The 70,984-nt window shown below is 49.5% G+C and overlaps 2 protein-coding genes and 1 long non-coding RNA gene across 4 annotated transcripts; 1 reads left to right on the top strand and 2 right to left on the bottom strand.

The window, feature by feature from the left end:
* Positions 1-13,476: 13,476 nt before the first annotated feature.
* Positions 13,477-16,058, bottom strand: LOC100284919 (uncharacterized). Its single transcript, NM_001157814.2, has 2 exons — positions 15,659-16,058; positions 13,477-14,188 (listed from the first exon to the last, which is right to left on the bottom strand). Exons 1-2 carry the CDS (start codon positions 15,856-15,858, stop codon positions 13,789-13,791), a joined length of 600 nt encoding a protein of 199 aa, NP_001151286.2. The 5' UTR covers positions 15,859-16,058; the 3' UTR covers positions 13,477-13,788.
* Positions 16,059-37,784: 21,726 nt separating this feature from the next.
* LOC103654528 (protein ROOT HAIR DEFECTIVE 3 homolog 2) lies at positions 37,785-48,669 on the top strand. Of its 2 annotated transcripts, none has more exons than XM_008681363.4 (22): positions 37,785-38,134; positions 38,595-38,661; positions 38,746-38,848; positions 39,537-39,607; positions 39,704-39,767; positions 39,867-39,932; positions 40,040-40,087; positions 40,172-40,234; positions 40,305-40,361; positions 40,553-40,711; positions 40,824-40,892; positions 41,113-41,204; positions 41,704-41,782; positions 42,175-42,340; positions 45,326-45,450; positions 45,546-45,808; positions 45,936-46,032; positions 46,149-46,310; positions 46,398-46,502; positions 46,813-46,907; positions 47,043-47,139; positions 48,243-48,669. In XM_008681363.4, the coding sequence occupies exons 1-22, from the start codon at positions 37,954-37,956 to the stop codon at positions 48,477-48,479; spliced, it is 2,466 nt and encodes an 821-aa protein (XP_008679585.1). In that variant the 5' UTR covers positions 37,785-37,953; the 3' UTR covers positions 48,480-48,669. The 2 variants fall into 2 exon arrangements, with proteins under 2 accessions (XP_008679585.1, XP_008679584.1); XM_008681362.4 differs by having other exon boundaries at positions 45,305-45,450.
* Positions 48,010-49,275, bottom strand: LOC103654529 (uncharacterized). The gene is made up of 2 exons (XR_566158.4): positions 48,649-49,275; positions 48,010-48,562 (listed from the first exon to the last, which is right to left on the bottom strand). It is a non-coding gene; the product is annotated as an uncharacterized lncRNA (long non-coding RNA).
* Positions 49,276-70,984: the final 21,709 nt, after the last annotated feature.

Raw genomic sequence — 70,984 nt, 5'->3', positions numbered from 1 at the left:
ATTTTGGTGAGGCAATGGGGTTAAGGGGCCAAGATTGATCCCGTTTTGGTGCTTGATGCCAAAGGGGGAGAAAATAAAGGCCAAAGTGATAAATGGATCAGCTACCACTTGAGAAATTTTGAAAAAGTAGATTAGAGCTTTTGTGTTGTCAAAACTTGCATTGTCTCTTTTGTCAAAAGTTGGCTTCTTATGTGGAGAAGTGTAGATTATGGGAAAAAGGGGGAGTTTTTGAATCATGAATCAATTTTCCTTGGAAAACCTCCTTTTATGTCTCTACAAGTGGATTTGACTTAGAGATAGGACTCTATGGTTGATTTGCAAAAACAAACCAAGTGGTGGCAAAGGATGATCCATATATGCCAAAATTGAATCAAAATCAATTTGAGTTTTATTTGAAGTGATTTTTCACTTGTTCTAGTTGCTTTATGTTGTGTTGGCATAAATCACCAAAAAGGGGGAGATTGAAAGGGAAATGTGCCCTTGGGCCATTTCTAAGTATTTTGGTGATTGAGTGTCAACACAAGTGCTTAAATGTGAATCAATGCCCATGGATGAACAAAGTGAAAATCTAGAGCAAAGGTATGTTTCTAAGTCTTAGTACATTGGTTTTGTGTACTAATATACTTGTCTTAGTATTAGAAACAGGAAGAAGAAGAAAAGAAGAGAGTTGGCTGTGTACAGCCAAGAGGCTGTTTCGGTCTGGGGCACCGGACTGTCCGGTGGTGCACCGGACAGTGTCCGGTGCGCCAGGCTGCCTTGGCCGAAGAGGCCGCTCTCGGGAATTTGCTGACGGCGTACGGCTAAAATTCACCGGACTGTCCGGTGTGCACCGGACTGTCCGGTGAGCCAACGGTCAGCCGGGCCAACGGTCGGCCGCGGATTCTGCGCGCGACACGTGGCCAAGCCAACGGTCGGAAGGGGGCACCGGACTGTCCGGTGTGCACCGGACATGTCCGGTGCGCCAACGGCTCCCAGATCTGCAACGGTCGGCTTCGCCATTTAAGGAAAGGAATCGGGCACCGGACACTGTCCGGTGTGCACCGGACTGTTCGGTGCGCCCGACGACAGAAGGCAAGGATGGCCTTCCAGATTTGTTCTCAACGGCTCCTAGCTGCCTTGGGGCTATAAAAGGGACCCCTTGGCGCATGGAGGAGATACCCCAAGCATTCCTTGAGCACTCTTGATCACTCACACATCAATCTTGCGCACTTGTTCGACATTCTAGTGATTTGAGCTCCGTTCTAGTGTGCTAGTCTCTTGAGCTCAAGTCTGGGTCTTGTGTGTGCGTATTCGCTGTGATCTTTGTGTCGTGTGTGAGTTGCAAATCCCTCCCTTGTTCCGTGATTCTCTGTGAACATCTTTTGTAAGGGCGAGAGGCTCCAAGTTGTGGAGATTCCTCGCAAACGGGGTTGAGAAAAGAAAAGCAAGAACACCGTGGTATTCAAGTTGATCATTGGATCACTTGAGAGGAGTTGAGTGCAACTCTCGTCCGTTGGGACGCCACAACGTGGAGTAGGCAAGTTTTGTACTTGGCCGAACCACGGGATAACCACCGTGTCATCTCTGTGATTGATTTCTTGTGGTTATTGTGTTTTGACTCCTCTCTAGCCACTTGGCCATAATTGTGCTAACACTAAATAAGTTTTTGTGGCTTAAGTTTTGAAGTTTTACAGGATCACCTATTCACCCCCCCTCTAGGTGCTCTCAAAAAGGCCAGGTGATGGGTATCGTCTGCAGAGCCTGAGCGGGCAGGTGGGTCTGCCTTGCGTAGAATTGACACCCTTCGCAGGTGTGGACAATTCTGGTAGCGTCGGCCACCGCCGTGGGCCAGTAGAAGCCTTGTCGGAAAGCATTCCCGACAAGGGCTCGAGGCGCTGCGTGATGGCCGCAAGCCCCCGAGTGTATCTCTCGCAGGAGTTCCTGACCTTCGGTGATGGAGATGCATCGCTGGAGGATGCCAGAGGGGCTGCGGTGGTAGAGCTCCTTCTCATCACCCAACAAGACGAACGACTTGGCGCGCCGCGCCACCCGTCGAGCCTCGGCTCGGTCGAGGGGTAGCTCTCCTCGGTGGAGATATTGCAGGTACGGGGTCTGCCAGTTTTGATCAGGCGTGACCCCACTTTGCTCCCCCTCGACGTGCAGCGTCTCGCCCTCGGGGGCCGAGGGTACCTCGGGCTGAACCGAGGGCGCCTCGGGCTGTGCCGAGGGTACCTCGGGCTGGGCCGAGGGTACCTCGGACTGGGCCGAGGGTGTCTCAGGCTCGGCCGTGTCGTCGATCTTGACGGAGGGTTGATGCAGATCCCGGGAGAAGACGTCCGGGGGAACCGTTGTTCGCCCCGAGGCTATTTTAGCTAGCTCGTCCGCAGTCTCGTTGTAGCGCCGAGCGATGTGGTTGAGCTCGAGCCCGTAGAACTTGTCTTCCAGGCGCCGAACCTCATCGCAGTAGGCCTCCATCTTCGGGTCGCGGCAGTGGGAGTTCTTCATGACTTGGTCGATGACGAGCTGCGAGTCACCGCGAGCGTCGAGGCGTCGGACCCCTAGCTCGATGGCGATCCGCAATCCGTTGACCAGAGCTTCGTACTTAGCCACATTGTTGGACGCCGGGAAGTGGAGGCGTAGCACATAGCGTATGTGCTTCCCGAGGGGCGAGATGAAGAGTAGGCCTGCGCTGGCTCCTGTCTTCATCAACGACCCGTCGAAAAACATGGTCCAGAGCTCCGGTTGGATCAGAGCCGTCGGTAGCTGGGTGTCGACCCATTCGGCCACGAAGTCCGCCAAGACCTGGGACTTGATGGCCTTCCGAGGGGCGAACGAGATTGTCTCGCCCATGATTTCCACCGCCCACTTTGCAATCCTACCCGAGGCCTCTCGGCACTGGATGATCTCCCCCAGGGGGAAGGATGACACCACAGTTACCGGATGAGACTCGAAGTAGTGTCGCAACTTCCGTCGTGTCAGGATCACCGCATACAGCAACTTCTGAACTTGTGGGTAGCGGATCTTGGTTTCGGACAGTACCTCGCTGACGAAGTAAACTGGCCTCTGAACGGGCAATGCATGCCCCTCTTCTTGCCTCTCGACCACAACCGCGGCGCTAACCACCTGAGTGGTCGCGGCGACGTAGACCAAGAGGGCTTCTCCGGCAGCTGGAGGCACCAAGATAGGCACCTTTGTGAGGAGCGCCTTCAGGTTCCCGAGGGCTTCCTCGGCCTCAGGGGTCCAAGTGAAGCACTCGGCCTTCCTCAAGAGGCGGTACAGAGGTAGACCTCTTTCGCCGAGGCGTGAGATGAAGCGGCTCAGAGCCGCAAGACATCCCATGACCCTCTGTACGCCTTTCAAGTCCTTGATGGGCCCCATGCTGGTTATGGCTGCGATCTTCTCCGGGTTGGCTTCGATGCCCCGCTCGGAGACGATGAACCCCAAGAGCATGCCTCGGGGCACCCCGAAGACACACTTCTCGGGATTGAGCTTGACGCCTTTCGCCTTGAGACATCGGAATGTCACTTCAAGGTCGGAAAGGAGGTCGGAAGCTTTCCTCGTCTTGACTACGATGTCATCGACGTAGGCCTCGACCGTGCGGCCAATGTGTTCGCCGAACACATGGTTCATGCACCGCTGGTACGTCGCGCCCGCATTCCTCAAGCCAAACGGCATGGTGACATAGCAGTACATGCCGAAGGGTGTGATGAAAGAAGTCGCGAGCTGGTCGGACTCTTTCATCCTGATTTGATGATACCCTGAGTAGGCATCGAGGAAAGACAGGGTTTCGCACCCAGCAGTGGAATCCACGATTTGATCGATGCGAGGCAGAGGGTAGGGAACCTTCGGACATGCTTTGTTGAGACCAGTGTAGTCTACACACATCCGCCATTTCCCCCCTTTCTTTCTCTCAAGCACAGGGTTGGCAAGCCATTCGGGATGGAATACCTCTTTGATGAACCCTACCGCCATTAGCTGTGGATCTCCTCGCCTATGGCTCTGCGCTTCTCCTTGTCGAATCGGCGCAGAGGCTGCTTGACGGGTCGGGCTCCGGCTCGGATGTCCAACGAGTGCTCGGCGACATCCCTCGGTATGCCGGGCATGTCCGAGGGACTCCACGCAAAGACGTCGGTGTTCGCACGGAGAAAGTCGATGAGCACTGCTTCCTATTTGGGATCGAGCCCGGAGCCGATCCGGATCTGTTTGGAGGTGTCGCCGCTGGGGTCGAGGGGGACGGACTTAACCGTCTCCGCTGGCTCAAAGTTGCCGGCATGACGCTTCACGTCTGGCACCTCCTTCGAGAGGCTCTCCAGGTCGGCGATGAGGGCCTCGGACTCGGCGAGGGCCTCAGCATATTCCACGCACTCCACGTCGCATTCGAACGCGTGTTTGTACGTGGGGCCGACGGTGATGACCCCGTTGGGGCCCGACATCTTGAGCTTCAGGTAGGTGTAGTTGGGGACGGCCATGAACTTCGCGTAGCATGGTCTTCCCAGTACCGCGTGGTAGGTTCCTCGGAACCCGACCACCTCGAACGTCAGGGTCTCCCTTCAGAAGTTGGAGGGTGTTCCAAAGCAGACGGGAAGGTCGAGTTGTCTGAGGGGCTGGACGCGCTTCCCGGGAATGATCCCATGGAAGGGCGCAGCGCCTGCTCGGACGGAAGACAGATCGACACGCAGGAGCCCGAGGGTCTCGGCGTAGATGATGTTGAGGTTGCTGCCTCCGTCCATGAGGGCCTTGGTGAGCCTGACGTCGCCGATGACGGGGTCGACGACGAGCGGGTATTTCCCCGGGCTCGGCACATGGTCAGGGTGATCGGCTCGGTCGAAGGTGATGGGCTTGTCGGACCAGTCTAGATAAACTGGCGCCGCCACCCCCACCGAGCAGACCTCCCGGCGCTCTTGCTTGCAGTGCCGAGCCGAGGCATTCACCGCTTGCCCAACGTAGATCATGAAGCAGTCGCGGACCTCGGGGAACTCTCCTGCTTGGTGATCTTCCTTCTTATCATCGTCGCGGGCCCTACCACCCTCCGCGGGTGGCCCGGCCCTGTGGAAGTGGCGCCGAAGCATGACACACTCCTCAAGGGTGTGCTTGATGGGCCCCTGGTGATAGGGGCACTGCTCCTTGAGCATCTTGTCGTAGAGGTTGGCACCTCCGGGGGGTTTCCGAGGGTTCTTGTACTCGGCGGCGGCGACAAGGTCCGCGTCGGCGGCGTCGCGTTTCGCTTGCGACTTCTTCTTGCCCTTCTTCTTGGCGCCGCGCTGAGTTGACGCCTCGGGAGCATCTTCCGATGGGCGGCCCTGGGGCTGCTTGTCCTTTCGGAAGATAGCCTCGACCGCCTCCTGGCCGGAGGCAAACTTGGTGGCGATGTCCATCAGCTCGCTCGCCCTGGTGGGGGTCTTGCGACCCAGCTTGCTCACCAGGTCGCGGCAGGTGGTGCCGGCGAGGAACGCGCCGATGACATCCGAGTCGATGATGTTGGGCAGCTCGGTGCGCTGCTTCGAGAATCGCCGGATGTAGTCCCGGAGAGACTCTCCCGGCTGCTGCCGGCAGCTTCGGAGGTCCCAGGAATTCCCGGGGCGCACGTACGTGCCCTGGAAATTGCCGGCAAAAGCTTGGACTAGGTCGTCCTAGTGGGAGATCTGCCCCGGAGGCAGGTGCTCCAACCAGGCGCGAGCGGTGTCGGAGAGGAACAGGGGGAGGTTGCGGATGACGAGGTTGTCATCGTCCGTTCCACAGTTCCGGTCTCGTTTCCCCCGAGTACTTTGTGATAGTAGTCGGGGGTCGGAACCGGGTCGGGAACGGCGCCCGTCGGATGGCTCGGCTGAAGGCCTGCGGACCGGGAGGTTCGGGCGAGGGACTCCGATCCTCCCCGTTGTCATAGCGTCCCCCACGCCTGGGGTGGTAGCCTCGGCGCACCCTCTCGTCGAGGTGGGCCCGACAGTCGCGGTGATGGTGCTCGTTGACGAGGCGACCCGGGGCCGCAAGCGCGGTGTTGCGCGTGCGCCCGGTGTAGACCGAGGCTTCCCGCATGAATCGGGAAGTCGCGGCATGAGGTTCCGAGGGGTACCCCTGCCTTCGGGAGGCAGAGCTCTCGGCCCGTCGGACCGCGGCGCCTTCCAGGAGATTCTTGAGCTCCCCCTGGATCCGCCGCCCCTCGGTGGTTGATGGCTCCGGCATCGCGCGGAGAAGCATCGCTACTGCAGCCAGGTTCTGGCCGACCCCACTAGATGCGGGTGGTGGCCTGACCCTGACGTCGTCGGCGACGCGGTGCTGGAAGCCCTGGGGTAGATGACGTATTTCTCCGGCCGGGGGTTGGCCCGCCCATGCCTGCCCGACATCCCGGCGGATCGGCTCAAGCGCTCATGCTCCCTCGTCGAGCCTGGCCTGCACCCCGCGGATTTGCTCGAGCTGTGGGTCATGGCCCCCCGCCTGAACGGGGACCACAGCTAGCTCCCGTGGGATGTCAACGCGAGGCACCGGCCTAGGGAGATCACCGTCCTCCGGCATGCCGAGATGGTTGCCTTCGGAGGGACCCCCTAGATCGACGTGGAAGCATTCGCGACTTGGGCCGCAGTCCTCATCGCCGAGGCTACGGCTACCGTCGGAACAGTCGGAGAGGCAGTAGTCACATGCGGTCATGAAGTCCCGCATGGCACTGGGGTTGCCAAGTCCAGAGAAATCCCAACAGAAGCTGGGCTCGTCGTCTTCCTCGGACCCGGAGGGCCCGTAGGTCGAGACGTCCGTTAGCCGGTCCCAAAGTGACCGCATACGAAACCCCAGTGGGTTTGGACTCGCCTCTACGAGAGCGCCCGCCAAAGCGGGGTCGCTAGGCGGGTTGAGGCTGAATCCAAATGTCGTGGGATGGGAATCGGTTGGTACCTCTTGGTCGACGAGCGGCGATAAAGTCACGTCGGGGACTGACTGCACCGTCGTCTCAGGTACGAGGGTGACGTCCAGCAAGCTTTTCGCGAGCGTGCTGGCGTCGTCCGCTTGCTCGGGATTGGCGTGTCGCGGGGAGACGGTGCTCGTCTTCGTCTCAAGCGCGAAGTCGATACCCGGTGCGCCCCCTGTTGGGGTGCCGGTGCTGTCGACTCGCTCGACAGCCGACGAGGCGCTGCCTCCTGCTTGGCCTTGGTTGCCCCGCCTTCCCCTCCGTCGGCGGGGAAGAGGGCGGGACGAGCTCGAAAGTTGTTCTTCCACCACGCGGGGAAGACGTCGTCGATTCCGCCGCCGGCGGGCGGGCTGTCGGCCGCCATTGTCGTTGTCGCGCGGCGGTGGAAGGAGTACCATGTCGTAGCTGCCGTCGAGGGACATGAACTCAAGACTCCCGAAACGGAGCACTGTCCGGGGTTGGAGAGGTTGCTGGAGACTGCCCATCTGGAGCTTGACGGGAAGCTGTTCGTCAACACGCAGCAGGCCCCTACCTGGCGCGCCAACTGTTGGCGTTCCGAGACCGGGGGGTCCCTGAGCCGACGAGTGAATGTCGCCGCGTGCCCCAGCCCAGATGGGTCGAGCGCGAGGGCGAGCGCGAAGGGGGGAGAGTGAGGCGGCCGGAGACCGGCGTGAGAGAGGTGGGAATCCCGCGGCCTTCATGTTCGTCCCGCGCCCAGGTCGGGTGCGCTTGCAGTAGGGGGGTTACAAGCGTCCACGCGGGAGAGGGAGCGAGTGGCTTCAAGCGAGCGCCTGTCTCGTCCTCGTCCCCGCGTGGCCAACCCTCTCTAAGAGGGCCCTGGTCCTTCCTTTTATAGGCGTAAGGAGAGGATCCAGGTGTACAATGGGGGGTGTAGCAGAGTGCTACATGTCTAGCGGAGGAGTGCTAGCGCCCTAAGTACATGCCGTTGTGGCAGCCGAAGAGATTTTGGCGCCCAGCTGGTGTGATGTCGTGGCCGTCGGAGGAGCGATGGAGCCTGGCGGAGGGACAGCTGTCGGAGCGGTTGAGTCCTTGCTGACGTCCTCTTGCTTCCGTAAGGAGGCTGAGAGTCGCCGTTGTCACAGAGTATGCGGGGCGCCATCATTGCCTATCTGGCGGAGCGAGCCAGATGGGATGCCGGTCTTGTTCCCTGCGGCCCGAGTTAGCTCGGGGTAGGGTGATGATGGCGCCTCCTGTTGACGTGGCTGGTCTGCGCCCTAGGTTGGGCGATGTGGAAGCTCCTCCGAAGCCGAGGTCGAGTCTGTCTTCCGTGGCCGAGGTCGAGTCCGAGCCCCTGGGTCGGGCGAGGCGGAGGCCGCCGGCTGAGGCCAGGGCGGAGTCCGAGCCCTGGGGTCGGGCGGAGCGGAGTTCGCCGTCTTCTGGGGCTGAGCCCAAGTCCGAGCCCTGGGTCGGGCGGAGCGGAGTTCGCCGTCTTCCGGGACTTAGCCCGAGTCCGAGCCCTGGATCGGGCGGAGCGGAGTTCGCCGTCTTCCGGGACTTAGCCCGAGTCCGAGCCCTGGATCGGGCGGAGCGGAGTTCGCCGTCTTCCGGGACTTAGCCCGAGTCCGAGCCCTGGGTCGGGCGGAGCGGAGTTCGCCGTCTTCCGGGACTTAGTCCGAGTCCGAGCCCTGGGTCGGGCGAAGCGGAGCTTCCTATGGTGCCTTCGGCAGGGCCTGACTGCCTGTCAGTCTCACTCTGTCAAGTGGCACCGCAGTCGGAGTGGCGCAGGCGGCGCTGTCCTTCTGTCAGGCCGGTCAGTGGAGCGGCGAAGTGACGGCGGTCACTTCGGCTCTGCCGGCTGGGGGGCGCGCGTCAGGATAAAGGTGTCAGGTCACCTTTGCATTAAATGCTCCTGCGATTTGGTTGGTCGGTGCGGCGATGGCGAAGGCAGGGCCTCGGGTGAGCCGGAAATATGTTCGCCGCTAGAGGGGGGCCTCGGGCGAGACGGAAATCCTCCAGGGTCGGCTGCCCTTGTCCGAGGCTAGGCTCGGGCGAGGCGTGATCGAGTCCCTCGAATGGACTGATCCCTGACTTAATCGCACCCATCAGGCCTTTGCAGCTTTATGCTGATGGGGTTACCAGCTGAGAATTAGGAGCCTTGAGGGTACCCCTAATTATGGTCCCCGACACTTTCATAATAACGAGAAGAATAACAAGTAATGTAACAGTTCAAAGAATAAGCATTTACAATAAATTCACCGTGATAATTATACCGGTTACGATCGGAATCTAAAATACGATCGGTAAAAAATGTAACATGTACCCTCAATTGACTTCAAAAATTCACGCAAGTCATACATTTATATAAAATTAATAATAATATATAAGGTACAAGGTCACAATAAATATATAAGGTAAGAAGTCATATAATAATAAAATAATTATTATGTATTTAAATAAAGTAGAATCAAGATGTGTATAAATTTATAATGATATGACACTTGTATTCTAATTGTACTCCTACTACTTGGCATAGTCAATATAATTAGTGTCCTCTAGGTCCTTCTTAAGTTCTCGCACAAATTATGAATATATATGTATCAAGAGTAATAATAGGTAAGAAAACATAAATAAGATTTATAAAACTTTCAAACACTTCTAAAATATATACCATTGGATAGATATTGATTGTAGGAAAATAATAAAATTAGTTTCATATTTTTCTAAGATAACATAAATTTATTATGAATTTATAAAGATCAGTTCAGATTTAATATTTTTCTAAAAAATACTGAATTTATTACCGACAGTAAAATACCGAATAAAAACGGTAATTTCCGGAAACGGTCGGAAGAGACCCAAACTGTTTCCAATTCCAAATTTTTCTACCAATTCCATTTCCGTATTTTGGGTAACCGTTTCCGTTTAGACCTAAATTTCGGTAAAACTTCGAAGACGATTCCTGGTATCAGAAAAGTATTGTTTCTATTTTCACCCCTATATATGTGGTTATAAAATAGTCTTTGAATCAAATAAATAAGTATATCAAAGTATGGGACATTTTTTAAATGTTATGATTCTGCATGCTTGTTCTTCTTATCTTTGCATGATGATGTTTGTAACTAGGTTATCAACAATGTTATTATTAGTTGTTTATTATGACTAGTAAGTCTAAATTTATTCTTAAAAATTAATTTATTGAAAGGTTCTTAGTTCCATCTATGTGTGCAATTTCAGTAATCTCATAAGCTTCACAAGGTTGTGGAGGCGAGGAAATTGGCGCCATTAGAACTAGTTCATTCTAATGCTGATAAAAGATATTTTATGATATTTATAAATGATTGTACTATATTTTTCTATTTGTTACTTCTTAAAATCAAAAGATGAAGTATTGCATTAAACTTGAAGTAGAAAATCAACTTGATAGAAAAATTAAAAGGTTAAGGTCTAATCATTGTGAAGAATGGTTTTCAAGTATTTTTCTTAAGTCCTACAAGAAATATGAAAATATTGATGAGAGGACACTGCCACATTCAACATAATCATATGGGGTTATTAAAAGAAAGAACCGTGCTCTAACTCAGTTTGTTAACACCATATTAAATATAGTAGGTCTATCTAAGAAATGGTGGGATAAGTCTATTTTGACTGCTTGTCATATCCTATATAGAGTTTACATAGAGAATAAAAAATTATACCATTCAAGGAATAGAAAAAATATTAAATATCTCTTATTTGCACACTTGAGTTCCTTGGCCAAGATGAATGTGCTAATTAACAAGGACACAAACTTGTACCTAAAATAATTGATTGTGTTTTCATTGGTTGTGATATTAACAATGCCTCCTCCTCCCTCTCGGTCTCGGTACACCACACGGTAACGCTGGATCACGGTGCTCGTGCTCCGGCTCCTCCTGTCCTCCACTCCCCCCTATCTACCCTGACCTCAAAGGCGTCGACGACTGAACCGGTGCTCCGGATCTGTTGCTCATCGGTGAAGGTAAGGTAACCATGAAAAACTAGTGGGCGTCGTCTCAATCTCCACGACGAGTCGGTGACGGAACCGGGGCTCCGGATCTACTGCTAACGTTGGCCTCATCTCTGCGTCCGGCACAGATGTAAGTGACCTGATCTGCTCGGTAGAGTGATGAACTGGTGTTCAATGGAAACCCTAACTTATTCTGGATGTCTTCCCCGTGACCTGATCTGCTTATTCCCTTCATCCTTTTCCTTTGCAAGTCTTTTGGAACCGGTGCTCCGGATCTACTGCTAACGGTGCGAGTTCTTCGTGTGCGGCGCAGAGGTAATCTAATCTGCTTGGTGTGTGATCTGTGCAGTAGTGGTGCTTGAGTGCTTGACTGATTTGTAACATGTCTGTAATTTTGGTAACCGATGCTTAATAGAATAGAGTGTTACCTTGCTTGCTTGGTGTGTGTTGTCACTTCTTAGTTCACTTGACACAACACACTTGTGTCACTGTCCAAGTAACAGAATAGAGTGTTACCTTGCTTTACTGATGCTTGTGTAACTTGTGTTAACTGATACCCGTGTGTTAACTAAACTAACTTGTGTAACTTGTGTTAACTGATACCCATGTGTTAACTAAACTAACTTGTGTAACTTGTGTTGACTGATACCCCTGTGTAACTGATACCCCTGTGTTAACTGATACCCTTGTGTAACTGAACTAATACCCCTGTGTTAACTGATACCCTTGTGTAACTGAACTAATACCCCTGTGTAACCGATACCCCTGGTGCATTCATGGACACTAACTATCCTAGAAAACCAGGTGAGCCTAAGCTGCTAATAAATTCACATTGGTATGTGGCTTAAAAGTTGCTTGAGTTTCTTGAATTGTTTTATGATGCTACTGTGACCCTTTCTAGGGTTTACTATCCTACATCTCCACTTATAATGCATAACATTCTTGATATTATCCAGCATTTAAATCAGTATGAGAATGATGCGTTGCTTAGACATGCTATTACTCCTATGAAGTCTAAGTTTCTTAAGTACTGGAGGGATATTCCTATGCTCTATGCATTTCCTTTTATATTAGATCCTAGAGCCAAACTAAGGGGTTTCAGCAATATCTTGATATTATTATCTGGGCTATCTGGTACTGACTACTCACTTTACTATACTTGTGCGAAAAGTGAATTGTCTACAATGTTTAACAAATATGATCTGGAGTTTGGTGCAGTTAGGCAACAAGTGCCTCCTCCTCCATCTGTCACATGTAAAAGAAAACAAAACTGGGGATTGATTTATGGATCTGATTGTACCTCCGAGTTCTCATATCCTGGTTCGAGCACACCTAACCTTGGTAGTGGAACATCAGCATCTGCTTTGCTTCAACAAGCACACGCTAGCGCCGGCCTTAGTTCACTTGACACAGAGCTGACCTCCTACCTAGAGTGACACTTTGCAGAAGTTTGATGATGACATCAATATCCTAAACTGGTGGCATGAACATAAGTTGTCCTATCCTGTTCTCTCCATCTTAGCTAGGGATGTTATTTCTGTTCCTGTTTCAACTATCTCCTCAGAATCTGCATTTGGTCTCTGTGGCAGGATAATCGAGGAACGACGAAGGTGCCTAGCACCAAAAATGGTAGAGATGCTTCTTTGCATGAAAGACTGGGAACTTGGTGAAGCTAGAGGGCAGCACTGTACACAGGACCAAGAACTTGAAGATGCATTTGAAGGACTTTATCTTGATGACCCTTAGAACTTTTATCTTCCTAGTTCATACTCCATTATGTTGATTTAGAAATCTGGTGATGTAAGTTACAAGTTGTAACTGAACAACCTTGACATGAACTATTAAATTAGAGTTGGGTTGTACTTTTTTTCCTTTCTAGGATTTTCTCACGAGGAGTGAGTTTTTACCTAGAAAGGTTTTTAATGAGGCAGCTATTGTACGAACAGCTCTAATCCTTTCTGGGTTGTACTATTTATCTCAACTGTGTGAATGTGCAAGTGTGAATTTGTGTATACTTCTGATATGTATATTTCTGTGTATATTTCTGATTTGTATATATATGTGTAAACTGTGTGAATGTGCATGTGTGAATGGATAATGGGTTTAGGGTTCTGGTTGCTGTGCTTGGACTGGCACGAGCTCCTTCATGGGCCGTACTTTCCAGGCCAGCCCGGCACGGTTGGGCCGGAATAGTGCCGTGGTCGGCTGATTATATCATCCCGTCGAGCGGCCCGACCCAGCACGGTTAAGGACTCGGGCTTATCCATGCCGGGCTTAAACGGGTCGGGCTAGGCCATACCGTCCGTTTGGACATCTATAACTTGACGTGTATTTTTTGTATCATTATAGAATCCAATGATGCTATATTTTTTACTGGGGATTTTTTTATGAAAAATACAACGAGCACATCTAGTTATGAACCTATAATACTCCATAAGCAATAAGCAATTTATTCTGATAAAACAAATTGAAAAATCCTATATGTGAACCTATCAAAAGTACCCTTTCACGCTATTTATTTTAATTTTAGCTAATCGGGGAACAAAGATTGAAAAGAAACACAGATACAGTAGTCCTGGAGTACCACATTTGCTCGTAGTTCACAAGTACTAACAAATGATGGAAGAGCAGGAGAGCAGGAATGGCATGTGAACCCCCAAAAAACTGTGAAAGCTTTTTCCGCGTAGGCAAATGCAAATATCGCTTGCCAAAACTCGTGCAATTCACATGGTTTTGAATACAAACACAGCACCAGAGTTCCAGAGCTCGTCTCCTAGTCCAGTAGTCTACTGGCTACCAAGCCATCTATACAAGTCCTCCTCTATGCTAGTACTACGTCCTAAACATGCATTCCAGTTCCAGCTGCGGCCTAACAAACATCCAAACATTTTCCGTCACCCGCCGCGAGCAGAGCAAGAGACGAGACCAACGGCAGGCGCCACGCCATCGCCAACCACCACGAGCACCGCTAGACTTGGACGAGCGTGTCGAGGGACGGCACGAGCGCGCGGCAGCAGGGGCAGTCCGGGTGGATGGCGAGCCACGGCAGGACGCACTCGGAGTGGTACTTGTGGGAGCACGGCAGCCGGGTCACCCGCTGGCACCGCTCCCGGACCTCGTCCAGGCACACCGCGCACACGTCCACCTTGGACAGTGTCCGCGTCAGCTCCGCGCGCCGGCGCCGCGTCGACGCCGACGCCGGCACAGTCGCCGACGCCACCTGCAGCAGGGCCGCCGTCGGGTCGGCGGGGGCCGGCGGCCGCCAGGGCTCGGTGCCGCTCGCGACGGCGTCCTGCTCGTATCGCCTGCTGCTTCGAGGGCTGTTGTTGCCTCGGGCCGATCTCCCGTCGCGCATCAGCCTGCTCCACCTGTGTTTTGGTTCAGACGCCGATTGCTCGTTAGAAGCAAAAGAGAGACGTCACATCAAAAAAAAGCAAAAGAGAGACAACCAGCAAGCGTGAAGTTTTGGTCGATCTGGCGTTTGCTACGTGTTCAAGATCACGCCTCATGCCAAACCCGTTTTGAAGAGAACAGAAAAGGAATGCGAATGGAAGGATGTCTGAGGCTCTGAGCTGACTGAGCTAGTCAGTTTTCTAGTCAGCGGTTGGTTCTTGCTGACGATTCGTGCTCTGTTGAGTGGAGTGGGTGTTGCGGTTCTAACTTACTAAAATTTTAAATTGTATCGTATCGGATATTAGATTCGGATATTAGAATGTCAGTTATAAATAATAAATATATTCTAATTATTAAACTAGTTATATAGATAAAGACTAACTAAATTTATTAAACCTAATTAATCTAGCTAAATGTTCGCTCCAGCGTCATATGAATCATAAATTTATTGGGCTTAATAAGATCGGCTTACCATTTAATTTTTATCTATGTAATTAGTTTTATAGTTAAAATATATTTAATATTTCTAACTGGTGAACAATTATTCGATATGATGGAACTAAAATTTAGTCTTGATGTCCAAATGGCCTTTGAACCATGTAACCAAGGTGTCTTTGTGTTATCTCTACTAAGAGGTGGTTATTGATTACGATCTAAATGTTTTTTACGATTCGTTTAAGTCTTTTATTAATTTTAGTTTGAAAATAAGTAGATATAAATTTTTAAGTCCTTTATTAATTTTAGTTTAAAAATAAGTAGATATAAATTTGATCTAAATATGATCTGATACTTTATTTTTTATAAATTTTATAATATAAAATTTAGAACCTATTACCGCTCCTCCATATGCTTAACCGGTCTACTCGATTGAAAGTCGGAACAGATCGAAAGTTGTTTTCTCATCACATGGCAAGATACCCTCTGCGTTTTTTTTTACTCGGCTTCCCTTTTCTTTTGAGCGAAAAAAAGCCAGACCACACGACACATGCAAGATTCCATCCGCGGATCCACCACTTTGGCAGTTGCGATTAGTGACTCTAGGCAAACGCATCACGGGAAATGGGGATGGATCGACGAAAGAGAGAAAACAGGGTCAGGGTATAGAGACGATGGAGGTCTACAGGAACCCTGTAAAAAACGAGAAAAATATCGAATTCTCTATCTGGAGAAACAGGGGCATCTCTCTCGGATGCGGGTGTTGGAGCCTCATCTAAACAGACGTTTGAACTAAAACTATCCATTCATTGCATTATGAACTGTATGACACACGATCTGGTCTAGCTGATTTTTAAACAGGGAATTGACAGGCGATCCCGATCCCGTATCTTCTGCTGCTCTTGCCTAACCGCTTGATCTCTGGGTAATCGCTCATGTTCCCGTCATCTTCTTAACGGAACCATGCATCGGAAAAACAGGGAAGGAAGAGGAAGCGAGAGGCAACCGACCTGGACGGCGCCGTCGACGGCAGCGCGGCGCCGCGCAGCTTCTCCTCGAGCCGGATGCGCGCCGCGAGCGCGGGCCCCGCCGCGGGCGCGGGCGCGTGCGCGTAGTGGTGGTGGACGTGCTCCCCCGTGCCCGCCGCCGACGCCACGTCGCCGTGGTAGTGCACGCGCCGCCGCCGCGCGAGCTCCACGCCCGGAAGCATCGTTCGTCCTCTGCTGCTGCTCGCCGCGACGGTGGAGGTCCTTGGTCGCCTCGGCCCTCGACCGGGCCCTGCTGCTCTCTCTTCTGTCTCGGCGGTGTGTGTTATACTGTTATTACTACGGCGAAATTTCTGATATCCGGATGAACTGGGTGAACTTGGTTTGGTTATTATATATATTGACGGGGAAAGACGCCCGCGTGCTGGACTGGACGTCTGGACCGCGGCCGCCGGAGGAAGGTACGAGGAAACCGCGAGCCCATTTCCAAAGCCCGGGAGGGGGATATGCTTGCGCCACGAAATTACCGGAGCACCCTCTGATGCCGAGGCGGCAAATGGACCTGGCCCGCCTGACGGCGACCAGGGAGATTTGGCATTCGGCACGCGCCGGCCTAGGCTGTTCCCGGCAGCGCACCTGCCACGGGTGCAGAAAACACCACGGATACGGGATCGGGCCCACCACTCGTGTAGCGGAACTCCATACTCATTAAATACGATTGATGGCATGACAGTGTAGTTAAGAGAAAAGATATGAAGAGAGTTTCACGTAAGATGATAGATAAAACTATATATACACACACATTCACTTAGTTTAATTTGATGTGATAGCATTGGAAACCATGTATTGAAACACATCAATAGAGATGTATTTGATTTGAGGTCAAAGTGAGTGAGACGGGGCGACATAGTCCTCTCGATTTTTTGGGAATCATGCCACCACTAAAAAATTACTTCAGTATTCAACTCGTCCGTTTTTTTTTGCATTTGAGCTCCTTTACGAAAAAATCATATTTAGACCTCAGAAGAAAGTATTCCCTTTTCATAACCTTTGTTTAGCGTCATAGCTTGTAGCGTCGAGTTAACACTGCTCGACGTCATAACTCATGGCGCCAAGGTACGCTTTTTTAAACTCTGCTGTAATGATATAGTACTCAACTTCGCGGCTGACCGTCTGACTGATCGATTGACGAGGACTACTCACCTTTTGCAGCAACCAGCAAGAGATAGCCAAAGTATACTGTGGTTTTCTTGAACTATTGCTTCGTGTAATAATTTATATTTTGTCATGGTTATCTGATACTTTATATTTGGACTGTCACATGTAAATTAAGTCCTTCAAACTTTTCGAGAACGGTTATGCATGCATGGAAAAAACGTATCATGTGATGTGAAACATACTGCTACAAATCACATAGTAAGATTAATTAGCAGTGTTATAATGAAGGCCGTGTAATAATAAAGGTCACGTACGTCCTCTGTTGATTCAGTCACATCAAGAAGATGGGCGAGTCGTACTATACATAAATAATCTATTCAACTAACTAGTGATAATAGACATGCTATATATATTGAGTGAGTGATTAATTAAGCTAGCTACCATCACATACTCACGTTTTTTTTGTGCTGCTAACAAATTCATGTATGAATTAAACGAGAGAGCTCGGCGCCATGACCCATGACGTCGAGGTATTGGCCACACTTGCTCGGCCTATGCACGCCAGCGAGGCTAGCACCTTGGCATCATGGGTTGTGGTACCGAGCAGTGTTACCTCGACGCCCTGATCTATGGCATCGAGCAATGAGAGCACCTAGGGGGTGAATAGGTTAGGTGATCCTGCGAAAATCAACTCTAAACGAGACAAAACTTGATTTATAATCTGAAATCAAAATCAAGTTGATATGAATAGAGGTAGAGAGAAGAAGAGAACTCTTCACTTGATTGTTCCTTTAAGATATGTATTAAACTTAGTAACAATAACGTAAGTAAATATGTGACAACTCTTTGGAAGAAAACAATCACAGTAAAGAGATGCATAAGTGGCACATTGATTTTATCCCGTGGTTTGGCTAATGCCTACTCCACGTTGTGGTGACCTCATTCGGTCAAGTGTTGCACTCAACCCATCTCAAGTGATCCAAAGATCAAACTTGAGTGTCACGATTTTCTTCCTTATCTCAAGTTTTCCCTTTGTGAGGAATCTTCACAAGTTGAAGTCTCTCACCCTTACACAATTGATTTCAAATAAATCACAAGAGTTAAGGAGGAAGTAGAATAAAACACACGAGACAAATTTGCAGCAACTCACGCACACAAGTCAAGAGAGAAGAGCACAAAGACAACACAGCGTAATTGCAGCTCAACACAAGTGCCCAAATCTCTATCTATTAAAGCAAAGGCTTGAATGCGATGTCTCGGTGTTGTAGGATGTTCAATGGATGCTTGGTGTTGTGCTCCATGCGCATAGGGGTACCTTTTATAGCCCCAAGGTACTTAGGAGCCGTTGGAGCCCCATTTGGTACGCTTTGGTTGCCTTCTGTCCGCGGGTGCACCGGAATGTCTGGTGCACACCGGACATTGAACAGTGCACAAGTAGAGAATCATGTGATTGGCTAGTTTCCTATTCTAGGGGCACCGGACTGACCGATGGGTGGCACCGAACCGTCCAGTGCACCACTTGACTGTTGGCCCTTAGTCGACATGGTAGCTAGCCGTTGGCTGCTGGCACACCGGACTGTCCGGCGCTCCACGCGGACGGTCTGGTGAATTATAGCCGATGTAGGCTTGAATTCCTGGGAGCAGGCAATTGTCAAGACCGTGCACCAGACTGTCCGATGCTTCGCAGTCCAGCACATTTTTTTCCTTTTTCTTTCTTGTCCTCTTTTGCTCCTTTTGTCTTGACTTTATAAAGTCCCTGGCGCTTAGACAAATATGATTAGCACACAAAACAATTGACTAATTGACTAATGTACATAGCTGTTGTTGAGGACCAAAACAGACGGGCGGATGGTCCGGCCCTGAAGCTGGACAGTCCGCGGTCCGAACTGGTGGCATGGACGGTCTGCGCGCTTGTAGAATCAGTTAGGATTCCGAGTTTCTTGCGGGATTTGTGGGCATCTGGCGGAAACATAGGTAGTATACCGCTAGATACATATAGGGAGAGAGCATGCAAGCGGAGAAAGAAGCCTAGGCGTCGGTCCGAGAAGGGCGAGAGAATGCGAGTGCCTTCCCAGCCCTGCACCCTCCGAGGTGACACAACACCACCACCAACTCCGTAGCATATTCCGACTACTGCGTGCCACGGGTCCAATATCTCAGACCTAGACTCCTCATCGCCAAAATAACATAAGCGTGGTAGGTGCCACCGTGTCCTCCTCGACGGCACGCACGGAGAAAGGCCAGGATCAAGACTGACTTGCCCTGTACCCGCGTCGAAGAGCATCGGTCGGCTCGCGGTTGCGACCGTGGGCGGGGCAGTAGGTTGGGGATGAAGAACAGGGCAAAGGCTGGGAAGACGAATGGGACGTCCGACGATGGTGAAAACGATGGTGCCCGCATACTTTGAAATGTCCTCGTGGACGTGCAATAGCCACTGCGCGGGTCGGTGTCAGGGCTGGTGTTGGACGAATACGGGGAGGAGGCGCCACTGCGTGGGTCGGTGTCGGGGCTATCGAGAATGGCGTGGCGTGGAGGCGGAGTCATGAGGGGAGAGAGAAAAGAAGTAGGATGGCGAACGAGGTGGCGACAACTGAGGTGAGGACTATCATTATCGTGTGGAGATATAGATGGCTAAATGAGCCGTGTCTGACGGGTCAGCCCGATGCACGACCCATTTAATAGTGTCTGGGCCAGCCCGGTACGAGCGTCGTGTCGTGCTTGGACTGTAGCCTCGACCCGTAGTGCTGGCTCGGCCCGACACAATTATATATTTTTTTATTAAAAAAACGTATATATATATAATTTATATTCAATATTAAAAATATCTGTGCATGATGTTCTACTTGTTGCGCGGAGCGGACGGACGTACAACGAGTTAATTTAAAATAGATGTGAGTGTTTATTTGTAAAAAGAGACCCGGGACGACCGTTGAAAACATGTCGTTGAAACGGGTGTTTTAATAGTATAAAAAATGATTAGGCCCCGTTGGATATATTGAATTGGTGGCCAGGATTGTTTATACGCATGGGAGCACGAGGCAGCCTTGCAGCACTGGATATGCTCTGCCACTCGCAATAGCAACCTCCGTAGCCAAGGGCCAAACCGTCCAAGCGCCAGCGAAGTTTCCGGAGCAGCTCCCGCGGGCCCCGCCGACTCGACGAGTCCCCCCGCCATTCCAAACGTCCAAAGCTCCAAACGCAAGGTAATTCGAAACGCCGCAACAAAACAAAACCACTGCGCCCCTCAGTCGCCGGCATATCGCTTAGTCCGTACGTAGTATGTCCTTGTTGAGCTCTCGTATTCATGCTGAGTGTTCGAACCCAAAATGACCGTGCGGACGGTCCGGCCCGGAGGCCGGACGGTCCATGGTCCGGACCGTCCGCGGTGGTGGCGCGGACGGTCCGCGCGTGCGCAGAGTCAGTTAGGGTTCCTAGTTTCTCGCGGGATTTGTTACCTAAAACCGCGGGATTAACTCAGAAATCAGTTGGAAGCGGATCCAGACCTCCCCCTTTATATAGATGAAGGGCTACGGCCGATTGAACCCCCAACAATCGAACAAATCAAGTCTATTACTCGTTTTTACCTTATGCATTAGGAGTAGTTCTAGTCTAGTTCTAGTTTAGCCCTAGTTTAGTATTCCAATCCCCAAATTCTCCGCCTCTCCTCGACTCTACGTCGATTAGAGGAGTCTAGGTCGGCCTGCCCGAGCCTAGACAACTCCTAGGATCTCTCCTCCCCGACGGGGTCCCTCCCGGGAGCGAGATCCAGGCGCCGTCGGCGATCTACCGCCGCCCCTGCGCACGCGCGGACCGTCCGGCCCTAGGACGCGGACCGTCCGGCCGTCAGGCAGGGAATTCTAGCTCCTGCACCAGGTCGCGGACCGTCCGGCCCTGTGTCGCGGACCGTCCGCGTCTGACCAGAGAGCACCGCCGCCTCGCACCAGGCCGCGGACCGTCCGGCCCCTGCGCGCGGACCGTCCGCCCCTGTGCAGAGGGCACCGCCGCCGGTTCTTCTTGAGTGATTGGCGCTCCGAAAAAGCGTCAACATACTTTTGGCGACTCCGCTGGGGAATAGGTGTCTAAGATCTGCTAAAAATCGGCCCATAAATGGCCGGTTCTAAGGATCACACCAAGATCTCCACTACCAACATCATCAAGCCGGCCATGGAGGCGCTCCCGGCTGATGACCAAAGGCCCTTTGAAGACCTCGTAATGCGCGATGAGAAGGAGGTGATGCGGCAATGGAACGAACAACGCGACAAGGAAGAGGCGGAACTGCTGCATAAACTCTCCGAACGGCGCAAGGAGGCGGCGGACAAGTACTTGTCACACTTCGCGGTGGATCGCCACCAGAAGATCGTCCGTCAAGGGGAGATCGATATGGAATCTCTCCTACCTCCACTGCAGGGTCCCGCTGTAAGTACTCCAGATCTATCTCTTACGACTTTCATGGATCAACGAGGAGATCAGTTAAAGCAATATGTAGATGAATCTATTAAAATGCATTTACGTGCATACGAGAAATCAGCTGCTCCTAATTTTCCATCGCGAGAGTCTAATACAGTGCCACCCACGTCAAACACATCGGCTATAAACGGGTCACCTTTGACCCAGCCATCATATGGTATGCCGATGCACGCTTTCGTGTCACCATCACAGCCGCAACCACTAGGCACGCGGCAGGTACTGGACGCGACCGGACCGTCCGAGCATCATCTCAGACAGTCCGGTTATACCGCGGACCGTCCGGCGTATTTCGCCGGACCGTCCGACCAGATGCAGGCCCGCACACAAAACACTCAGGTCGCACCGTACATGGCCGGACCATCAGGGTACAACCCTGAACACTTCGGCCCCATCACGGACCGACCGGTGCATCACGCCAGACCGTCCGGATATGTTGCGGACCGTCCGCCATCTTACGTCGGACCGTCCGGATATGGCATGAACCGGCCGACGTATTACGCTGGACCATCCGACTCTACACGAGTCCATGCGCAGACTGCCCAAGTCACGCCATATATGGCCGATCCATCCGGGCACAGCCCTGGACCATTCGGCCCGATCGCAGACCGTCCAGTTCTTTACGACAGACGGTCTGAGACTACCCACGTAGCACCATATACGGCTGGACAATCCGGATATACCTTCAGACCATTTGGCCAGGTCGCGGACCATTCGGCCTCTTACGCCGGACCGTCCGGATATGCATACGCAGAGCCGAGAGCTGCGCAATACGCACAGTTCCCACATTCATCGCAGCAACATTATGGTGCCCCACCAGCAACACATTATAATCATGCCATACCACCTCATGGACATAGGGCTGAATACTATTCGGCCACAAGAGAGCCTGAGGGGTATAGGGCAGGAGCTGGTGACATTAATAGGACACCTAACACACACCTCAAACATACCTGGGAGGAAAGCCGACAGAGTAATGTCAGGCAACCTGAAGTCTCCACCCACAAACTCAATGGATGGTCGCCAGACATGGCAGAGAGGGTCAGAGACGAGGTAGCCGTGATGTTCAGGGACAAACTCGGTGTTAGTGTGTCAGGTACAGGGCAATCGTATCGGAAGCCTTATAGCCACCGATTCGACACCGTGCCATACCCACAGGGAACTAGAATACCAGACTTCTCTAAGTTTTCTGGTGAAAGTGGGAAAAGCACACACGAACATATAAGCCAATTCATAGCACACTTGGGAGAATTGGCTGATGGGGAAGCCTACCGCGTTCGTTTATTCTCGTTGTCCCTTACTGATACTGCATTTGCATGGTACGCTGCTTTGCCACCAAATTCTATTAACTCTTGGGAAGAATTAGAGCAGAAATTTCATGAGCACTTCTTCTCAGGAGAACATGAGTTAGAATTGGCTGACTTAGCTTCAGTCCGACAGGGGCCTGAAGAATCGGTTAATGACTATATCCGGAGATTCCGGGACACTAGAAACCGATGCTTTCAGATTCATGTCGCGGAAAAACAACTAACAGGGCTAGCTTTCAATGGGTTGCGACCCTACTTAAAAGAAAAATTAGATGGCACTCAATTCTTTTCGCTAGTGCACTTGCACCAGCGGGCTATGACATGTGAAAGCCGAAGTAAGGAAACATCAAAATCGGCTAGCCATAAGATGCATCTAGTGGGATACGATAACTCGGACGATGAATCCACGGATGTATACACCGCCGAACTGGTTTGGCCAGGGCAGGCTAAACCTTCACCATGTTCTGCTTTACAGTCGATTCGAAAGAATCGACAAGAAGAAGTTAAGTTTACGTTTAATGTTGCCAAATGCGATAAAATATTTGACGAGTTACTGAAAAACGACAACATTAAATTAACTCATACTATTCCTCCTCCTGATGAATTAAAGAGGCGTGCTTATTGTAAGTGGCATAATTCCTTTTCTCATGCCACCAATGATTGTAATGTTTTTCGTCGACAGATACAATCTGTCGGCGTTTCGAGACAGGGGGGTCCCTAAGCCGACGAGTGAGTGTGCTGCGTGCCCCAGCCCAGATGGGTCGAGCGTGTGGGCGAGCGCGAAGGGGGGAGAGGCGAGGTGGCCGGAGTCGAGTGTGAGAGAGGTGGAAGTCCCGCGGCCTTCGTGTTTGTCCCGCGCCCAGGTCAGGTGCGCTTGCAGTAGGGGGGTTACAAGCGTCCACGCGGGTGAGGGAAGCGAGCGGCCCCAAGAGAGCGCCTGTCCCGTCCTCGGTCCCGCGCGGCCAACCTCCTCTAAGAAGGCCCTGGTCCTCCCTTTTATAGTCGTAAGGAGAGGATCCGGGTGTACAATGGGGGGTGTAGCAGGGTGCTACGTGTCTAGCGGAGGGAGAGCTAGCGCCCTAGGTACATGCCAATGTGGCAGCCGGAGAGATCTGGGCACCCTGCTGGCGTGATGTCGTGGCTGTCGGAGGTGCGGCGGAGCCTGGCGGAGGGACAGCTGTTGGAGCGGTCGAGTCCCTGCTGACGTCGTCCTGCTTTCGTAAGAGAGCTGGGGGCCGCCGTCGTCATAGAGCTTGTGGAGCGCCATCATTGCCCCTCCGGCGGAGCTGGCCGGATGGGACGCCGGTCTTGTTCTCCGTGACCCGAGTCGATTCGGGGTAGGATGATGATGGCGCTTCCTGTTGACGTGGCGGTCTGTGCCCTAGGCAGGGCGACGTGGGGGTTCCTCCGAAGCCGAGGTTGAGTCTGTCTTCCGTTGCCGTGGCCGAGCCCGAGCCAAGGGGTCGGGCGAGGCGGAAGTCGTTCGGCCGAGGCCAGGGCGGAGTCCGAGCCCTGGGGTCGGGCGAAGCGGAGTTTCGTCGTCTTCCGGGTGTTAGCCCGAGTCCGAGCCCTGGGGTCGGGCGGAGCGGAGTTCGCCGTCTTCCGGGTCTTAGCCCGAGTCCGAGCCCTGGGGTCGGGCGGAGCGGAGTTCGCCGTCTTCCGGGTCTTAGCCCGAGTCCGAGCCCTGGAGTCGGGCGGAGCGGAGTTCGCCGTCTTCCGGGTCTTAGCCCGAGTCCGAGCCCTGGGGTCGGGCGGAGCGGAGTTCGCCGTCTTCCGGGTCTTAGCCCGAGTCCGAGCCCTGGGGTCGGGCGGAGCGGAGTTCGCCGTGGCGCCTTTGGCAAGGCCTGACTGCCTGTCAGACTCACTCTGTCGAGTGGCACTGCAGTCGGAGTGGCGCAGGCGGCGCTGTCCTTCTGTCAGACTGGCCAGTGGAGCGGTGGAGTGACGGCGGTCACTTCGGCTCTGCCGGGGGCGCGTGTCAGGATAAAGGTGTCAGGCCACCTTTGCGTTAAATGCCCCTGCAATTTGGTCAGTCGGTGTGGCGATTTAGTCAAGGTTGCTTCTGAGCGAAGCCAAGGCCTCGGGCGAGCCGGTGATGTGTCCGCCATAAAAAGGGGGCCTCGGGCGAGACGGAAGTCTCTCGATGTCGGCTGCCCTTGGCCGAGGCTAGGCTCGGGTGAAGCGTGATCGAGTCACTCGTGTGGACTGATCCCTGACTTAATCGTACCCATCAGGCCTTTGCAGCTTTATGCTGATGGGGGTTACCAGCTGAGAATTAGGCGTCTTGAGGGTACCCCTAATTATGGTCCCCGACAGTAGCCCCCGAGCCTCGAAGGGAGTGTTAGCACTCGCTTGGAGGCTTTTGTCGCACTTTTTTGCAAGGGGACCAGCCTTTCTCGGTTGCATTTCGTTCCGGTGGGTGCGCGCGAGCGCACCCGCCGGGTGTAGCCCCCGAGGCCTCGAAGGAGTGGTTACACTCCTTCGAGGTCTTAATACCTCGCGTAACGCTTCGGCTGGTCTGGTCGTTCCCTCATGCGAACTGGCCGTAGCCCGGGTGCACGGTCGGGGCCCAAGCTCTCGGGCTGGTATGTTGACGCTGTCAACGATTTGGCCGGAGCCGGTTTTTGCGAGAGCAGCCCCCGAGCCTCTGCACAGGGCGAGAGGACGATCAGGGACAGACTCGACTTTTTACATACGCCCCTACATCGCCTTTCCGCAAGGAGGAGGGGGGGAGTGCGCCATGTTACCCTCGATGGGCACCGAACATGGTGTCTCCGGTGAGCTGCAAGCGGGTAATCCGAGTGGACGTCCGTGCCCCGTTCGTTGGGGGTCGGCTAGGGGCCCAGAGGCACGCCCAAAAGTACCTGCGGGTGATTTGCCGGACCCGGTCCCCTGGCGACGGGGTCCGAGGGCTCGATGCCTCCCTCCGATGGGATTCCGTTGCAAGATCGTTCCCGCTGGTCTCGGAAATGTCCTAGGGTACCTCGGGAGCGCAGCCCGAGCCTCGGTTATGTATCGAACGTACCCCTGGTCATCCCTCGCTCGGTGTCTGGGGCGGCTGTGAACCCTTCGGGGGCCAGCCTTCGAACCCCTGATCAGTAATGGGCGTGGAGCCCGAGTAGCCTGAGGCGGCCATGGAACCCTTCGGGGGGCTGGCCTTCGAACCCCTGACCAGTAGTGGGTGTCGGGCCCACGCGATCTGAGGCGACTGTTGAACCCTTCGGAGGGCCAGCCTTCGAACCCCTGATCAGTAGTGGGGGGCTCGGAGCCCGGTTCCTTCGCGGAGAAGGATCCCTTTCGGGGTATCCCCCTTTCCCGGTCCCTGTTGCAAGAGATAGAGAAAGAGGAAAACGGAAAAGGATACGAAATCGGACGACGTGGCGTACCTTTTCTGACGCGGTTATTACGGCGAAGGTGAAGCGTCGCGCGCTCCTCCTGCCAGAGGCGCCGCGTGTCCCGCCGCGGAGTTAATGCGACGGGGCGAGTGGTTGGCGGGGCGGCCGTTGCGCGCGTGCGATCCGTTCGAGGAACGGGTCACGGGTGCACCATCTCCACGCCGTGAGAGGAGGCTCTCTTGCTGTCCTAGGATGGGACGTGAGCCTGGCTGACGACGTGACCGCTGCGCCCGCCCGCCTGCCACCGCTATTACTGCCGGCCCACTTTCGGTCGCTTTGACCGACGCGCCAAGCTGGCGCTGTTGGGTCGCCTCGAGTCGCGGCATAGGCTCCGCAACCGAAGAGGCGCGATGGTGGCACAAGTGGCGGTGCGGTTGCTTGCATGCAGCAACTGGCGCGCCGGTTGCTCGACGCGTGGGCCTGGGTTCCCAAGCTGGCGTGTCAGAAGTCGGAGAAGCGCGTCCATCTGGCGCGGTTGCATGCCGCCTGCATGGCTGCCCGCCCCTTCTGCCCGTTGGTCTGGGCGAAAATGGGGGGTCGCTTGTAACCGCTGGACGGTCGTGCGCACCACGCGCGGCGGTTTGGCTTCTTCTGCCTTGAGCTGGCTTGCATGACATGCGGGACCCAGCCCCCGAGTCGCAGGGGAGGGCCTTGGAGCGTGTTGGAGAAGACTCAGCCCGCGGCGCCTGGGGGCGCACGTAGGGAGCGTTGCCTTTAAAAGGAGGGAGACTCCTTTCGGAAGGCAACCATGTCTTCTTCCTCCCTTAAGCGTCGTGTCTTTCCATCTTCCAAGCCCCCGGATGGGGGGTATCCGCCGCCTTTCCGCCTCCTCGTTGGAGGAACGCAACTCCATGGGAGTTGGTACCTCTCAGCCATCGTTCGGCTGGTGGCCGCAAGCCCCCGAGTGTATTTCTTGCAGCAGTTCCCGACCTTCGGCGATGGAGATGCATCGCTGGAGGATGCCCGAGGGGCTGCGATGGTAGAGCTCCTCTTCGTCGCCCAGCAAGACGAATGACTTGGCGCGTCGCGCTACCCGCCGAGCCTCAACTTGGTCGAGGGGTAGCTCTCCTCGACGGAGATATTGCAGGTACGGGGCCTGCCAATCTTGATCTGGCGTGGCCCCGCTCTGCCCTTCCTCGACGTTCAGTGCCTCGCCCTCGGGAGCCGAGGGTACCTCGGGCTGTGCCGAGGATACCTCGGCCTGAGCCGAGGGTACCTCGAGCTCGGGCGCGTCGTCGAGCTTGACGGAGGGTTGATGCAGATCCCGGGAGAAGACGTCCGGGGGGACTGTCGTTCGCCCCGAGGCTATCTTAGCCAGCTCGTCTGCGGTTTCGTTGTAGCGCCGAGCGATGTGGTTGAGCTCGAGCCCGAAGAACTTGTCTTCCAGGCGCCGAACCTCGTCGCAGTAGGCCTCCATCTTCGGGTCGCGGCAGTGGGAGTTCTTCATGACCTGGTCGATGACGAGCTGCGAATCACCGCGGGCGTCGAGGCGTCTGACCCCTAGCTCGATGGCGATCCGCAATCCGTTGACCAGAGCTTCGTACTCGGCCACATTGTTGGACGCTGGGAAATGGAGGCGCAGCACGTAGCGCAAGTGCTTTCCGAGGGGTGAGACGAAGAGAAGGCCCGCGCTGGCCCCCGTCTTCATCAGCGACCCGTCGAAAAACATGGTCCAGAGCTCCGGTTGGATCGGAGTCGTTGGCAGCTGGGTGTCGACCCATTCGGCCACGAAATCCGCCAACACCTGGGACTTGATGGCCTTCCGAGAGGCGAACGAGATCGTTTCGCCCATGATTTCCACCGCCCACTTTGCGATCCTGCCCGAGGCCTCTCGGCACTGGATGATCTCCCCCAGGGGGAAGGATGACACCACAGTTACCGGATGAGACTCGAAGTAGTGTCGCAGCTTCCGCCTTGTCAGGATCACAGCATACAGCAGCTTTTGAACTTGTGGGTAGCGGATCTTAGTCTCGGACAGCACTTCGCTGATGAAGTAGACCGGCCTCTGAACGGGCAATGCATGCCCTTCCTCTTGCCTTTCGACCACAATCGCGGCGCTAACCACCTGAGTGGTCGCGGCGACGTAGACCAATAGGGCTTCTCCGTCCGCCGGGGGCACCAAGACAGGCGCCTTTGTAAGGAGCGCCTTCAGGTTGCCGAGGGCTTCCTCGGCCTCAGGGGTCCAAGCGAAACACTCGGCCTTCCTTAAGAGGCGGTACAGAGGCAGACCTCTTTCGCCGAGGCGTGAGATGAAGCGGCTCAGGGCCGCGAGGCATCCCATGACCCTCTGTACCCCTTTTAAGTCCTTGATGGGTCCCATGCTGGTGATGGTCGCAATCTTCTCCGGGTTGGCTTCGATGCCTCGCTCGGAGACGATGAACCCTAGGAGCATGCCTCGGGGCACCCCGAAGACACACTTCTCAGGATTAAGCTTGACTCCTTTCGCCTTGAGACACCGGAATGTCACTTCAAGGTCGGAGAGGAGGTCGGAAGCCTTCCTTGTCTTGACTACGATGTCATCGACGTAGGCCTCGACTGTGCGACCGATGTGTTCGCCGAACACATGGTTCATGCATCGCTGGTACGTCGCGCCCGCATTCCTCAAACCGAACGGCATGGTGACATAGCAGTACATGCCGAACGGCGTGATGAAAGAAGTCGCGAGCTGGTCGGACTCTTTCATCCGGATCTGGTGATACCCTGAGTAGGCATCGAGGAAGGACAGGGTTTCGCACCCAGCGGTGGAATCCACGATTTGGTCGATGCGAGGCAGAGGGTAGGGAACCTTCGGACATGCTTTGTTGAGACCAGTGTAGTCTACACACATCCGCCATTTCCCCCCTTTCTTCCTCACAAGCACAGGGTTGGCAAGCCATTCGGGATGGAATACCTCTTTGATGAACCCTGCTGCCATTAGCTTGTGGATCTCTTCGCCAATCACTCTGCGCTTCTCCTCGTCGAATCGGCGCAGAGGCTGCCTGACGGGTCGGGCTCCGGCCCGAATATCCAGCGAGTGCTCGGCGACATCCCTCGGTATGCCGGGCATGTCCGAGGGACTCCACGCAAAGACGTCGGCGTTTGCGCGGAGAAAGTCGACGAGCACTGCTTCCTATTTGGGGTCGAGCCCGGAACCGATCCGGACCTGCTTGGTGGTGTCGCCACTGGGGTCGAGGGGGACGGCCTTGACCGTCTCCGCTGGCTCGAAGTTGCCGGCATGGCGCTTCACGTCTGGCACCTCCTTGGAGAGGTTCTCCAGGTCGGCGATGAGGGCCTCGGACTCGGCGAGGGCCTCGGCGTACTCCACGCACTCCACGTCGCATTCGAACGCGTGTTTGTACGTGGGGCCGACGGTGATGACCCCGTTGGGGCCCGGCATCTTGAGCTTCAGGTAGGTGTAGTTGGGGACGGCCATGAACTTCGCGTAGCATGGCCTCCCTAGCACGGCGTGGTAGGTTCCTCGGAACCCGACCACTTCGAACGTCAGGGTCTCCCTTCGGAAGTTGGAGGGTGTCCCGAAGCAGACGGGGAGGTCGAGTCGCCCGAGGGGCTGGACGCGCTTCCCAGGGATGATCCCGTGGAAGGGCGCAGCGCCTGCTCGGATGGAGGACAGATCGACGCGCAGGAGCTTGAGGGTCGCGGCGTAGATGATGTTGAGGCAGCTGCCCCCATCCATCAGGACCTTGGTGAGCCTGACATCGCCGACAACGGGGTCGACGACGAGCGGGTATTTCCCCGGGCTCGGCACATGGTCGGGGTGGTCGGCCTGGTCGAAAGTGATGGGCTTGTCGGACCAGTCTAGGTAGGCTGGCGCCGCCACCTTCACCGAGCAGACCTCCCGGCGCTCTTGCTTGCGGTGCCGAGCCGAGGTATTCGCCGCATGCCCTCCATAGATCATGAAGCAGTCGCGGACCTCAGGGAACTCTCCTGCTGGGTGATCTTCGTTCTTGTCGTCGTCGCGGGCCCTGCCACCCTCGGCGGGTGGCCCGGCCCTGTGGAAGTGACGCCGAAGCATAACGCACTCCTCGAGGGTGTGCTTGACGGGCCCCTGATGGTAGGGGCACGGCTCCTTGAGCATCTTGTCGAAGAGGTTTGCACCTCTGGGGGGCTTCCGAGGGTTCTTATACTCGGCGGCGGCGACAAGGTCCGCGTCAGCGGCATCGCGTTTCGATTGCGACTTCTTCTTGCCCTTCTTCTTGGCGCCGCGCGGAGCAGACGCCTCGAGAGCTTCTTCCGATGGGCGGCCCTGGGGCTGCTTGTCCTTTCGGAAGATAGCCTCGACCGCCTCCTGGCCAGAGGCGAACTTGGTGGCGATGTCCATCAGCTCGCTCGCCCTGGTGGGGGTTTTGCGACCCAGCTTGCTCACCAGGTCGCGGCAAGTGGTGCCGGCGAGGAACGCGCCGATGACATCCGAGTCGGTGATGTTGGGCAGCTCGGTGCGCTGCTTCGAGAATCGCCGGATGTAGTCCCGGAGCGTCTCCCCCGGCTGTTGCCGGCAGCTTCGAAGGTCCCAGGAATTCCCGGGGCGCACGTATGTGCCCTGGAAATTGCCAGCGAAGGCTTGGACCAAGTCGTCCCAGTTGGAGATCTGCCCCGGAGGCAGGTGCTCCAACCAGGCGCGAGCAGTGTCGGAGAGGAACAGGGGGAGGTTACGGATGATGAGGTTGTCGTCGTCCGTTCCACCCAGTTGGCAGGCAAGGCGGTAGTCCGCGAGCCACAGTTCCGGTCTCGTTTCCCCCGAGTACTTCGTGATAGTAGTCGGGGGTCGGAACCGGGCCGGGAATGGCGCCCGTCGGATGGCCCGACTGAAGGCCTGTGGACCGGGTGGTTCAGGCGAGGGACTCCGATCCTCCCCGCTGTCGTAGCGCCCCCCACGCCTGGGGTGGTAGCCTCGGCGCACCCTTTCGTCGAGGTGGGCCCGACGGTCGCGTCGATGGTGCTCGTTGCCGAGGTGGCCCGGGGCCGCAGGCGCGGTGTTGCGCGTGCGCCCGGTGTAGACCGAGGCTTCCCGCATGAATCGGGAAGTCGCGGCATGAGGTTCCGAGGGATATCCTTGCCTTCGGGAGGCAGTGCTCTCGGCCCGCCGGGCCGCAGCGCCTTCCAGGAGGTTCTTGAGTTCTCCCTGGATTCGCCGACCCTCGGTGGTTGACGGCTCCGGCATCGCGCGGATGAGCATTGCTGCGGTTGCCAGGTTCTGACCAACCCCGCTGGATGCGGGCGGCGGCCTGATCCTGACATCGTTGGCGACGCGGTGCTGGAGACCTTGGGGCATATGACGTATTTCTCCGGCTAGGGGTTGGCCCACCCATGTCTGTCCGACGTCCCGACGGATCGGCTCAAGCGCTCCTGTTCCCTCGTTGAGCCTGGCCTGCGCCTCGCGGACTTGCTCGAGTTGTGGGTCGTAACCCCCCGCCGGAGCGGGGACCACAGCTAGCTCCCGTGGGATGTCGGCGCGAGGCACCGGCCTAGGGAGATCACCGTCCTTCGGCATGCCAAGATGGTTGCCTTCGGAGGGATCCCCTAGCTCGATGTGGAAACATTCGCGGCTTGGGCCGCAGCTCTCGTCGCCAAGGCTGCGGCTTCCATCGAAACAGTCGGATAGGCAGTAGTCACATGCGGTCATGAAGTCCCGCATGGCACTGGGGTTGCCAAGTCCGGAGAAATCCCAACCGATGCTGGGATCGTCATCTTCCTCGGACCCAGAGGGCCCGTAGGTCGAGACGTCCGTCAGTCGGTCCCAAGGCGACCGCATACGGAACCTCAGTGGGGTTGCACTCGCCTCAATGAGAGCGCCCGCCAAAACGAGGTCGTTTGGCGGGTTGAGGCCGAGTCGAAATGACGCAAGATGGGAGTTAGTCGGTACCTTTTGGTCGACGAGGAGCGACATAGTCACATCGGGGACTGGTTGCACCGTCATCTCTGGCTCGAGGGCGACGTCCTGCAGGCTTTCCGCGAGCGCGCCGGCGTCGTCTTCTTGCTCGGGGTCAGCGTGCCGCGGGGGGACGGCGCTTGCCTCCATCTTGAACGCGAGGTCGACGTCCGGCGTGCCTTCCGTCGGGGCGTCGGGGGCGTCGATTCGCTCGACGGCCGACGAAGCGCGGCCTCCCACCTGGCCTTGACGGCCCCGCCTCCTCCTCCGTTGGCGGGGAGAGAACGGAGCGAGCCCGAATGTTGCCCTTCCACCACGCGGGGAAGACGTCGTCGATTCCGCCGCCGGCGGGCGGGTTGTTGGCCGCCATCATCGTAGTCGCGCGGCGGTGGAAGAAGTATCATGTCGTAGCTGCCGTCGGAGGACATGAACTCAAGAGTCCCGAAACGAAGCACCGTCCCGGGCCGGAGAGGTTGCTGGAGACTGCCCATCTGGAGCTTGACGGGGAGCTGTTCGTCAGCACGCAGCAGGCCCCTACCTGGCGCGCCAACTGTCGGCGTTTCGAGACAGGGGGGTCCCTAAGCCGACGAGTGAGTGTGCTGCGTGCCCCAGCCCAGATGGGTCGAGCGCGTGGGCGAGCGCGAAGGGGGGAGAGGCGAGGTGGCCGGAGTCGAGTGTGAGAGAGGTGGAAGTCCCGCGGCCTTCGTGTTCGTCCCGTGCCCAGGTCAGGTGCGCTTGCAGTAGGGGGGTTACAAGCGTCCACGCGGGTGAGGGAAGCGAGCGACCCCAAGAGAGCGTCTGTCCCGTCCTCGGTCCCGCGCGGCCAACCTCCTCTAAGAAGGCCCTGGTCCTCCCTTTTATAGTCGTAAGGAGAGGATCCAGGTGTACAATGGGGGGTGTAGCAGGGTGCTACGTGTCTAGCGGAGGGAGAGCTAGCGCCCTAGGTACATGCCAATGTGGCAGCCGGAGAGATCTGGGCACCCTGCTGGCGTGATGTCGTGGCTGTCGGAGGTGCGGCGGAGCCTGGCGGAGGGACAGCTGTTGGAGCGGTCGAGTCCCTGCTGACGTCGTCCTGCTTTCGTAAGAGAGCTGGGGGCCGCCGTCGTCATAGAGCTTGTGGAGCGCCATCATTGCCCCTCCAGCGGAGCTGGCCGGATGGGACGCCGGTCTTGTTCTCCGTGACCCGAGTCGATTCGGGGTAGGATGATGATGGCGCTTCCTGTTGACGTGGCGGTCTGTGCCCTAGGCAGGGCGATGTGGGGGTTCCTCCGAAGCCGAGGTTGAGTCTGTCTTCCGTTGCCGTGGCCGAGCCCGAGCCAAGGGGTCGGGCGAGGCGGAAGTCGTTCGGCCGAGGCCAGGGCGGAGTCCGAGCCCTGGGGTCGGGCGAAGCGGAGTTTCGTCGTCTTCCGGGTGTTAGCCCGAGTCCGAGCCCTGGGGTCGGGCGGAGCGGAGTTCGCCGTCTTCCGGGTCTTAGCCCGAGTCCGAGCCCTGGGTCGGGCGGAGCGGAGTTCGCCGTCTTCCGGGTCTTAGCCCGAGTCCGAGCCCTGGGGTCGGGCGGAGCGGAGTTCGCCGTCTTCCGGGTCTTAGCCCGAGTCCGAGCCCTGGGGTCGGGCGGAGCGGAGTTCGCCGTCTTCCGGGTCTTAGCCCGAGTCCGAGCCCTGGGGTCGGGCGGAGCGGAGTTCGCCGTGGCGCCTTTGGCAAGGCCTGACTGCCTGTCAGACTCACTCTGTCGAGTGGCACTGCAGTCGGAGTGGCGCAGGCGGCGCTGTCCTTCTGTCAGACTGGCCAGTGGAGCGGTGGAGTGACGGCGGTCACTTCGGCTCTGCCGGGGGCGCGTGTCAGGATAAAGGTGTCAGGCCACCTTTGCGTTAAATGCCCCTACAATTTGGTCAGTCGGTGTGGCGATTTAGTCAAGGTTGCTTCTGAGCGAAGCCAAGGCCTCGGGCGAGCCGGTGATGTGTCCGCCATAAAAAGGGGGTCTCGGGCGAGACGGAAGTCTCTCGAGGTCGGCTGCCCTTGGCCGAGGCTAGGCTCGGGTGAAGCGTGATCGAGTCACTCGTGTGGACTGATCCCTGACTTAATCGTACCCATCAGGCCTTTGCAGCTTTATGCTGATGGGGGTTACCAGCTGAGAATTAGGCGTCTTGAGGGTACCCCTAATTATGGTCCCCGACACAATCGGCCATAAATGAGGGTCGATTGGCTTTTCAGGAGATGCAAGTAGACACACAACCCTTTCCTGTTAATACAATAGAACTCACATGCAAAAAGGTCTTGGTTCGGCCCGAAATGGCCGATAAAGGCAAAGGCAAGGGTATCGTCATTGGCGATCCCCGCATGTCAGATATATCACAAAAGGAGATTGCTCGAAAGGCTTCGGACGAGAAGGCTAAAAAGTCCAAAGACACTGGGGGGCAGGCACAGTTAATGAACCAAACACATCAGCCTAGCCCGAACATCGTAGATGGTCCGGCACCTACGTGCGGACGATCCGGTGCTCAGACAAACGGTCCGGCTAACTCAGCCGGACAGTCCCCCTATGACCAAAGGCGTCAACCTCTACATAAAGCAAGAAAAAAGACGCAAGGTCAAAGCACATATAATCGGCTGATCAAAGCCGATCCTACTTTTGATCAGTTGCTCTCCAAAAATGCTAGCAAAAAGACTGTTCCACGTGATCGGTCAACAAAGAAACCCTGGCCACCTGCTAAAACAAAACGGCCCAAAAGGCGACACAACAAGCATCGCCTATTCATTCTATGAGACCAGGGTACTTTCCACCTATTTACTCATCGTCGGTATATTATCCTGTTCAAACATGGAATGGCACGATGATGAATCCATGGTACATGTATAATCCCTTCGTCTATCCAGACTGGGGGCACCTCCATTCTATTCCTTTTGATCCATTGATCAAATGGTCATGGCCGAGAAAGATACAATCCGAAACGGCCTTTATATTGGTGCTTTTTTAAATAATCTCCATATCGAAAAGCCGGTGACTTACATCAGGTTTAGTTCATATGCTTTTGGTTCGTCAACCTTCATCAAAAGGCAGGGGGCATATGTTCGAACCCAAAATGACCGTGCGGACGGTCCGGCCCGGAGGCCGGACGGTCCGTGGTCCGGACCGTCCGCGGTGGTGGCGCGGACGGTCCGCGCGTGCGCAGAGTCAGTTAGGGTTCCTAGTTTCTCGCGGGATTTGTTACCTAAAACCGCGGGATTAACTCGGAAATCAGTTGGAAGCGGATCCAGACCTCCCCTTTATATAGATGAAGGGCTACGGCCGATTGAACCCCCCAACAATCGAACAAATCAAGTCTATTACTCGTTTTTACCTTATGCATTAGGAGTAGTTCTAGTCTAGTTCTAGTTTAGCCCTAGTTTAGTATTCCAATCCCCAAATTCTCCGCCTCTCCTCGACTCTACGTCGATTAGAGGAGTCTAGGTCGGCCTGCCCGAGCCTAGACAACTCCTAGGATCTCTCCTCCCCGACGGGGTCCCTCCCGGGAGCGAGATCCAGGCGCCGTCGGCGATCTACCGCCGCCCCTGCGCACGCGCGGACCGTCCGGCCCTAGGGCGCGGACCGTCCGGCCGTCAGGCAGGGAATTCTAGCTCCTGCACCAGGTTGCGGACCGTCCAGCCCTGTGTCGCGGACCGTCCGCGTCTGACCAGAGAGCACCGCCGCCTCGCACCAGGCCGCGGACCGTCCGGCCCCTGCGCGCGGACCGTCCGCCCCTGTGCAGAGGGCACCGCCGCCGGTTCTTCTTGAGTGATTGGCGCTCCGAAAAAGCGTCAACACTGAGCCACTTGAGAGCTTATTCGGTTTCGCTCTCAATATATAAATAAGATTGAGCCGATTTAAATCGTAAGAAAGTCAAATTTTTTTTTCAATTTTATCAAATCCATGTGTAAAACAAGGTCTGATTTGGTGACGGCCTCATCTCGTCCTGTGTGTTTAATAATGTCCCTCTCAAGTTGTCACTCTCTTAAATCTTTGATCGTTCTTTTCCTCTCGGAGCCTTCTCGGATATCTAAGGTAGTGTTTGGTTGAGAAGCCAAGTAGAACGGAGCAGTTCCATCCCTGATTCTAGGAACGGAGCCGCTCTGTTCTGTGTTTGGTAATATGGAACAGAGCGGCTCTGTTTTTTGTTTGGTTGCAGAGTGAACGGAACGGAGCATGACTGTGAGAGCGGGATGGGAACGGAGCGGCTCCGTCCGGTTGATTTTTTGGAACGGAATGGTTCTGGATCTGAGGAGAATATTCCCTAATTGGAGCCATTCCGTTCTAGTTACTTTGTAACCAAACAGCAATAAAATTGGAACAGAACGACTCCATTCTACTTGGCTCTTCAACCAAACACTACCTATTTCTATTCTCTTTCACATCGCCACTTCATTGTTTATTGGGTAAGAGTCTTTACATCACGCACGTATTATCATAAAAGTAGTCTGTAATTATTTCTAAGCTATTGAAAAAAAAGCTAAGTAGACACAAGTGTCACTGACCACAACCCTTTTTTGGTCCTCCACGCTATTCATTTCGACAAAGAGGAGCTGCACGGTGGAATTGTTGGTCGGACGTCGTATGTGAAATCCATTTCAATACACTATACATTTTGGCGACAAATGCTGGTTGGTGCAAGTAGTACGCCCCAATATAAACTGAATTAATTCTATGCATGTCATAGGCCAAAATAAACTATCTAAATATATGTTACGTTATAGATAGCAGTGTGAACCTATATCATATCAAAGAGGCAGACTATCATAGTTTATAATGGCAAATACTCTATTTCACTTCTTTATAAAGTTAGTTAAATTTTAGATATTTTAAAAACTTTAAGACAAACCCAGGATATACACCTTGTATCTCAGAAGAATAGTGGCACTGTGATTGTAGACAAGCTAGATACGGTTCTTGCAATAGGCTGCCTACCTACGGCTATGACCCTTCCTTGGCAAGGTCTTCAAGTTGCCTCTTCCGATATATCTTGGTCACTTGGGGAATGTATAAAACATATACATACAGCACACTAATGTACTTTGATAAAAGATATACATACAGCACACTGATGTACTTTGAAAAGTCATTAAAAATCGAGTTAAACTAAGATAAATAATAATAATAAGCCGGGAGATATTTGGAAATTTGGACTAATGAAGCAGCGCTCCATTCTTCTTGAACCATGGAACAGCCCATCATTAACATGATAACATCGGATAAGGCCTCCTGCGTCGGGCCTACAGCGACAAAAAAAAAAGAAGCAGCCCAGCATTCAGATGGCCCGAAATGGTCTGAAGGCAATACCATAATCAACGGAAGTTTGCTAGAATTCGATAAGGATGTTCAGATGGCCCGAAATGGTCTGAAGGCAATACCATAACCAACGGGGTAAACTATACACGTACACAAAATTAGTTTGCTAGAATTCGATAAGGATGTCATATGTGCTGTGCTGTACGACGCTGCAAGCACGTAGAGGAGCGCGTGGTGTGAGGTGGCAAGAGAACTCAAGAAGGGTTAGATGGCACAAACATGACCTAGAGCTGTCACATTATAAAATCCATCCTCAGGAGTGGTGTACTAAATTTGCATGCAACTAAAAACATAAAAAATTACATGCGACTGAAAACATAAAATTTACATGGTTGTGTTTTTCTGAATGTATTTGTCTTATGTTTCAGTAATTTAGGTCTTGTTAGATAGAGGTCTGATCGGCTTTGATTTTAACTTGTTTTTATACATTAGAGCAGTGAGTCAAAATTTATTTGAATTTGAATCGCTCTAAAGAAGGGAAGAAGAATCGGCTGCGGACCATGAGTGACGTGGCCAAACTATTTGGACGCAATCGTTTTGTTGTAGCCACGTATGTCTTGGAAGCCCCTGGATAGCTCCCTTTCCTGGCTCGCTCTCAATTCCATCGGCCGTTTCTATTCCTTCCGTAAACCAACGTATAAACCCCTCTCTCTCCACAGCGGCGCGCAACGCGACACCTGTCTGCCTTCGCGGCGCCTCCCATTCTCTCTCTGACTCTCTCACTCGCCGTCGCGTCGCTTCCGGGTTCCGGTTCCGGCCCTGCTCGTGGGTTGCTTTGCTTCGGTTCTCCGGCGAGCGAGAGGGGATCGATGGACGCCACGGGGGCCGTCGGAGTCGGCGGCCGGGACGGCGAGTGCCACGCGGCGCAGGTGGTGGGCGCGGACGGAGAGATGGACGCGGCCGCGATCGAGCGGTTCGCCGCCGCCGCGGGGCTCCAGGGGCGGGGCCTCTCCTACGCCGTCGTCTCAATCCTCGGACCCCAGGGCAGCGGTACGTACTTACTTCAGCCGCGTCACCCTCCCCTGCTGCTCCTCCCCCCGGTCTCTCCCTTCCACTCTGCTTCTGGTACAAGGTGCTGCGGCCTGCGGCGTCCACGCTGGGTTTCGCGCAGACGGCGTAGTGAACGGATTCAGAGTTTCAGACATTCAGTTATGTCCCGGATGAAATTTTCGCGTCTTTGCTTACCTTCGTGTCAGTTGTTCGTGGGGATTGATCGGTGAAGGACCGACAATCACCCACGTACAATTACAAGTTGACAACCGTTGCCAATCTACGTCTAAATAAATATATTACATTATTACTACTGCACAGTTGATTCGTTCTCCGTCCATGTAGCGTGTAATGATCGCCGAGCTCTGCTAGGCTCCAGTTTCAATTCCGTCATTTAGCGATTTTGTCGGATTAGATTCAGGGCCCGTCTCTAATGGGTGCTGCTTTGTACGCCGGCCAGGGAAAAGTACCTTGCTCAACCATCTCTTCGGGACAAGCTTCAGGGAAATGGATGCCTTGAAAGGAAGGTAAACACTGTGCACAAAAGCATTTCTTGTTACATCATCCGCATCTGTGGTGTGATATGTGCTGCTCCTTCTGTTCCACGCCAGGCACCAGACCACCAAGGGCATTTGGATCGCCAAGGCTGCTGGGATCGAGCCGTTCACTGTTGTGCTGGACCTGGAGGGGACGGACGGGAGGGAGCGAGGGCAGGTGAAAGTTATTCTACTTGCAGCTATTTCTCCACTTAAATGTTCCCGGACAGTGTTCTTCTTTCTCATCAAATTGTGTTGTCCATGTTCGACATTGCTGTTTGACTGATGGGTGATGGTCCTCCGTGTATAGCATGTTCGCTGTGTTGTGCCTTGCGCATTACCATTACTCATTATGTGCTGACGGCTTGCCAAATCACAATTTCAAGTACCTGATTTGCTATGTACTATGGCATTTAACCTGTCAAGAAGAAATTGGTTGTGTTTATTAGTTAGTAGTACTTGGATTGATTCACATGCAACATTGATTCTCCTGTATGGATCTTAAAGATTCAGGGGCACTATATTGTGAGTAATGTTGCCAATAATATACCATATTGGTGATTAATGCATTTGGTTGCTTGGAGCTCTACACGTCCCTTCGCCACGTTAGTCACTACTTTACCACTCTGCTGCCTGAATACAAGCAGCTCATTTTTAGTGTAATGAAATTGATTTCAATTAATCATACCCGTTCTCTTTGTTGAACAAAGATCTCCTTGAATCAGCTTAAACTATACATAGCCAGTCATTTATAGTCTTCACAAATTTGGAATTTCTTGTGTTTCTGGTTTACCACTGATGGTCAACTGAATACTAGTGTATTGCTAATGTTATATATCCCTTATATACTAGAGTTTTATTTGCAGGATGATACAGCTTTCGAGAAGCAGAGTGCTCTGTTTGCTCTTGCAGTTTCAGACATTGTTATGATAAATTTGTGAGTTTCTATTTCACATATTACTGCTTTATTTAAAATTAAAATTTTGGTGAGCAAGGAGATATTTAATTCCTTTAATTATTGTACGATCTGCAGGTGGTGCCATGACATTGGGCGAGAACATGCTGCTAACAGGCCTCTTTTGAGAACAGTATTCCAGGTCCAGTATTATCATTTCTGCTAACAGGCCTCTTACAACGAGACATTATTCATTTTCTCCCATGTCCAGTCACTCATTATCATTTCTCCTTTTATTAAGGTCTTGATGCGTTTATTTAGCCCTCGCAAGACGACACTACTACTTGTTATCCGTGATAAAACAAAGGTTTGTACAGTTCCAGAGACAGTCCAGTTTCTTTCTCTATTTCTGCAGTTTGATATTTTCAGTTTGTTTGACTTCTCTTGTGCTCTGATTCCCCCCTGTATTTGCAGACTCCACTAGAGTACCTAACACAAGCTCTCAAGGAGGATATTCAGAAGGTGCCAATGCTTTATTATCAGCTTACCTACTGTCCTTCTTGTCATGTCGAAATTCTCATCAATCATTGTTTTTTTTTCTATTAGATATGGGACTCTGTTCAGAAACCAGAAGCTTACAAGGAAGCAGCGCTCAGTGATTTCTTCGATGTCGGTGCATCAGTTTTTTGAAATTAAGGTTTTCATGCATCGACTAACTCATATTTTCCGCAACATAAAGGTGGAGGCCACTGCTCTATCGAGTTATGAAGAGAAAGAAGAACTATTTAAGGAGCAGGTAGATTAGACGTACAAGTACTAAATTTTTATCTCTCCAGTGCACCCCATCCTTTTTTCTCTATTGTATCCAATTGCATTTGTTATGAAATTTCCATCTTCAGTGGAACTTATGAGTTCATATTTATGCATGCCATATTTCACTTTAATGATACAAAAGACCTTTTATTGTACTATGTCATTTTTATGCAGGTTGGACAACTGAGGCAGAGGTTTTATCATTCAATTGCACCAGGTGGTCTTGCAGCCGATAGAAGAGGTGTGATACCTGCTTCAGGCTTTTCTCTCAGTGCACTGCAGATTTGGGAAGTAATACGTGAAAATAAGGACCTCAACCTTCCTGCTCACGAGGTTATTCTGCCATTATTTGCCATCAATGCTAAAAAACTAAATAGTAATAATTTGTGTACGTGGACATGTTGACACTATATTTGAAGTGTAACTTTTCTTGTATGTTGTGTAGGTCATGGTTGCTACTGTTCGATGTGAAGAGATTGCAAATGAAAACCTCAAACAGTTTTTGTCTGATAAGGTGGAAATGTTCTTATGTCATTCTATATTACTCCATCCATCCCAAATTATAATACATTATGACTTCTCTAGATACATTGCTTTTAGTATGTTTATAGACATAATATACATCCATGTACATAGAGAAAAACTGTGTATATAGAAAAGACAAAATGTCTTATAATGTGGAATGGAGGGAGTATTTGTTTGACTGGCTGAATGGGAATTATTCTGCTCTGCAGGGTTGGTTGGATCTAAATGCAGCTGTAGAATCTGGTCTGCCACCAAGCTTCGGAATGAGGCTCAGTGCTATTCTCGACTCTTATCTATCCGAGTGGGTGATCTAGCTAATTACCATCGTAGATTTTCTCTTAGAAAATTAAGATAAACATAGTGGCTGCCATGAATCTGTTTATTCAAAACCTGAGTTTGCTAGATTTAATTTAACTACTTGCTTCAGTTCATTCTGTTTACCCTTGAGACAAAATGTTGATGCATTTTCATGCTGTCTGACAATTAATCGTGGGGTGTCTATATGGAAACTAAGTTTCCTTATAATGTCCCTCTTTTTTCTCCTTTTGTTACTCTTATGACTGTCAGTGCGTTAATACTGGTACTGGATTAAGTGCTCTACCCTCTTCGTCTTGAAACAATTTCAACTATACTTGAGTCATGCAAATTCTCAATCACTGGGAATAGAGTGTTTGATATCTGAGATGACTGGTAATATTTTTAGTCGTGGATAAACTAAGCAAAATGCAGAGGTCTTGTGAATTAATCTGATCGTTGCTTGTAAGCCGATGTGACAAGCTATTGTACTGATTTTGTTGCAGGTATGACATGGAAACCATGTATTTTGATGAAGGTGTACGAGCTGCTAAGCGGCAACAATTGGAATCTTCAATGCTAGATGTGAGTAACTCATTTCCAAATTACCAAAGTCACTAAGTAATTACAAATCCAAAAGGTATGCCTACTAGATACAGCCTTATACAATATCTAACACTAAGTTTGCTTAAGAATCAGTGGTTCATGATATTTTATCTCGCCAGTTATTATTTAAAATGTCTTCCAACCACTGCCGTCTTAGTGCAAACTGGAAACATCTCGGTTCTTTTAATAACTAAATCTTTATCATGTGCTTCTAAGTTCCTATGTGCTGATGCATACATAGTTCTGGCTGATATAATATTATAAATCGGAGGTTTGTTGTTATAACTTCTTTGATAGTTAGAAGACTGTTTCATCGTCTTTGTAGCTGGCCTTTTTATCTCAGTGTGTCATGGGAGAATCATGTTTTGTAGCACGCATATCCTGTTATCGAGAGAGTAATGGAGCACCTGCATCTTGTGGCTCTCGACAAATTCAAAGGTGACCTCGAACAATCATTAAGGCATACAGAAGGATTTGCAGAATCAGTTCGTCGGTGTTCTCAAACTTCAATGGCAGAGTTTGATGCTGGAATGACAGGTATGTGAAATCTCTACTACACCACTTTTTTCTTCTATTATTAATACATATTAACCAGTAGGTGTAGCTCTCTCCTGTTTCCTAAAAAATCAATTAAGGGCTACAGTAAGATTTCTTGATCTTTTGGTGGACAACATTACTACAATCCTAAACCTGTGTTGTGTGCAATGATCCATTAGAGATCGGTTTGCACCTTTTCCTTGCTTGTCCCTTTGCACAAGTGGTCTAGAGTCAAATTGTCTCGTTGAGCGTTTTCACGACTTGGATGGATTCAATGGAACACAATTGGTAAATCACTCCTATATAGCGGAATGGTGGGAGAACGCCTTGAGACCGGTTCCTAGAGAACGCAGGCAAACATTTAATGGTCTAGGCATCTACACCATGTGGAACATCTGGAAAGAGCGGAACCAAAAAATCTTTGTTAATATTCAACAGCCCTCCAAGTATCCACACGAATCAAGGAGAACCTCGACCTACATAAAAGGTGCACCACCGGCAACCTCCTTAGGGATTTGTATCTCTTATTGTGGAATTTGTCTGTATTGTGTGCCGTCTTGTGCTGAGGCATGTATTTGGTGTCTCTTGGGCTTTTCCCCCTATACATATAACTCTCTTCTTTTTAATTGAAAGGCAGAGCTCCCGTCACTTACATTAAAAATATCATAGGCTCCTGAGTCCTTTGTCTTTTTTTGAAAACTTGGGAGTCCTTTGACATATCATTTTTTAGGGTGAAGAGTAGGTGCTCTTCCTTTTCACTAAAGAAAGTGTGAAACATGAAGAAAGTTGTCTCCACGTTTTAGAAAACTACCAATGTTAGATACCCGTCCCTTGTAATGGGTCTGGCCTAGTTATACTGGTCTATTAATACACTGCCCAACCCTATTCTAGGGTTAGGGTTTCCAATATGGTATAGAGCCAATTTTTCCTTCCTCTCCCCTCCAAGCCGCCACCCCTCCCATCCATCAGCCGCCCCTTCCCCTCCCCTCCCCTCGCCGGTCAGCCGCCGACCTCCCCTTCTCGGTCGCGCGCGCCCGACACGCCTCTGCCGTGCCACCACCTTCCCCTCTCCTCCCCTCCACTCGCCGGCCGGCCGTCAGCCACCCCTATTCGGTCGCGCCACGCCCGCCTGGCACTCCAGCTCCGGCCGCCGCCGCCACCCCATGGCGGACTTCCCTGGTGCACGCCCTCCCCCGGCCGTCGGCCACGCCATCGACGCGGACGAGCCCGATCTCGGCCCTCATGGCGGCCACCTCTCCTACGCAGCCATGGCCGCCCACAGCCCCGCCGGCGGCGCCCTCCCCAATGCCACTGCGGCCGTGCACAGTGCTGCCACTGCTGCCAGCACGCGTGCTACCGGGCTACCTGACGTGCACGGGTGCCCTCACACTCGCCGTTGACTCCGCAGCCCTGTCGACGAACCGAGTCTCCCGGCCACCGCCCTTGGCTTTCAAACCTGCCCACCGATCCCCGACATCACTTGGGCTCCCACGGCGCCCACTGCCGACTGCGCGCTGGTCGCTGCCATCGCCACCAACCAGGCCGCTATGGCCGCATCACAAGAGCGTCAACGCACCACGTCCCTCGCTTGGGAGCAAGAACACGCTATGGAGCAGGCCTTGACCACTCAGCTGGCCACTGCCCAGCGTCTTCTCCACGGCCGCGATACCCCCTCCCGTTGTGCCACCCCCGAGGGGGGGGTCCCCGAGTTCCCCCATGCCTCCGGACTCTACGCCGACACCATCGCCGCACTCCACGCCCAGGTCGCTGGGGTTCACAACATTCGGTCCCTCGTGTCCGTCGTGTTGGACCCAACGTCCTCCTACTACCCTCGCTGGCGCGCTCAGGTGGTCCTCACCCTTCGGCGCTCCGCCACCCTGTCCAATCTCTGGACCAGCGATACTTACTCCTGGCAGCTCTCTAGGATCATATATCGTCCCCACAGACCAACATGAGTATTTTGTGCGCACTTTGTCCTCACTCATGCGCACCCGAGAAAACTTTCCGGTCAGTCACACATCCCAAATTGCTACAAGCCAAACACGCTTAACTTGGAGGTTCTTTCGAGATAGGCTTCCAAAAAAGAAGATGCACTTTATTGATATGAGTACTCTATTAATTCTATTAAGCCTGAGGCCAGGATATCACCGTCTCAGGGGCCAGGATATCACAATCCACCCCCTAGAATATCCAGAATGTAGTGGCGCTGCTGGAGGAAGAGACTAGCAGACCGCTGTTCGGCGGCAATACTCAAGAAGTGGTGAAGTTGACCGAGATCCTTCATCGCAAATTCCCGCTATAAGGAAGTGATGGTCCAGCGCAGCAGAGCAGAGTTTGAGGGTGTAAGGACAATGTCATCCACATACAGATCCACATACAAAAGCAGGTACATATAGGGGTGACAATGGGTTCTAAATTTTACACTATAAAATGTAAGGATCGGATCGGGCCTATTTCTATTCATTCTTTAACTAAAAATGATTTAGGGCCCTAGCGATTTGTGAAAAAACATTTGGATCGTGATCCATTACCACCTTTAGGTACATAACATCTACGCCCTGGTCGTAGAGGAACAGAGCAAACAACCCATAGGACTAGTACATAAAGCCCAAGAGGCAAAATATATAAACGCCAACAAGAGCAACAAACAACCAGTGAGGAACATTCAATGATCTACGGTGAGGTGTGTGTACAAGTGCAAGGTATGGGAAGAGAAATGCCAGCTAGACGAATAAGAGGGAAAGAAAATAATCGTAGCTTAGGCTCTATGTATCATGCTACGTAAAACCCCTGATGCAAAATACTACAAGATAATAGTATATACTCTAACGATGCTTATATGAATGGTCCATTTGAATCCTTGATCTCTAGTAGATGTAATCATTACCTTTAATGGAGAAATTTGTGCCATACTCATTATTATGTATCTCTTATATTTGACAATCTACAATTCAGTGATGTCAGACCCTAGCTTTTTTTATGCAGATACAGCAGTTAAACATGTGCAGTGGGATGCTTCAAAAGTTAGGAATAAACTGCAAGAGCATATACAAGCTCATGTAGAATGTATTAGGAACGCAAAATTGGCTGAACTGAGAGCTAACTTTGAGGTTACTTTCCTTGATTTTACAACTTCTAAATGTCATTCTCCACTCAGAACATTCCATCCATATATTTTGACTTCTTACCATTTTGCATATTGCAGAAGAAGCTGTCAGACGCAATTTCTGGGCCTGTACAATCCATACTGGAAACTGGCGAGAGAGACTCCTGGGCATGCATTAGGAGACTATATAGGCGTGAGATTGAAAATGCTGCTCTTTCATTCTCAGCTTCCCTTTCTGAGTTTGACCTAGACCAAACAATTTCCAATAAGATGGTCTCAGATTTGAGGGAATATGCAAGAAGTGTAGTAGAAACTAAAGCTAGAGAAGAAGCTGGAAATGTTCTGATGCGCATGAAAGAAAGGTAGAATCTGCTCTCTTTTTTTGTTATTCAAGGGAAATGGAAAAGGGATAATGCAATGTCAGTTCCCATGTCCTACTACCATGAGAGTTCATATATTTTGTACCTAATATGATTGGATTATCTGTAGGTTTTTCACTGTGTTGAGCCATGATAAGGACTCGATGCCAAGGTCATGGATGCGAGATGAGGATATCCGTACAATCACTAGAGAAGCACGCTTAGGGGTATTTAGACATGACATTTTCCAGATAATCAGTATCACGACACTTTTAGTGCGTCTGAGCTTATTAATAATCCTCATCTATGAGAAGCATAATCTGAATCTCATGTTCCACTGCAGGCTTTAAGACTTATGTCTGTAATGGCAGCTATTCGGTTAGATGATAATCCAGACAAAATAGAACGAGCTCTGACTACTGCTCTTTTAGATGGGGGCCCCCTTTCTCACAAGAGGAGTATAGAATTTGCTTCTGATCCTCTTGCTTCAAGCACGTGGGAAGAGGTTTTTCTGCCTACCCTACACTTGGATATTTATGGTTTAGGATGTTCAACAGAGAATATTTTTGGAATGTTTTATGTATTTGTGCAGGTTTCACCAAAGGATACACTGATTACGCCAGTGCAGTGTAAATCCATCTGGAGGCAATTCAAAGCAGAGACAGAGTATTCTGTTGCGCAAGCAATGTCTATGCAGGTATAATTTATTGTTAGTGTCTTATCAATTGATCATCCTGTTTGGAGCCAGTGCTTACATACATATGATCCATGTTTACGGTTTTATTGATCAACTTATGGAGCTGATTTTCTTGCTTTCACAGACTTCTGAACACCAATACTAGATTTCATCCCTGCTCGTTTTTTCATATTTGGAATACTTGTTTTGTCGGGCCATCATCTGTATCACTTGCATTTTGATTTTGTTGAATTATGTTTATGAAATTTATATCTGAATTCATTTTGCATCTTGCTAATCGAATTCTTCCAATCTGAATTCCTCGCGCCAGGAAGCACAAAGGCGTAGCAAGAACTGGTTGCCACCTGCATGGACTATTCTGCTTCTGGCAATACTAGGCTACAACGAATTTATGTTTCTTCTTAGGTAATCATTTTACCAGGATTATTTGTTTGTTTGCTCCATTTTTGGCTAAGCCAGACTACAGGACTGCGACACTTCCAGACTGCAGATTTCATTGTTAGCATATGTAACGGGTTCATTTAACTTCTTTTGTTACAGGAATCCATTGTACCTTCTGGGGCTCTTTGTTGCCTTTGTGTTATCATATGCCATATGGATGCAATATGACATCACTGCTTATTTTCGTCATGGCACGGTAAGTACACATAATTTTCTCTTTAGAGGCCGTTTGGATCTATTCATTTTGGATGAATTGAAATTTATTTATAAAGTAGTCTATTTAGCTTGAAATTTGACATTCCACCATCTTGGAAGCTCATATATAAGCACATCTCAAATTTATGGGGTGAATGATGGAAAATGAGTTTAGAGTAAAGTGCGCTAGTGGTCTCTAAACTTATTCAGCTGTGTCAAATTGGTCCCTAAAATCTTAGAATAGTCAATTAGGTCTCTAAACATTTTTCCAGTGTCGTTTTAGTCCAATCGACTGCTAACTAGACCTGGTTAGCCGACGTGATCTTGCCACCGCGGCGTCCACGTGGCACAACCACCTCCTCGTCCTTGCTGCATCATGCTCTAACAATGTCATGCCACTATAGCAAGACCATGTCAGCTAACCAGGTCCTGGTCCTGTTCGTAGCCAATTGAACTAAAATAACATCGAAACAATATTTATATTTAGAAACCTAATCAACTATTCCGAGAGTTTAGGGACCGGTTTGACACACTTGAACAAGTTTAGGGACCGCCAGCACACTTTATCACGATTTTATTTATCAGCGGAATACGTTTCTACTCTACAACTTATAAGACGTTCTTGGGCTCACTCCTCTGTGGTAAAAATACAACAACAACAACAACAACAAAGCTTTTTTGTCCCAAGCACGTTGGGGTAGGCTAGAGATGAAACCCCGTATGAAAACCTCAGAGCTCAACCCCAAAGAAAAAAAGGGAATATAAACTCTACAACTTATAAGACGTTCTTGGGCTCACTCCTCTGTGGTAAAAATGTAGCATATAAATTTCTCTCAGATATTGCTACTAACATAAAATCATATTAGCTTAATTGATATTTACCTAAATTACTATTATTAGAATGGAATTCAATTCCAAATGGGGCATTACAGAAATTAGATCCCAAATTTATTACATATGATTCTGCTCCAAGGGATTCAACTTGTTTTTTTCATCACAAGCAATGCATTTCTTTCTTGTGTTTCTGCCTTGTGCATTTTCGTACAACTGAATCTTACTACTGTAGTTTCGCACTAATCTCAAACTGAGTTTTTTCTATTGCAGCTATCTGCTCTTCTTACGATTTTATCAAGACTGCTCCCAACAATCATAGACATTATGATGCAAATAATTAATATGAAGCACAAGCACAAGTCCCCACATCCATCTCGTCATCCCCAACATATCCATGCTCAGAGCTTCATGAACCAGACGTGGGGACGGGCCCAAGTGCGGTACCAGTCTCCTGACTCGCCATCCTCATCTTCCTCCGTGGGCTCGAACAGTGGTGATGACTCTTGAAGCTGTGCATAGAACATAGAACTTCCATGTGGATGTCCCAGTACTTAGATAGGTAGCCTTCAGGTTCCGGGGTTTCTTGGTAACTAGGAACCATTGTCGTGTCATCGTGTGCTTCAAACTTTGATGTGTAAATGTATAATGTAAGATTAAAACCATAACTTTTACGTACCCCAGTTACGAATTTGAAGCAGGACGACCCCGAAATCGTAAGCCTAGCCGCCGCCATTTCTCCCTACCCCTCGCCATCGCTGGAGGGGGAGGCCGGGCGTCGTGCGGACCTCAAGGAAGGCGGCGGCAGGGTCCTTCCCCGTGTGGCTGCTAGGGTGCTGCAGGGCATGACCTCAAGGAAGGCGGTGGTGGGGTCCTTCCCCGTGTGACTGCTAGGGTGCTGAAGGGGTGACGACTGCTGGGGTGCTTCGCGGTGGCGGCGGTGACAGCGAGGTGCAGCGGCTCAGGGCCGCGGTGGCGTCGAGGTGTAGCGGCGCGTGTCCACAGCGGTGCGGCCGAACAGTAAACGGCCTGGCGCAGCTAATCTTCTTCGGCGTGAGCGATTCATTGGCTTTGTCGACGGAGGTGCCTCGTCACGCGGCCTGAGGCCTCGTTGTCCTCTCCTCTCGCCTTGTGCGGCGCGGCCTCATGGCTACATGTTGTTTCTGTTAAGAAACCTTTCTTGGGCCAGGAAGGCTCATGTGGCCCATATGCCTAGAACCCTAGTTTTGTCTATAAATAGAGAGGAGATCTCCATATCATGTAACCTTTGGAGAGCAGCACTATATAGTAACAAAGAATCAGTTTCTCTCTACACTCTTGTCTTCTTGTGTTCTACTATTATTCAGTTAAGCAGCCCTTGGACTACACTCGGTAGCAAGGGGTTCTTAACACGTTATCACACACGTGGCTCTACTAAGAAGATCGAGCAAAAGGTACTAAGAAAGGTGCTGAACTCATATATTCTATGTATAGTGTGTTCTTTATTTTCTATTCAGCACATGCACGAGAAATACACATCCCAAGCTGATTTATCGCCGGCACGAAGTCGATGGGAGTGTACATGTGATTGCTGCTGACTTGAAGTCGCTGACACACGTCGATCAATCACATATGATGCACACGTTTATTTTATCATATAACCAAAAAGGACAACACAACGTTAGCGTTGTCGTCGTCGCTACACTGTCAAAATGCGACGACTGCAACCTCACCTTGCAGCTTCAACGTGAGGGTGTGTGCACGCAGTCACCACTGCCTCACAGTCGTTGTCACTCCTGCTCTATAACTCGAGCACCACCGTCGCTTCGTAGCCATGGGCGCGTGAAGTCAGTAGCAGTTACTCAGCCGCGCGGATGGGCATACAGATGCTACCGCTCGGTGCGCGGGTATACGAACCGTCTGCCTGGTGGCATACGAACCGTCTGCCTCTGCCGTTCAAAACAAAAAAGCAGAGAGAAGTTACACGCGCATGTAATCTGAAGCGCCTGCATGCAGGTCTGCGCCCGAAGCGCCTGCATGCGTGTATGTCCATTGTCCACGCATAAAGCAAGTATGGCAGCTCATCTTCTCACGTAATAAAATAAAGATGCCCATTAAAAAATGAAACATGAAGAGACATGGGCAAGCAAGTGGGCAACGACTCCTCTCTAAAAAAAAATGGGACAGCATGCTGGCGCACACTCATGACCATTAGCAGGATTTTTTTTAAAAATATATATATGCACATATGTAAAAGCTTATTTAGGCATTATAATAACTCTAGAAATTTATTTCTGAAATAATATAAAGTTAAATACTGGAAATTTACCTTCTTGTGCATTTAAATTTGTATAGTGCGTCATTTATTTTAAGCATTTGTTTTTTTACAATTATTTATTTAATTCTCTCAAATGATTACAAGAAGTAATCTAACTATAAAATTTATCACATGTAGATGACTGGTATTGTGAGCCGTGAATTCGAGGTGTTGGCCCCGCATGGTCAAAACTACCTCACGTGGGCATCTGATGTGCAAATTGTGCTTGGGGGCAAGAAGCTCAAAGTTGCAATCGGGCTTGGCAAAAAAGATGAAGTGGCTACCGACGAGCAAAATGATCAAGCATTGCACTTTCTCCGGCATCATTTCTCGCCTACACTCAAGAATGAGTACATGTCAGAGAGAAAGGTAAGCAACCTCTGGAATGCATTGCAACAACATTTTGAGAGGTTGAAGTACACAGTCTTGCCCCAAGCACAGCAAGACTGGGCTCGCCTTAGATATGCCGACTTTAAAACTGTGGGAGAATACAATGCAGCATTGCACCGAATATGCACCAAATTATCTCTTTGTGGTAAGGTGATAACAGATGAGGAAAAGATTGAAAAAACCTTGTCTACCTTCCACCCAAGCGCCATCCAATCTGCTCGCAACTATCGACAAGACGCATACAAGCAGTATAGCGATCTTATCGATATAATGCAAGTAAATGAGGCACAAGATGATGCTTTGAAGACGAACTTCAATGCTTATCCAAATGGAAAGGGCATTAGCACTGAAGTTAATGTCGCCTCATACAAGATAAGAAAACCTATCCAGAGAAAGAGAGGCAAGCATGGTGCTGGAAAGGGAAAGAAAGAAACCATAGTCAATCCCATCAATGCTCACGGAAAGAAAACAAGCAAAGAGAAGCCACAGCATAAGCCATACGGACTTCAAGACCAAACATGCTACAAATGTGGCGTGTGGGGACATTGGTCCAAAATATGCCAGTCACCAAAGCATGTCATAGAAGCATACAAGGCAAAGAACATATCCAAACAGAAACCTGAGGCACACTTCACCATGGCAACCAACAATGAAGCCATGGAAGAAGACCCTACGCTTGAAGCATCTGGCATGCCTCTTGATCTTGCAGGTGCTGTGAAGATGATTGCCACCGAAGAGAACACCTCCATAGCTCTAGTGGAGGCTGACACCGATGCCTTCCTTGATTCCATTTGAGTGCTTGCATGCACATTTATTTTTCAGAGTTCGAAAAAAACATAATTATGGTCTGTAAGCTCTATAAGAGCATTATCTTTATTTCATGAATGTTGAACTATTTAAATTTACTATGCAATATTTCCCTTATGATAATTACTAATTGCAATAATTGTATTATGAAAGGTCTATGGAGGATATATGTATTGTCGACAGTGGCACGACAAATACCATTTTAAGGGAAACAAAATACTTTCACACGATCATGAAGAACGTTGGTAGTATTACCACAATCGCGGGAAGCGATTCATGTGTAATAGGCTCAGGTAAAGCCACAATTACACTCCCGATGGGTACTCAAATCGAAATCAAAGAAGCTCTATTATACCCTGAATCAACCAGAACTCTCTTGAGTTTTAGGGACATTCGTGCAAATGGTTTTCATGTAGAAACCACAGAGGAAAATGGTAAGGAATACCTATACATCATAAAGTATGGGGAATATGACAAAGAAGTCATAGAAAAATTCCCATCGCTAGAATCAGGGTTATATTGTACTAAGATTAGTGCACCTGCAGTGTACACTTCCCTAAAGACGGTGTTTAGACATTCTGAATTATTCTCTCTATGGCATTGTCGACTAGGGCACCCTGGTCTTAGAATGATGAGAAATATCATCAATAACTCACAAGGACACTGCATAAATGTGAAACACTTCCCAAATCAAGAAGATTTTGTGTGCCAGGGATGTGCCATGGGAAAATTGATAGTGAGACCATCCCCCTTGAAAGTAAAGAATGAAATTCCCACCTTCTTGGAACGAATCCAGGGGGACATTTGTGGTCCAATTCAACCACTTTCGGGACCTTTTCGATATTTTATGGTCTTAATCGATGCATCCTCGAAGTGGTCGCATGTATGCTTACTATCAACTCGGAACCATGCATTTGCAAAGTTGATCTCACAGATCATCCGGATTAAAAATACTTTCCCTGACCATCGAATAAAGTCCATTAGAATGGATAATGCTGGAGAATTTACCTCTAAGGCATTTGATGATTATTGTACCGCATCGGGAATTGCAGTTGAGCACTCTGTGCCTCATGTTCATACGCAAAATGGACTAGTCGAAGCTTTGATTAAAAGAATAAAGCTAATTGCTAGACCACTCTTGCAGAGTTGTAACCTACCCAACATATGTTGGGGCCATGCCATCCTGCACGCAGCAGCACTTATCAATTTCCGTCCATCAGCATACAACATTCACTCACCAATGCAACTAGTGCAAGGAGTCATCCCAAAAATCTCTCACCTAAGAAAATTTGGATGCATGGTATATGTACCTATACCACCTCCACAGCGAAGTGCAACGGGTCCTCTCCGGAAAATAGGGATATATGTTGGATATGAGAGTGCATCCATAATTAGACACCTTGACCCAATGACCGGAGAATTGCATACGGCCCGATTCGCCGACTGTATTTTTGACGAGGATAATTTCCCATCATTAGGGGGAGGAAAAGAACCTTTGGATGATAAATGCCGAGAAATTATATGGCAATCCGTGGGAATCCCCGCTCATGACCCTCTTACCAAAGAAGCAAATCTAGAAGTTCAAAAGATAACCGATTTGCAAAACTTAGCAAATGAACTGCCTGATCATTTTTGTGATTTGAAGAACGTAGTTAAGTCGCATGTTCCTGCACGGAATGCACCAGAGAGGGTTGAAATACCAAAGAAAATTGAAGGTATACCCGATCCTGTTAAGAGGCCTCATAACAAAAGGACAGGAACTCTGGCCTCTCAAACCCCAAGTACTCGGAGACGTCCGAAGAAAAGAGGGCAAGAGGACTTGCCACAGCCGATCACAGAAATGCCCCAAAGCAAGAAGGGGAGCCAGACGAGACCTGGCACCGGGAAGGAACACATGAAGAAAAGCATTCCGGACTTGAACCTTCCCGTAGAAGAAACCGCCAACCCAAACATGTGTGCACACAAAGGCAATGAAAAACTAAAGGAACTCGCTCCCGCAACAAGAAGCAGCAGGGAAACGCAAGAAGAAATGCAAGAAGCATCCCATGATGAATTGGCCATAAACTATGTATTAACTGGAGAATGCATGAACAGAGCAACAACCAACATAGACATATATTTCGCAAAAAAGTTGCCTCGATCATTGATCATGACCCAGAACCGGCATCTATCGCAGAGTGCAAGAAAAGATCGGATTGGGATAAATGGAAAAAGGCAATTACCGCGGAATTAATTTCTCTAGACAAAAGAGAGGTGTTTGGGCCCGTAAGCCGCACACCATCCCACATACACCCTATAGGTTATAAGTGGGTATTTGTCCGCAAGAAAAATGAAAATAATGAAATATCAAGGTACAAAGCAAGGCTAGTCGCTCAAGGTTTCACTCAACGCCCTGGAGTTGATTATGAAGAAACTTACTCTCCAGTCATGGGAGGGATTACCTTTAGATACTTGATCTCATTGGCAGTGAACTTGAATTTAAAAATGAAACTAATGGATGTTGTGACAGCTTACCTCTATGGAAACCTGGATACAGACATCTATATGAAAATACCGGAAGGGATCCCAGTCCCAAATCGAGATGAGAAAAATAGAGCATTATACAGTGTTAAACTTAAGAAATCACTGTATGGATTGAAGCAATCAGGAAGAATGTGGTATAATCGCTTGAGTGACTTCCTAAGAAAGAAAGGCTACATAAACAACGAGGATTGCCCATGTGTATTTATACATCGACCCCCAAATGGATTCTGTATTATATCAGCATATGTTGATGACTTGAACATCATAGGAACACATAAAGAAATTGAAGAGGCAAGCTCATATTTGAAGTCTGAATTTGAGATGAAAGATTTGGGTAAAACCAAATTTTGTTTAGGCCTGCAGCTTGAACATTTTGAAGGTGGCATATTAATCCACCAATCAACTTACACTCAAAAAGTATTAGAAAGATTTGGTCTTGAGAAGGCATATCCTGCCAAAACCCCTATGATTGGAAGGTCATTACAGGTAGACAAAGACCCATACAGACCTAGGGAAGAGGGGGAGGAAGTCCTTGGAGCTGAATATCCATACCTAAGCGCAATTGGAGCGTTGATGTATCTGGCAAATAGCACAAGACCAGATATTGCATTTGCTGTGAACTTACTAGCAAGATACAGTGCGGAACCCACCAAAAGGCATTGGAAAGGGATCAAGGACATCTTCCGTTACCTACAAGGAAGCAAGGATCTTGGTTTGTTTTATTGAAAAAATCAAAATCTAAATATTATCGGGTACGCTGATGCTGGATACCTGTCTGATCCACATTCAGGCAAATCTCAAACTGGATATGTATTTCTTTGTGGAGGAACTACAATTTCATGGAAGTCGTCAAAACAAACTTTGTTATCGACTTCAACGAACCACTCAGAAATTATTGCATTATATGAAGCCTCGCGTGAATGTGCATGGCTTCGAAGAATGATCAACCATATCCAATCTGCATGTGGGTTGAATATTGAGCAAACACCCACAATCATTTATGAAGATAATGCAGCTTGTGTCGCACAAGTTCAAATGGGCTATGTGAAAAGTAATCTTATGAAGCATATAAACCCTAAATTCTTCTATGCACATGAGCTGCATAAGATGAATGAGATTAAAATATTACACACTAAGTCATGTGAAAATCTCGCAGATATGTTCACAAAGTCACTCCCTGCGTCATCTTTTGAAAGATGTGTCCGAGGACTTGGAATGATGAGACTTAGAGAATTACAGATCTCAGGGGGAGAAACTTCACACACACCCAAATAATCTTAAACGTAAATTTTAAGTACCCAAATAATCTAGAAGATTAAATTGTTATATTGGGTGAATTGTACTCTTTTTCCTTTATGTGAGTTTTCATGAAAGTTTCTCACTAAGGTTTTGATGAGGCAATTCATGCGACACAGCAAGCGTGAGCTATGTACTCTTTCTCCAATTTTTTCCCACTGGGTTATTATGGAGTTTTGGGACATATGCATCTCGCGGCATTGGGCCAAGGGGGAGTGTTAAGAAACCTTTCTTGAGCCAGGAAGGCCCATGTGGCCCATATGCCTGAAACCCTAGTTTTGTCTATAAATAGAGAGGAGATCCCCATATCATGTAACCCTTGGAGAGCAGCACCATATAGTAACAAAGAATCAGTTCCTCTCTACACTCTTGTCTTCCTGTGTTCTACTATTATTCAGTTAAGCAGCCCTTGGACTACACTCGGTAGCAAGGGGTTCTTAATAGTTTCGATGACCTGGTGGTTGGAATCGGCCTCCTCGTGGTCTTCCTAGGGGTGGCGGCTAGGACTGGGCATAAAACCCGAGCCCGAAGCCCGTTACCCAAAATACCCGAACCCGTACTCATTTAGCCCGATGTCCGTTACCCGAACAATTCCAACGGGTAACAAAACTGAATACCCAAACTAAGTTTGGGCCTATTCGGGTATTCACCCGCGGTACCCGAAGTACCCATTCTACCCGAACTGGTCCTAGCCATGGGCTGTTCTGTTACTGTTGGGCTGCGCTGTTGGCTGTGGGCTGTTCTGTTGCTGTTGGCTGTGGGCTGTTCTGTTGCTGTTGGCCGTGGGCTGATCCATCCCAGCCGTCCCAGCAAGGCAGCAAGCCAGCAACCCTAGCTCAGTAGCTCCCAGGCGACCGACGGGCCGACCGCCGACGGCGTCCTCCTCTAGGCTCCATTCCGGCTCCTCCCACCCAGCAGTCAAGCATCCTCCTCCAGGCTCCATTCCGGCTCCTCCTAGCACTCAAGTGTCCTCCTCCAGGCTCTATTCCGGCTCTCCTCTCCCAGTGCGCGCACCGCGGCACCGCGCAGTCGGCCACAACCAGTGAGCTCCCAGTGCGCGCATCGCGGCACCGCGCAGTCGGCCACGACCAGTGAGCTCCTAGCGACCCAGCCTCCCAGTGCGCGCACTGCCGCACTCCTCTGTCCCAGGCTCTGTCCCAGGCTCAGGCCTCGGCCAGTCCCAGCAGCCTTGGTTATCTTAGTTCATGTCACTGCCGACCTGTTGCTGGCAGACCTAGGCACGTTGGTACTTGGTAGTTGGTACTGCAGACCTGTTGCTGGCTTCCTGCCTTAGTTATCTTAGTTCATGTCACTGCCGTGGATCTTCGTTGAGCGGCCTTGGTTATCTAGTTGTTTGTTAACGCCCCAGACCTTTCGATTTGTTTTGGTTGAAAAATTTTCTATGTACAAGCAGAGCTTCACGTTTTATTGTGTGCTTGGTACTTGAGAGTTTGAGACGCAGTTAAAATTTATGTAACAATAGTATTTGTCTCAGTTTTATTGTGTGTGTTGTGGACTTGTGCAAGTTATTAAACTCTAGTATTTTGTGATTCCATTGTCATATATATGTCTTGTACTCTTGTGTATGATTTATAGTAACGGGTACCCGAATGTTACCCAAACCCAAACCCGAAATTGCGGGTACCCGAAAGTTTGGGTACAAATACGGGTTCTACTGTTGGAAACCCGAAATATAAAAAACCCAAAAAACCCGACCCGAAATTTCGGGTAAACCCGACCCGAAAGTTTATAAAATTCAGGTTTCGCCTATTCACTCCCCTCTAGACAACTTTCACCCCTCATTTGCTTTGTTTGCTCTACTTCTTTGGTTTTTGTTATAGAGGAGCAGGTTGAGGCACTCAATGACGACACACTAGTATTGGTCATCAACTAGTTCATGATGTTCCATAACAGCCGCATAAATCGATGGTGTGGTGGTTAGAAGGAAGGTTGCATCAACTATAGAGCATCCAACCACTTCATCACCAACTGCTCCAATATGAAGGGCAATGACACCATTAGCAAGTGCAATTACACATAAAACAAGCACACATCTAAGGGAGGTTCGACAATGAGGCGCTCAAGTAGAAGTACCTCAATAAGGCCAAGTCCCAAGAGCATGATTTCCTCACCTCCCTCAGCGACCTTGACATCGACTCTAGTGATGATCACTCCTCATACTCTTCAAGATATAAACTAGTACTTTTTGACTCCACCAAGGGATGATTCTGCACCATGGTGCTTGGCATGAGGTAGGGAGCGACAACAACGGTGACTCTAGATCTAAGGTATCTCTTTCCACAAATGAGCTTGCTATGAATACCACCTTGCTTAGTCATGATAAGTTTCTTAAGCATGTTACTCAATAGAGGAACGCATTTAAGACCAAGTTAGACAATATGTTTAGCGAGCTTGAGTTTGCTAAGGTTGTTGTCATAGTGCCTGACGAGACTAAGTGTGATGCTTATGATATATACATGTAAAACATATCCACCTTCCCAACCATGTATGTCACTTTGCTTGATGAGCATGATGAGTTGAAGTCTAGGCCTAGGTTGTTGGGTATATGAAAATATTGTCCTGCTTTGCATTCTAAGCTAGCAAAGAAGAATCATATGATATTTTTTTGAACAAGCTAGCTGAGATACTCTGCCTGCTTCTAAGTGTGCACTGTATGATGGCCTAGTGCTAGAGCTTGAGTCTTGTTGACATGATAAAATGCATTCTAAGGAAGAAAACACATACCTCAAACCATCTTGAGTTGAGTGTCCAGTAGAGAACCATAGTTAGGGTGATGGTCAAATAATTCAAGTGTGGTGTTGGTGGACTAGAGTTAGGCTTTATTGTTGAGGGCAATGGGTGTAACAAGCTGTATGAAAATTGGGATATTATAATGGTTTGAAGTCTAGTGAGAGACCAACCACATCTACTACCCCTAAACTAATCAAAATCATTTTACATAAGACCCTCAAGTTTAATACTGAAGATGGAGTGTTTAAAGAACCTCCAAAATCCCCACATTAGAAGCATGTGTGGATTCCGAAACCTAACCATCCCAGGAACCCATTTGAAAAACTTCTTGACATTTTTAGGATACCTTCTTAGAGCCAAAAAGCCACCAAGCGTGAACCATACCTACAAGAAAGTGAACCAACCATACAAGAGAGAGGTAAGGTAACACTATGTTGCCATAGGAATGATCACCTCACTGAGTTCTATTTTAGAGAAGAGTGATGAGTGACACAAATTTTAGGTGAACAAATAGAACATCTACCATCCTCCCAATGATATACATGATTGCCTATTTAGAGGCGAGTTGTTAGGCCAAGAGGTGCAATGTCTCAAGGTGCTAGTCCTTAGGCTACAAGACCACACAATGGTCGTGCTTAACAGGGTTCTGGGCAATATGACCATGGATCTCGTAGGAGTTTTTTAAAGTCCTATAGGTCTAGTGGACCATGTTTTCCCTTTTGTGATGATCACTATCCTCAAATGGGACCTAGGATGTCTGGTGTTTTTCCTAACACTTTTCCTGAGTAAATGACTCATACTAGTATCCTTCGCAATTTACTAAACCTGTTGTTGCACCATTTTCTCACCCTATGACCTTTTACTAAGTAGGTCAGAGGCCTAGAGATCATATGACTCATGGATTCTGGTTGTATGATTTGCATGAACAAAAGCAAAAAAATGGTTCTCCAACCTTGACCCTGTGCATTAAAAGTAGTACATCACATTTGTTGTTAACAAAGGTAAGATTGTGTCTCATGGAACCATTCAGGTCAATGAGAGTTTTGTTCACAAGGATATTATGTTGGTTTATAATTTGCATTTTAATATGCTCTTCATTTAGAAACTCCTTGAGGACTAGTTAGAGGTGCGCTTTAAGAAGGGTTTATCTCGTGTTTTGGACTCTTAAGGACATCTTGTTTGCCGAATTTCCCCTTTTGGTCAAGTTTTTTTTGCTAATTCCTTGAAGTCCTTTGGTCCTTCTCAGTATCTTATGGTTGGATCTTCCTTTAATATTTGGAAGTGGGATAGGAGGTTAGAACTTTTCATCTTCGATCTACTTTCTAGATTGAGTTCACTTGGTCTCATCCAACGATTGCCCAAGTTAAATTATGAGAAAACATCTTGTGTGCCACCCCTGTTGTCTCCAAAATATGGTTAGTGCTTCTTAGGACCATATAAACAAAGTGATGACTAAGTGATCTGGTGAGTTGATACACTTGGACATAGTTAGTCTAGCTAGGGTATGCTCAATCGGTGGGAAGTGGTATGTGCTCATGGTTGTTGATGATTTCTCTTGCTGTTATTAGATGTTTTTTCATATAGACTAAGTATTTGCCTTTTCACATACTCAGGATTCAATTCTTCATTGGAAAATTAGTTTCTAAAGAACAACATTCTAGCCAGGGGCGGACCTAGGAGGGGGTCATCCAGCGAACAGGTCCTTACGGAGAGGTACTCGAGAAACAACCCAAGCCCTCTAAAATATCACATGTTCATCATCATAATCAAGATAGCATCATCGTATCATAAATGTTCTCATCATGTTCATTGACTAAAGTAAAGCAATAGCATAATATTAATCATAGAACCAATTCCCAAAGGGTAAACAAGGACATGAAAATAGAATACTAGTGAAATCCTTAGCTTGATCATGGTATGCGGGACATTGAATTATAAAGTAAATAGGACATAATGGGTTAGAGGACACTTGCCCTCACCAGGTTGCTGCTCAGGGAAGTCTCCTGCAACACACTCGAAAACTCGGACTGCTCGTTGTCTACACAAAGCAATCATTCATTCAATACACTTGGGAAATGACAAAGGAATAGTACTCCAATCATATGCAACACATCAAACATAGGTTCAGTAGAAAAGTACAAACACACAAGTGAACTCTAGGTTCTAGGGTAGATTAATGTTGGGGACTTGTTCTCAAATGCTATGAATTAAGAACAAGGCAACACAGAAAGAAGTTAATGGTAAATGCCCTTCGTCCTCCGAAGCATTATTTCCCTTAGGATATAACGATCTTCGGACAAAGGTCATGAAGGACATACCTTCATCATCACAGTTTACATTGATGAAAGGAGAAGTATATGAAACATGAGAAATGACATGAATAATCATATAACATTATTTATATGTCCTTATTATATAATTATGGATGAATAAGAACAACATTGAATTACATTTATACCTTCGGCTTGACAGAAGGAAAAAGTACAAGTGTGACGCACGAGCGAGTACAAGTCAGCGTGAACAGTACGAGGGTACTGTTCATCTATTTATAGGCACAGAGCACAACCTGTGTGAGATTACATTCATACCCTTCATGTTTACTATTGACTTAATAACAATGTATCGAGGATTAGATAGCCTTTTCCTCCTTAAGTCAGTTCCTTTTTCTGCTGCTGAGCCGAAGCTCCTTTGCGCGCAGCTTCGGCGTTGGTTCAACCTTCGTTCCGACCTTGCTTTCCATATTGTGTACAGCTTCATCCCGAGTCTGAAGGTTCCTGTACATATATTACGCTTGGGAAACATTGTTAATCATGTTTTTGAGGACCTTCGGAATACAAAGGCCCCCAACAGTAGCCCCTCGCAATATTAATTTGTTATAACAACGAATTTAGACTGTGATGTGAACGAAGGCCTTAAGCCGAAGGTCCGAAAAAACACCTTCCCTTTGCTAGAATAGCAACAATCAATGTCAGTTGGGGCCCTCCAAGTTGCAGCGTGCTAGGCGTATAAATTTGAACTCACACCGGCAACATTTGATACGCTGTTTCTGTCATTTGCATTATTTTCTCAAACTTTTAGCTCTTGCTCGCTAGCGCTCGCTAGATTTTCAATCTTTTTGAGCTTCAGTTAAAAGACGCGATTTCACCATGTCTGGGAAAAATGACTGAGAAGGTGAAGCTGATTGAGGAGACGAAGCTGTTTGAGGAGAAGAAGGTTGCAGATCCTTATATTGCTGGATTTATTGAGTCCATGGCAAAAACAAACACAGAGAAGATTACTAAAGAGATACTGGAAGGTTTATCTGAAGATACTGGTGACAACGATAGCTATGATGTGGAAAGTGGGGATGAAGATTCTGAAGATCGGCCCTGGCGACCAAGCCATGCTGTCTTCGGAAAGTCGACCATTAAACAGAGTCATCTTGAGAACATGAGAGGAAGATACTTTCGAGACATGTCTATCGTGAGGGCTAGTGGAGACAAGAATGTCCCTGCTCCTGAGGAAAACGAAGTTGTTATATACCGAAGCTTTTTTAAAGCTGGACTTCGGTTTCCTTTGAGCAAGTTTGTAGTTGAAGTGCTGAAGATCTACTAGATCTTCCTTCATCAGGTCACCCCCAAAGCTATAATGAGGATGGGGATTTTTGTCTGGGCTGTAAGGAGTTAGGGGCTAGAGCCAAGCGTGAAGTGATTCTGCAGTATGCACGAGCTCTTATATGAGACGAAGGCTACTAGCAAAGAACAGTACCACAACAACTTCAGTTGTTATGGATTTATTGCTCGCCCCAACGCAAGCCACCCGGTGCCAACATTTCGAAAGAGATGGCCCGGAGCCTGGATGGAAGAGTGGTTTTATGTGAAGAATGATTTAAAGGCAAGGGTAGACATTAAAGAAATCATCCAGCGCCCTATCTGGCCCCGCTTCGGCCTCCAAAGGTCGAAAGTGGAAATTGATGACGCTGTCGAAGCGTGTCAGAGGGCTTTCAGCACTGTTTGCTCCTTCATTGGCACAAGAGATTTGATTCAAGAACATATAGCCTTTAGGGTATGGCCGCTTGTGGAAAACTGGGAAATACCGAAGGAGACCATTGCCGACTCTGGTGAGGGTGGTCTGATCCGACTGAAGTATACCTTCCGATTTGGGGAGAAGTTTGATGAGCCGAACGATGACTGGCTGAAGTGAATTGAAGCTACTAGCGATGAGCTACTTGGGGTATACTCCAAGGCCGAGGATAATGCTTTATCCACAGCTTTTGGGGTTGGAAGAAGAAAAGATTGAACAGGGTATTTGATGCTATTGGCTTCGTATACCCTGATTATGGCTTCCCACTGCGAGGGCAAGGAAAAAAGAGAAAAGTTGTTGCTTCGGTCATTATAGCTGAGCCGAAGGGCAAGAAGATAAAGGTTCTGACTCATCGGCCGTGTTACATTGAACCGGCCGTGATACCTGAATTTGGCAAAGGGACCTCTTCAGTTGCCGAAGCAAAAGAAACTGTTCCAATTGTGCAGAGCACTGAAGAGCCGACTATAGTGCCGACGATGCCTACAGTTGAGTCAGCCAAAGCTAAAGATGATAAGGCCGAAGGGCTATAGATTGAAGAAATAATGAAAATATCAGAAAGTCTGAGCCCTTCAATAGAGGCAAAGCTGTCGAAGGTGCAAAAGGCTTCTACCGCGACTCCCAGGAGGAGAAGGATGGAGAACATGCTAGATGTTGTGCTAGAGACTACAAAGGCCTTGAGCCCTGCTCCTAAAAAGAAAATTGTTGAAGATGCCAAAGCGCAAGCCGAAGTCGAAACTGGACAAGTAGAAGTCGAAGCTATGAAAACTCGGGCCGAAGCTGAAGCTACCAAAACTCAGGCTGAAGCTGAAGCTGGGCCTTCAGCGCCCGCCTCGGCGAAGCCTACCGCGCCTGAGGAAGAGATGACAGAACAAATTGCTCCTGAAAAGATCGAGACTTCTGCTCCCGAAGCTTTGATCGAAGATATTGACTACATCATTCGACACGCTTCGGGGAAGAAGCTATCCGAAGAAGAAATTCTGGAAGCCAGGCACTATGCGCGAAAGTTGAAATATCCGAAAGGAACCTTGGTTTTTAACGGAAGCAATGAAGATGATTTCTTATACTGTCTCCCGGACAACAAAGAAATATCTGTTTACTGGGAGATAGGCAGAAGCATGGGATTCCCGAAGCTGGAAGATGGCCTTTCAATTTTGTCGAAGGATGATCTTGCCGATAGCCTAGCCTACAACAGTATAAAGGTTAACTTTGAATTTGAGAATGAAGTATTTATTTGTCATACTCAATTCCTTCCTCCTCTTGCAGGGCCTAATTCTTAGTAATGCCCTTAGGGCGCAGAAGAATATTGAAGACGAAGGCTATACAATGACTCTGAATAACCTTTGTTCAGACGTGATCGAATTGAGAAACGAAGGTCTTGAAAAAGACAAAATCTTAATTTCATTGGTAAACAATGTGAAGGAAGACGAAGCTAGTTTCAAAGCTCAGGCCGAAGCCCAAAAGACTGAAATTGAAGACCTTCGGAAATAGCTGGTCGAAGCTAGGGAAAACTGCGCACTCGCGCAAGCTAATCAAGAAATTAGCGAATATTGGAAAAATCATCTGGAGAAAAATGTTGAAGAACTTCGCGCATCCAGGGAAAGGTGCTTTGAAAAATCTTTGGATTGTGTGAAGAAAATAAAAGCTAGCTTCGCCAAAGTGGGTGCCTATTCTGCTAAAGAAAACTTCATACGAGGCAACCCCGAAGGCGTTGTTGAGTGGATAAGTGGAGAAGCTGAGACCTTCGAAGAAATTTTAAGTGATCGCGGGGATGTTTGCGCGTTTTCCGGTGCACGGGTAATTTCAGCCATCTTGGAGAAGGCTGGATGCGACCATATCAAAACCTTGGCCCAGACCAAAGCTGCCTTCTCCGTAGATGATACGAAGGATCCTTCAGTCGAAGCAACCATGATGGGCGGAAAATTCTATAAAGATGTCTAGGTGAATGGTGGCCGAGAGATGGCCCATGAAATTATAAAGAAAAGTGAAAAAGACACTCAAGATGCCCGAACAGAAGCAAGACAAGCTGAGGAAGCTGCAGAGCGCGAAAAGCGTATAGGTATTATATTTTGGTTTTCAGCTTCGGCATTTATTTTTATGACTTAGGACTAATTAATTTTCCTACTTCAGCTGAACTATCTCCGCCGCTGGAGCCGTTCGATCCCCTAGCTGATCCAAAAATGAAGGAAGCGCTGGAGATCATAAACATGGTTGAATCTATTGTCAACGAAGTCGTTAACAAATTGTTGAACGAAGTTGCAGAGAAAGTTCTTAAAGAGGAATAGATTGTGTTGTAATAAACATTTTGAAAAGTTTAATGTATATAACAGATGAAGGAAGATTAGGTTTCTATTGTAACAAAACTATGATATTTGATGTGTGTAACTTTGAATCAAATATGTAAATTATTGCATTTTATTTCTTTGCGATGCATGGAACTTTACTTACATATCGTTTTTGAGCCTTCGGCGAAAAAACACCTTTCCTTCTTTTCATGCTTCGTAAAGAAAAAGATCCATGCTTCGTAAAGATATCCATGCTTCGCAAAGAGAGATCCCTTCTTCTATGATAAGACTGATGAAACTATATTCCACGAAGCTTACTTCGTGCCTTAGCACATTTTTATTTTGACGAAGCATTTGCCGAAGATCAACTCCGTATTCGATTCTCGTGTCATTGATGTGATATGATGTATGATGTGATGCTATGCGAAATGATATGATGATATGATGCAAAATGGTGATGATGCCGAAGACACACACCCACACGCCCACACTGGAACACACAAGCTCTGCATCCCCTTAGGAACGACTTTTGAGCTTCTTCACCTTCTATTTCGGTGATGTAAGTTTTGCATCCCCTTAGGAATGTCTTTTGAACTTCTTTGCCTTCTATTTCGGCGGTATAAGTTCTGCATCCCCTTAGGAACGACTTTTGAACTTCTTCGCCTTATATTTCGGTGGTATTTGGCTCTGCATTCCCTTTGGAACGACTTTTGAGCAAAAAACTTACACTGCGCTCCCTTAGGAACGACTTTTGTAACTTCAGCAATTTTGGCTCTGCATTCCCTTAGGAACGACTTTTGAGCTTCATAACTTACGTTGCGCTCCCCTAGGAACGACTTTTGTAACTTTGTAAATCTGTGAAGAAGATATATTTCATTCTTATAGAGGCAAAAATTCATTCTGATATAAGCAAAAATCAAGAATTTAAAACTAAGTTTTCATTGATTGTTCCTTATTCAAAAAGTAAAATAGCCTAGAAAGTAAAACTATCTCAAAAGCAGGATATTGTTCAGTATATGTGTTTTGATTCCGGTACAGTACTATTGACTATACAAGCTTCGGACTCCTCCCTGAATTCACGTTGTTGTTGGGAGTGCTGGCGCCCTTCTGACTGCTGGCTTCGAGAGTAAGTAGGCTGCAGTATTGGTGGCGGTGGGAGCTGAGGCCAAGAAGCCTGTGAATGGCTTGCCAAAGCAACAGAAGCTGCAGGTTGATTGCCCACATATTCTGGTATGTAGGGAGAATGGCACGAAGCAGTTTGTAGGACTTGCTCCGGCTGATTCTGCCGAGCTTCTGCTTCGACAATCTCCTTTTGCTTCAGGATGGTGATCTGGCATATTCTTGTAGTGTGACCTTTGTCCTCTCCACAGAATAAGCAATAGATTTTCCTGGGCTGATCCCCATATCTTCCTCCGAAGCCCCTGGCGCCTCTGCCCCTTGGAGCTGGTGGCCTAAAGGAGCTTTGTTGTTGTCCCAAAGACTGTGAGGTGTGCTGTGGCCTCTGAAGCTGTCTTCCTTTGTCATCATTCTGACTGAAGCTATGGATTGATCTGACATGCCTAGGGTGGACTCTCCCTCCGAAGCCCCTAGTCATCTCAGAAAATCTGTAAGCTTCCTCCCTTCTTTGTCGGAAGTCATTGTCAGCCCGAATGTACTCATCCATTTTCTGAAGAAACTTCTCCAGAGTTTGAGGAGGCTTCCTGGCGAAGTATTGGGCTGTAGGTCCTGGCCGAAGACCCTTGATCATGGCCTCAATGACAATTTCATTGGGCACTATGGGCGCTTGTACTCTCAATCGCAAGAACCTTCGGACATACGCCTGCATGTATTCCTCATGGTCTTGTGTGCACTGAAACAAGGCTTGGGTTGTGACTGGCTTCGTCTGAAAGCCCTGAAAGCTGGTAACTAGCATGTCCTTGAGCTTCTGCCATGACGTGATTGTCCCTGGCCGAAGAGAAGAGTTCCATGTTTGGGCCACGTTTCGGACTGCCATGACGAAGGACCTTGCCATGACAGCTGCGTTGCCTCCGTATGAGGATATTGTTGCCTCATAGCTCATCAAGAATTGATTTGGGTCCGAGTGCCCATCATACATGGGTAGCTGAGGTGGCTTGTAAGATTGTGGCCATGGGATAGCCTGCAATTCTGCTGCCAGGGGAGAAGCATCATCAAAAGTAAAGTTACCATGATTGAAATCATCGTACCATTCATCTTTGTTGAATGAACCCTGTTGACGAAGCTCCCAGTATTGAGGCCTTTGGTCGTGATCATCTTGAGTAAGATGACGCACTTCCTCGGTAGCTTCGTCAATCTTCTTCTGAAGGTCGGCCAGCCGAGCCATCTTCTCTTTTTTCCTTTGCACCTGCTGGTTAATGATTTCGAGGTTCCTGATCTGCTGGTCCAACTCCTCCTCCTGAAGTGTTGGACTGGTGGCTTTCCTCTTTTGGCTCCTGGCCTCTCGGAGAGAGAGAGAGAGTGTCTTGGTCGGTGTCCAGTGGCTGTAGTGCAGTCCCTGGCGCTGTTATCTTCTTTGGCGGCATGACGAAGGTTAATGCTTTGCCGAAGGCTGTGGAAGTGAGTACACCGGAGGTGGGAGCCAATGTTGGGGACTTGTTCTCAAATGCTATGAATTAAGAACAAGGCAACACAGAAATAAGTTAATGGTTAATGCCATTCGTCCTCCGAAGCATTTTTCCCTTAGGATATAACGATCTTCGGACGAAGGTCATGAAGGACATACCTTCATCATCACAGTTTACATTGATGAAAGGAGAAGTATATGAAACATGAGAAATAACATGAATAATCATATAACATTATTTATATGTCCTTATTATATAATTATGGATGAATAACAACAACATTGAATTACATTTATACCTTCAGCTTGACAGAAGGAAAAAGTACAAGCGTGACGCACGAGCGAGTACAAGTCAGCGTGAACAGTACGGGGGTACTGTTCATCTATTTATAGGCACAGGGCGCAGCCTGTGTGAGATTACATTCATACCCTTCATGTTTACTATTGACTTAATAACAATCTATCGAGGACTAGATAGCCTTTTCCTCCTTAAGTCGGTTCCTTTTTCTGCTGCTGAGCCGAAGCTCCCTTGCGTGCAGCTTCGGCGTTGGTTCAACCTTCGTTCCGACCTTGCTTTCCATATTGTGTACAACTTCATCCCGAGTGTGAAGGTTCCTGTACATATATTACACTTGGGAAACATTGTTAATCATGTTTTTGAGGACCTTCGGAAGACGAAGGCCTCCAACAATTAATATACCTAGTGGTCTGTTGTTCTCCAACTACTGCCTATCTCACTAGATTAAATACCTAACTATGTCTATCTTAGTGAATTACTTATTTAGATAAAGTTATCCTAGGGATGGGACCATACATTAATTTAAATCTACAAAGTTAAGCACTTGAACATTCATTAGGGTTTCACTTTTATTTTACCTTTAATACATATTCTATAACCTTCCACGAATCTATAGACTAACCACAAAATTTAGATATGCAAAAAGTGAATGAATATAATTTAAACGATAGAGAATAACATTAAGAACATTTTTCAACTTGAACCACCCAATTTAGAGTTCATATGCAAAAGATATTAAATTTATAAGTTTTAGAATTCAAAACACTAAATTAAATCTATTTCTGTGATTAAAATAAAGTCCTGGGGTCGCTCTGCAAGAAACAGGGGCCTGGGCGCAAGAAAATAGGACAACGGGTTGATTCTCAGAAACCCGAGGGGTTTCTTAACAAAATTTCGAAGCGAAAGGGTATCAGGTTCCTTCGGCCATTGGATCTCGGATCAACGGCCGAGATTACACCGGCGGGCAGGCGCACGCGGCTGACAGGGGGGACCCAGGTGCAGTGGCGCGCTGAGGGTGCGGAGCTCTAGCCGCTGGATGGGGGATCAAGGGCCCTGGTTCAACAAATCCGCGAATTGTTATCCAAAGATCTGGGCCATCGGATCAGGGGTGGGCAGCCAAGATCGGGTGTCTGGGGGTTTAACAGCTCCGACCGGCTAGGGACGCCGCCGCTAGCGCCTGCGGTGGCGCAATTGCGAGAGGCGAGGTGGGCCGGGGATCTAGGTGGTCTAGGATTGTCTTGGCAGACCAGGGTCGTTGGGGAGAACCCAACGAACACCATGGCAGAGCTCCGATCACAAGAATGGGACTGAGGGTGGGCGGACGACAGAGGGGGTCCCGAGCGGACTGCAGGATGCTCCGCCGAGCAATCCTTGCCACAGTGGGGGATAATCTGGTGCACCGAGGCTGGCATGAGTTTCGGTGAGGGGGTAGGGGCATTCTAGGTCGGGATTTGGGCACAGGGTAAGACTGCACTGGCCAGGAGCCATGAAGACGCGAGGCCCAACGAGCCAGGGTTCCGGCGAGCCCAAATCCACCATGGTGAGAGGGAATTAGTGCAAAAGAAGGGCGGGGTGAGGTTCCTTACCCCGGGGCGGTGCTCGGGGGAGCTCGACACGACAGCGGGAGGCTTCGGTTGGCTGGACGACGAGGGAATGCGGCGGCGACGACCTCCGGTCTACGCTGGGAAGGAGTTAGGTGCGGACAGGGCAGAGGGGCCGGTGAAAGGGAATACCGAGGCGGGTTCCTAGTGCATTGTGCTCAGGCGGAGCTCACCATGGCCGAGGCGATGGCAAAGGCCCGGCGAGGACGGCGGAACGGCTGGGCAACGGCGGCGGCGGTGTTGTGAGCGAGATGAGGGCAAGGGACAGGGAGAGACTAAATGAGGGGCAGGGGCATGCTGGGGGTGTCCGGGATCTTCACCTTGATGTCCGGGCAACATGCGCGGGGCAAGTCGTGGGGGCGTGGGCGCGATTTGTCCGCATGGAGCGCACGTCGTGGGCGCGGGTGCACCGGTTGCGGGGAAGGAGACAGGGCTGACAGGCGGGGCTCACTGGCAGAGGGAGAGAGGGAGCAACGGGCGCGCAAGCGTGGACTGGCTGACGCCGACAGGCGGGGCCCGCCTGGCAGAGGGAGGGCGCAGGCTTGCGCGGGGCTGGCTGGGCCAAATGGGTCGAAAGGCCAAGTGAGGGAGGGAGTTGGGTTGCTTTAGCTTTCCCTTTTTCCCTAAATTTTCTATTCCTTTTATTTCTATTTTCTCTTTTTAATTCAATTCAAATCAAACCACAAATTCAAATTTAAGTATTCCAAACATGTGTATCAACCAAAAACAAAGTTTAAGCTCATCATGATGCAACAGTTCATGTCTCCCCTAGGTTTTAATATTCTAAAGAAATAATACAGTTCTCAAATAAATACCTAAAATTATATTAAAAGGAAGAGAAAGGAAATCTATAGAGATGAGAAAAGGAGTAACAACTGAATTTGGTAGATATTAGAGAAGAAATTTTATACCCCAAAATTATTGTGTTACCCCAAGGACACTTCGACGTGTAGAACCCTAATAGGTAGGTCTGTGCACTTGACCACATTATCCAAGGACTCAACCCACATGATAAGGCGGTATCATATTTGACCAAAAATATGGAGGAACATGATCTTATCATATCACTAGATATGGATACCCATGCAATTTGGTAGAGTATGGTTGTTAGGGGAGACCTGCATGTAAATATTGAACTAAGAGTCCTAGTTAGGCTAAGTTAGAGGGATACATACCCATTATGTATCATCATCTGATATGCAACATTATTTTGTATGACACCAGATAACCTTCTTGTAACCGCCCCCTCCTTAGACTATAAAAGGAGGGATGAGGCACCCCAAGAGGGCAGATCATAAGATTATCAGCAATAGCCACTAGCATACAAGACATAGGATATTATCTTTCATCGAGAGATCGAACCTGTCTAAATCTTCATCTATCCTATGCATTTACCTTCAGTTCTTAATCTTGCGATCTACTCTATCAATTCATTATCAAATAATCCTTGACATAGGTGAGCTTATAGACTGAAAGGAGTACAAAAGCATGATTGTCTCGCTTCTATACTTGATGGCAACGAGGCTAGTCGTACACATTGTTGTGTGTCTATCTGCTCGTTTTCAAGCATCATTGCACACTTCACACAAGCAGGCTATATAGAGCATCATGAGGTAATTGCCCTTTACACCTGAGTTTGGTCTTTGGTACTCTTCCTTTTCGAATCTGACTTTGTGTAGTTACTCAGATCTATTGGTTGGGTTGTTAGTCCACTTTGGGTACCTATTAGTTCTCGAGGTCTTTGTTAGTGTCTTGGTTCTCTCTCAAGTAGTCTAGCATAGCTTGATCTACAACTGAAGTTGAAAATGTTGCCACTGCTACTTGCTACTCCTAGCTCTTATGGATGCTAGTCGCCTTGATAGATTTTAGTTTGAACTTTGAGAGGGTACCATGTTTGTGTGATATCACAATTGCAATTAGTGTTGTAAAGAACCATGTAGTACACTCCAAAAACGAAACACATTAGTGTAAGCTTTCACTTCTTGAGAGACTATTATGAAAAAGGAGACATCGACCTTCGCTATGTATAGACACCCACAGACAACTCCCAATCATTCTCACAAAACCACTAGACCAAGCCTGTTTTGGGGATTTAGGTGTTTGATGCCCTTTTACAGGAGGGAAGCTT

This window comes from Zea mays, chromosome 4 (genome assembly GCF_902167145.1).
Source record: "Zea mays cultivar B73 chromosome 4, Zm-B73-REFERENCE-NAM-5.0, whole genome shotgun sequence".
Lineage (NCBI taxonomy): Eukaryota > Viridiplantae > Streptophyta > Magnoliopsida > Poales > Poaceae > Zea > Zea mays.
The sequence above is the reverse complement of the archived record's forward strand: the minus strand, read 5'-3'. Positions and strand labels throughout refer to the sequence as shown.

What these genes read in the sequence shown, in the direction of transcription:
- LOC100284919 (NM_001157814.2), bottom strand. Translation starts at nt 15,858, where the DNA reads ATGCTTCCGGGCGTGGAGCTCGCGCGGCGGCGGCGCGTGCACTACCAC. An exon ending in CCGTCGACGGCGCCGTCCAG is followed by an intron (nt 14,189 to 15,658) that starts GTCGGTTGCCTC and finishes ACCAAAACACAG; the next exon opens with GTGGAGCAGGCTGATGCGCG.
- LOC103654528 (XM_008681362.4), top strand. Translation starts at nt 37,954, where the DNA reads ATGGACGCCACGGGGGCCGTCGGAGTCGGCGGCCGGGACGGCGAGTGC. An exon ending in GACATTGTTATGATAAATTT is followed by an intron (nt 39,608 to 39,703) that starts GTGAGTTTCTAT and finishes TACGATCTGCAG; the next exon opens with GTGGTGCCATGACATTGGGC. An exon ending in TCAACCTTCCTGCTCACGAG is followed by an intron (nt 40,712 to 40,823) that starts GTTATTCTGCCA and finishes TATGTTGTGTAG; the next exon opens with GTCATGGTTGCTACTGTTCG.